The 67,435-nt window shown below is 34.4% G+C and overlaps 4 protein-coding genes and 1 long non-coding RNA gene across 7 annotated transcripts; 3 read left to right on the top strand and 2 right to left on the bottom strand.

Annotated features, from left to right (window-relative positions):
- Positions 1-11,041: 11,041 nt before the first annotated feature.
- Positions 11,042-35,431, top strand: LOC119068811. Of its 3 annotated transcripts, none has more exons than XM_037172586.1 (10): positions 11,042-11,238; positions 14,727-15,616; positions 26,135-26,359; positions 26,433-26,686; positions 26,778-26,956; positions 27,200-27,358; positions 29,563-29,674; positions 33,960-34,085; positions 34,153-34,328; positions 34,955-35,431. In XM_037172586.1, exons 2-10 carry the CDS (start codon positions 15,139-15,141, stop codon positions 35,094-35,096), a joined length of 1,851 nt encoding a protein of 616 aa, XP_037028481.1. In that variant the 5' UTR covers positions 11,042-11,238; positions 14,727-15,138; the 3' UTR covers positions 35,097-35,431. The 3 variants fall into 3 exon arrangements, with proteins under 3 accessions (XP_037028481.1, XP_037028479.1, XP_037028480.1); XM_037172584.1 differs by having other exon boundaries at positions 26,778-26,962; XM_037172585.1 differs by having other exon boundaries at positions 11,042-11,243; positions 26,778-26,962.
- Positions 35,432-38,326: 2,895 nt separating this feature from the next.
- Positions 38,327-39,504, bottom strand: LOC119068810. Its single transcript, XM_037172583.1, has 3 exons — positions 38,957-39,504; positions 38,715-38,896; positions 38,327-38,639 (listed from the first exon to the last, which is right to left on the bottom strand). Exons 1-3 carry the CDS (start codon positions 39,390-39,392, stop codon positions 38,442-38,444), a joined length of 816 nt encoding a protein of 271 aa, XP_037028478.1. The 5' UTR covers positions 39,393-39,504; the 3' UTR covers positions 38,327-38,441.
- Positions 39,505-47,771: 8,267 nt separating this feature from the next.
- Positions 47,772-48,930, top strand: LOC119068809. Its single transcript, XM_037172582.1, has 4 exons — positions 47,772-48,088; positions 48,155-48,383; positions 48,455-48,636; positions 48,707-48,930. The coding sequence occupies exons 1-4, from the start codon at positions 47,870-47,872 to the stop codon at positions 48,812-48,814; spliced, it is 738 nt and encodes a 245-aa protein (XP_037028477.1). The 5' UTR covers positions 47,772-47,869; the 3' UTR covers positions 48,815-48,930.
- A 5,063-nt stretch (positions 48,931-53,993) lies between these two features.
- On the bottom strand, positions 53,994-54,811 carry LOC119068808. Its single transcript, XR_005086227.1, has 2 exons — positions 54,694-54,811; positions 53,994-54,202 (listed from the first exon to the last, which is right to left on the bottom strand). It is a non-coding gene; the product is annotated as an uncharacterized LOC119068808 (long non-coding RNA).
- Positions 54,812-55,666: 855 nt separating this feature from the next.
- LOC119068807 lies at positions 55,667-57,065 on the top strand. The gene is made up of 2 exons (XM_037172580.1): positions 55,667-56,179; positions 56,258-57,065. The coding sequence occupies exons 1-2, from the start codon at positions 55,774-55,776 to the stop codon at positions 56,728-56,730; spliced, it is 879 nt and encodes a 292-aa protein (XP_037028475.1). The 5' UTR covers positions 55,667-55,773; the 3' UTR covers positions 56,731-57,065.
- The last annotated feature ends 10,370 nt before the right edge of the window (positions 57,066-67,435 follow it).

The following is a 67,435-nucleotide window of genomic DNA, read 5'->3' as shown; positions in this document are numbered from 1 at the left end:
TAGAACATTATGATACCGAGGGATATTGCCAACGTTATACACAAGAGAGTATTACTCGTGCAATATTCCCCGATATTATAATGTACTATTATTGTATTGGCTGAAACGACCAACTTATCGACATAATAATGTAGGCTTATGAACTCTAGGTAAATAATAATGACCGCACACTATAGCAGAATTAATGTTCGGTATAATACTCCGAAAAACAGTGTTTAGTATCATGATATCCACCGCTATGCAATACAATTAATGAAGGAAACGAATTGATATCGAAAATTGAGCGATACTTTGGACAAGAGAAATGGTGAAATTTAATGATTATATATGGCGATACGCGTTCCTTTTTAAATAGGTTAAAGTTGATAAGAATTGAAAAATCACCACATTTAGTGATATACTTGCACAACATAAAAAGCTCAGTTTTAGAAAGAAAAATTCCAAGAAATTATGTCGGTTTAAGGGACTTGTGAACGGCAATTGCTTATGGGAGAGAATACTTTAAAAAAAACAAATGTATTCATTCTCCTCTTTCGACAGAAATTTTTATTATTTTTCCATTATCAATACGACCTTATAACACCTGTTTGTGTAAGTCCTGTTGTTGAAATGGTGTTGAATTTTCTGTTTTCATCATCAAATATATTTGACTATTTCAAAGAGCGTGAATAATCCATATAGTTATTTTTGATCAAACCAGGAGAATTTTTTTTTTTTTAAATGTCCAAGCAGAATATTTCCTGATTTTTTTGCTCTCATCTAAGCTGTGCTTATGAAAACACGTACCAACATACACGGACAGGCACAGTACTTTCTGAATATTTTTGAACCAAGCTCTAAACAGGTGAACACTTGATCTGAACATGAAACTAGATCATCACTGAGGTTAACTTTATCAGTTCTAAACCTTACCTGATCTATATTTTTAGAACTGATTTTATCTGACCTGACCTGAATTAAACAAAATTGGAATGGGACAACTCAGTGTGAAATTGATTTTTTTTTATCAAAATGATCAGGTAACCTAAAAACCTCCCAGGTTAGATCAGGCTATTCTTTTTCAGGTAAAATTAGGTTTCAGTTTAATTCTGGTCAGTCCTAAATTCAACAATCAGGTGTTTTATGTTTTAGGTTGACCTGTTCCGAGCCCTATGTGAATGTCTCTCGTGATCGTTTTAGATTATTTCAAATGACCCCCAATTATCATTAAATTAACTAGTTTCCAACACAAGTTACCTATTGCGATTTGATCATCTAAATTACAAAAATCGGATTCAAAATTTTTTGAAAAGTATTCGAGCTGGTAAAATTGACCGAAAATTTTTCGCGAGTCCTAGACTCACATTTTTACCCCATATAAGAAAATTGAGCGAAAAATTTAATTTTACTTACCTTCTTTTGACAACAAAGAAAAGGGATTTTGTTGCATATCTTTATCTTCATTATAAACTGTCGTCTCGTTTCTGAGTTATAAGTCAAAATTTCAATAAATAAGTACTGTTCCACAATTCAGACTTCAATTTTTTTCGTATCATTACAGATGTATAACTATTAAAACCAGAAGTGGTATTACCACTTGCTGCACAGGTAGACCAAATTTACCTTTTATTTTTTATTAGATACTATAGATCGCACATCCACGCTCTTAGACGCATTAACATTACAATTTTTATTATTTTTATTCATACCATTCATATTCGTTTGACGAGTACAGACAACCGATGTTTTCGTAGCTGTTGTAGTTTATTAACGCAAAGAAATCAAAAATAATAGTTTTTATACCATCGAGTGAAAATTAGGGATGGGAGACGATCAAAATTATCGATAATATCAATCGAAAGAAATTATCGATAACCGATTAATCATATCGTTATCGATAATTATCAATAAATATCGATATTTTGATATTTATCTGAAAATTGTATATAGGTAGGTATATATATATATATATATATAGGTTATATATACCTATATATCGGAATATATTGATAAATATTGGATTTTCGGACCGAAATATCGAATTATCGATATCTTTATAATTATCAAAATATCAATAATTATCTATTATCGATATTTTTTTTTGATAATTTTCGATAAAAAAAAGTCGATAATTATCGATAATCATTATCATTTTTTTTTTAGAAAATTGATGTTCTCTCTATTTAAATATGCGAAAAAAAGGCTGCTCACAATGATGCAGCCCGTAAAAAAACGATCTTTTCAAAAATCAAAGGTTACAAAACATAAAAATCATCTACTCTATCCGGTCCCCAAAATACACGCAGCGTTGCCTCTTTGTATCGCAATTGAAATTTTCTGCAATAAATAATCCATTGATCGCGGTTCCCCTGAAGTGGCCTTTATAATTTTTCCTAATTATCATTATCATTATCACCCATGCCCAGTGAAATTTGTGTAGATTGTCACTCGCGACGGTAGATCTAGTGTGACAATACACTTAAAGAAGCATTTATCACCAAGTTGCATACAACGCTTTTCTCAAAGAGTGAAGAGTGCTTTAGCTGAATATGGCTATATTAAGCTGCTATAGCTGCTATATAGAGTAATACACAAATAGGATTTTGGGTGGAATGATAATAAAACCAAGTAACTCAATTCGACAATTTCGCGCACAGATTAACTCTGATTTACTATATCGATCGTCGTTCGTTATCACTGTTTTTCATTCACAATAGGCTTCCCTCATCAATGAAGTAACCAGAGACTTTGAAGAAGAAGAAAAAGTCTGCTCGTTACGAGAATCGCCCGAAAATCGTGAAACTGGCAGAATTAACTTTGATCACTGATTCGGATTATTTATGCGAACTATTGGATAACGATAAGGATCCGGACCGTATAGAGGTAATCTAGGGAAGTGAAGGTCTTCATTAGCTTTAAGTTCACTGGGCAACTAGAATTGAAGAAAGCCAATTTCATCGCGATATGTGTTATGCTGCATGTAACAACACGCAACAAGTCTGCGCGCTGGTATATATTTACTCAGTACAACTAAAAATGCGGAAGACATTTGAAACAAAGTGTTAAACGAAAGAGAATATGTTGTAGGTCATTCAACGCAGTTTTATTTGATGGTAGAGTTGAACGAGTGGCTGCTGGTGAATAGTGAATGTAAAATTTATGCTGTCGATAGCCGTGTCTTCATGTAACGAACTGATGTTATTCGTTAAACACTAACAGTTGTTTTTAAATTGACGAATCATTCAGTTTTTTGTTTCTCACAACTTTCTTAAGCTTTCAATTATCATACTTCTCGTAAACATTTACTCCAAGAAACACAAAGTTTTGTTTAGATACAAATGTTAGACAAACCTAGTATCATTTAGGATGAAACAAATGGATATTTGATCTAGGGAAGACCTGAAGATGACATTTCTGAGAAATAACTACGAACTTGTATAATAATGCAAATAACCACTTAAAACCTAAGCATTAAATCAAATTTTAAAGGAATGCAAACATGCCATCTACTGAAATAAAATCAAGTGAATCGTTGCAAATTTAATTTTGGATCACACCAAAGCTTTTTATCGAAAAGCTCGAACGCCCTCTGACTGATTTTTTAAGAAATGCGTAAGAGCCACATATACTCAGGGAAGATTTCATACGCCTTTTCGGCCACCACCGTTCAAATTATTAAAACTTTTATCGAATATTGTGAAATAAGCTTTTGCAATTATTTTCGATATCTACGAATTTGAATTTTATATGGATTGAGCTTGGTGCTTCAATAGAATTTAAAAATTTATAGTTGAATCGAATTGAGCTTATGTTCAGTACATTAAAAAATGGAAACTTTGTGATTCGAAAAACTTGAACACCTAGATGATCTAAATGAAAAGAAACAAATAATCCAGGCTGAAACTTGCATCAATCTATATTGGTTACTTACTGTTGCTGTTCAATAAAATTTGCTTAGGAGAACGTTAGAGTTATCTTTTAGTTGTTTTAAAAGAGTTTTAAAATTAAATAGCAAAAATAGCACAGCGCCATAGGCTGTGGGAAACGTAAGCGCGAATAATATTAGCAAAATTACTTTTTTACTTTATAAAAGAACCATAGAATTTAGTTACATATTTTTGGCCGAGACATTATTTTAAGCAAATATACAGAAATATGGATCATGGTAAAAAAAATATTTAAAGAATGTCTCAGCCGATAATATGTCTGTAAGCTCTATGGGTCTTTAAAACAAATCAAGTTTTCCATAAAACGGTTCTGAAACTTTTTCAAAAAATTACAAATTTTCATAATTTGTTTGAATCACACCAATTCAATTGGCAATTCAACTTGAGGCTCGCTCAACTGTTCTATCAATTTTCGTTTGCATAAACTCTTCTCATTTTCACTTCCTTTAAAAGACCGTTGACTTCTTTTTGTGATTTACAAAATAAACAGTTAATCGCATTCTCACTCGTTTTTCCTTAATTCGAGAATCGTTCTTCATACTCGCAATAAATTTTTACACTTTCGATGCAACATACGAGCAAATTCGTACACTCGCGGAATTTTGAAAACTGACGCATCCTCTGTTTCGTGGTTTACTGGCTTTTTGTGAATTTTGCATGTGTTTTTATATGGAGAAATCAGAAACTCAAGTAAAACTGAAAATTTGTCGGTTTTCAAAATTCCGTGTGTGTATGTTGCAGCGCAACAAACGGCCAAACACGAATTAGAAATAAAAATATTACTGAGAATTCTTAGTTACTAGGTCATAACCTTAATTGCTACTTTGCTACACAGAAATAAGGGCTAAGGCCCTCGGATTCTTTTACTCATCTGGATACGAGTACGAGATATTATATTCCTTCACTGGTATAGTAATGTACTATTACTACTCGCGAGCAAGTACCAGTACACAGTATACAGTAGAGCCTATGCACGATAACTATGACACAAGTGTGTGGACGTTTTCAGAGAGTCCTGACCTGACCTGTTCCTAGACTTAGTTTCAACAAATGTCTTTCTATAAAAAGGAGTTATTTAATACAAGAAATTCTTCAACGAGAAAAAATTCCTCTCGCTCCGCTCGTGTTGTATACTACCTTAATTTTTTATCCTTTCCCGAGTAAAAAAAAAGTTCTCACAAAGCCTAAATCGATCGAATTCAGACTTTTCATTGCTTAGTGAGAAGCTGAGAACTGAGTAGTCTGAATTCGTTCGATTTAGGCTTTTGAGAAGTCTCACTTGCAATTTTTTTTTTACTGAGGGGGTTAATGTAAAAGTTAGGAATTTTTCAATACAGAAAATTGTGTAACGTTTAAAGAGACACCCAAATTCTCGCAGGAAACATACTTGTACTTGTGCTGTAGAGGGAAAGGAAGAGAACCATACGCTAAATAAATAAATGAGCAGATCTAGATCTAGATCTAGATAAGTGACGTGAGATATTTGGTTTCCGAAAAATACACTTTTTAGGTCACAACTTCAATGGGGCATTGGAGAGGTGAAAGAACAACACACAGAATAAATAGCTTCTATTAAGTTTGGATAGTTTACCGGTTTGGCAGGACCATTCCAAGTTCACGATATCTAAAACACCTGTGCGATACTCAAAATTAATTGAATTCGAAAGAGTAATGATGCAGTTGGACTAGTCCTCGAAAGCTGCTGGACAAAATTTACAGGATACTCCTCAGTTTTTCTGTTGACCTTTTTTTGGAAGTTGAAACTGGTCTGAGGTATCACACGCCCTCCTACGTCTACATCTTCAATAATTCGTGAAAAGTACCTCGCCACTTGAACTTTGAAGGATGTGATGTGCGAATAATATGAGGTTAAAATTTTCGTCTCTCGGTCTTAGTTTTTGTATGTCCACAACAATTCGTAATCATTAGGAGAAAACCAATTATTGGTTAACATTAAGAATTCCTGTCATTAAGTAATTAAGAATTCCTGGACGCTAACAGATTTATCATACAGTAGATACCATAAACGTTCGAAATACACATTTGGTGTCAAAGGAACAGTTTTGGGTCTGTTCGCTCAGATGTATGAAATTTGTTACAGACTGTTGAGTTTCTTTGGAAAGAACATATCTGGAAAGCATTGTGATATATGGTGATAGAAGCGTGGGTGGTCGAGATCATACATTCAGAAAAAGACTCCCATCTTTTATTAATGAAGATCACCATCGGCTATGTCATTAAAATAAATTGTAATTACATTAGCAATCATCAGTTCTTATCCGGTGACGAAAATATTATTTGAAAAATTGACTGAAAGAAAATACATTTACTCACCTGAGAAACAATAATTAATGTCACCGTCATTAGCGGTCAGTCCTGAGTGGATAGGGCCCACCAGCATCCTCTCAACTTTATGCAAATCTCAATTTGTCATTTGTAACTTTGATGTGTGCACCACAGAGAATACAAATAAATCAGTCAATATTTCTCGTATTTGCATCTCATTTACCTACTTTTTTCATTGCACTTTTCGTTATTCGTAGTTCCATGTCAATGTTATTATTTATTAATTGTCGCCACGAATGCCGACGTCTACACATCAAAATTATGTCAACAATTGCATTATTACATTTTTTTTTTGTAAAGTCACTAATGATGGTCGTACATGTCGCTATCAGAAGAAATTGGAAAAGAATTTAATAAATTAGTTTCAACTTAAAGAAATTTTACTTTTTTTCTACTCCAATCATCATTACAACTAGATAACGTAATATGTCATCGTCACTTTTTCCTTTCCTCTGTCACATTTTTCAATAATTTATTTCATTTATTCAAATTATTTCGCATTATTATTGGTAATGAATCAAATTAACACCTAAGATTGAGCTTAATTTGTACAAAATGCATTCTCTTTAAGAAAATGTGAATGCAGCAGTGAGCTGTTGTCTCCTTTTGATCGTTATTCATTGCATTCTCTGTTTGCGTTAACATTTAAATGTGTCATTTGCAGAATACCAATTATTTCATATGTGATTGATGTTGGGAATATAAGCTGCATTTTTAACACCTTTTGAACGCCGTAATTTGGATAAAAACTTTTTCGAAAAGTAAAACAAAAGAATTTTTCGAAAAAGTTTTAATGCAAATTTTTCTGTTGCATTCAGTACGTTTCATGTGTGAAGAAAGTTTTTTTTTTATAAATATGTTCTTCCCATTCCTCATGAACGATTTGTGAGATTTTCGGGGTAGATAGGTTGCAGATAATGCTGCATGATTTCTCTGATATGTGTTAGGTTGACTATAGTTAATAGCTGAATAATGTAGCTTTAAAATGACTCTAGCATGTTGGAGATCGTGGTCTCCATTCGGACAGTCAGTACGTTTAACCGACCATGGCTTTTATGAGAAAAAAATTTGACGTTATTAGCCGATAAAATCTACAAATCATGACACATGATGAAAATGCATGAGTAGGTAAGATCGTAGAGGATATAGAACAGGTAAATCAATTTAAAAATACTCGGGTGATCACTTTTTTCTTGTTATGATTAAGAGTCAACATACAAAAAATGAACATTGCCTAATTAAAAATCCATTCGTTGGTCTCTGCCCCCCTATGTTTGGTATCATTGGAAAGAAGAGATCAGTAACGAGGTCTGATAGATTTTTTGTTTTTTAGTGGTTTTGTGGCGGCATGGCAGAGGAGACTTTATAAGTTCTCCGACGTATAGTCAAATTTGTTCAATATCTTGTCACCACAGATATGTCATGGACAGTAACGACAAACAGCTATCGTAGTGTAGTTGGAGTCCTGGCAGACCATTCTTCAATGCCAATTTTTTTTTGTTACTATCCAAGAGATTCCAAGACCGAAAACCAAATACTGCGTCTTTCTAAGCTCTACAAACACTCCCAAATAAACCGTCTGTTCGTTGACGAAATTGTTCAACTTTGAGTTCACAAATTAATTTTTTACGACATGGGTCTTCTTTTACAATTCGACTGCCAAATATAAAATGACGAAAAAGTTGATCTAGAAGATTGTCAGGATACTCTAACGATTCTTTAGAGCCATCGGTCATTCAGATCGGAAGTGACTTGAATGTTGGTTGATCGAGATTTTCGCTAATTCATTTTTAATCTTAGTAACGTGTTGTCAAAATGGGTGTTGAGGAATTTCGCGCCGCGTCATTCACAATAACCCACAAAGTGACATTTTCCTCATAGATCATTTTCACTTAACAGTAAACACACATAACCAAGAATTAAAACAAAGGAATTGAGGTTAGATTTTGGTATCGTGTCTGACAGCTTCTTTGTTTTTACTGGTAATATTGGTATCGTGTCTGACGTTTACAAGGTCATGAAAATGATCTATACAGAATATATGTCATTTTGTGTATTATTGTGAATCACTCCGGCGCGAGATTCCTAGTGGCTGTCAAAATGATTAGCCTGTTTCTGAAAGGTCAAAGGTTGCAACTTGCTTCTTGTTAGTTTCTTTGTCATCACAATTCACTCATCTAGGTGTAGGTAGGGGTGATGTATTCGAAGACATGAGCTGAGCCTTTAAAATCAATTTGATGTTTACTGAATCGCTTTGATGTATTTATAATTTTTGATAAATTTAGCATATCTTGCACTGTTTTTGTTGATTCCAGATTAATTTAGAAGGTTAATACACTTGGAACATGTATATAAAAATGTAAATGAGAAGAAAATTCCGATGATAAAATATTCTAGAGACAAAATTCATGACAAATTTTTAGCAAATACTTTTTATGAGATCAACGAAAATCATTGGAGGAAAATGTATTTAACACCACATTTCCGTTATGTTATTTCATGCGTCAAAAAATTTGTTACATTTGAATTTCGTATGTTTGACTTGGATAAAGAATCTACACGAAAATATTTACAATTTACAATATAATTAAAGCGTATAATGGTTTGCATAACATAAGAAATGATCACATAGTTGGTATAGTAAAAATCCACGGCGTAAGGTCATGAGATGAATAATTTTGAAAATTCTCAAAGAGACATGTTCAAAAAGACACCCACACCATTCAGAGCTGTGTCGAAAAAACGCCATTTTTTAAAACTTCCAAACTATACGAGTCAGTGTAGTTTTAGTCTAAGTCTTTCTTTGTATTCGCAGATTGACCTGTTTCGCCTGTTTTTTTTTTCATCTTATTACCAAGACTAGAGAAGAGAGTCACAGTTGCGCCACCCATGTTGTTAGCAAGGAGTTTCCGTGGTGTCACTCGTTAAAAATGTTAGAATATAATGAATAAATTTTGTAAAGTGTATGCTATTAGGTTTGTAGTTGCCAACAATTTATGAATAGAAACAATATTTTAAAAAAAACCTATACGGATCACATTGTATGACAGTCCTAAACTCGAGACTGATAATTCTACACAGAAAAGTGACCACATGAAAAAGAGGAATTCATCGCAGAAAAACAACAATTGATAGCAGAAGACACGTTATTTGTACAAAATGATTAAAATTGAAAATTTGATCAGGAGAGGGATTACGACGTCAGTTCTCTTTTCTCCATTCAATCAAAACTCTACCGATAGAGAACGATTCACTATCTCATTGAAAGATGTCGCTGCAACAAAACCAATGTCATCAGAAAAATAATTAATTTTTTACTCAAATAAAATGCCATCATGTAGCACATGACTCTGGAACAGCAATTATTTTTTTGGCGATGAGAGTCTTAAAAAAGGATGTGATGAAACGGCAGCAAACGTTTTTTTCAAACCTATATACACCCAAGCCGACTAAAATCCGTCGAGCAAAGAATTAATTATTTTTCTGATGACATCGGTTTTGTTGCAGCGACATCTTTCAATGAGATAGTGAATCGTTCTCTATCGGTAGAGTTTTGATTGAATAGAGAAAAGAGAACTGATGTCGTAAATCCATCTCCAGCAGTTGTTCCTAAAGAAAGAGCAGCATTTTACTGTTGAAAAATTTGTAGAAAAGAAAATCTTTCCCTATACTGCAATCAGATTCTCTTTTTCTTTCGGAGAAATTTTTGTTTTCCAGCGATCAATTCCTAATTATTTTCTTTTTTTGTGACCTACAGTGTCTTCATCTCTAGAAAACACAATTTTAGATTTATCATAGTTTTAAAAGTCATTTTTTTCATCCCAGACAATTAAGTGCGTCCCAGTCTATGATATTTTATCGGAAAATGTGATTCCGCAAAAGCGTATTTAATTTTTGCTCTAAAATATCATTGATTTTAAAACTGTCCAAGGTGCTTTTTTAGAATTAACCAACTGTAAATGCAAGCCATCTGCAACTAAAAAAATCAGATTTTTTTTTCATACGGAGAAAAATAGTCACAATCACAATCTAATTTTCTTTATTCATTTTCCACATGCGTTACAAATGTTACGATATTCACGTATGTATTATAACGTTGATATCGCCTGTGGGATAAATAACATCGAAGGGATCGTAACTTTTGAAAATTTGACTTCCTTATTTTCTTCCACTAAATTTAAAACGATAAAACAACAACCCTTTAACAGTGTCGGATGATTTTCTAAAGTTAAGATTTTTTTAACAATATTTCCGTTTGGCTTTCACATCCATTGTTTATCCGTTTTATCCGTATCCGAATATCATATGAAATAAAATAATTCAAATTAAAGTCAAAATAATTTCTAACTCTTCATCAACACGTCTTCAATGGTCAAATGTGTATCAAAATTTATCATTCATTACACGATTGTAATGTCTTATGCTAGATCGTACAACTCCTCGACTATATATCATTTACCATAACTGCAACTAAAACGATTTGTATTGTAAAATATGAGCAGAGCAGAGCAAGTACGTAAGTATATACGCAAGAGAGTGTATCAGTTAAATTCCAAATTAGATCTTATAGTTATCTCCGAACAATATAAACATTTACCTATCAAAATCACCATCATCATTTCCCGTGTGCACACGAATGAACGTACGAACATATTATAGACATCCATACAATACGATCTGTTTTTGTTACAAAATTATTTTTTATTTAAAGAATATATAATTATCACGTGCTGTTGCTCCGAAAGAAATTGTACCACAGTACATTTTAAACCATTGAAGCGAATACACACGTTCGCTGGAAGAGACAACTTTAACCATAGAATTATAACGCGAAGCTCTTCGTATAAAAATTCATAGTAAAAATATATTTTTTTGTGTATCTCGTTACGTACGTGTTTCCGTACCACGGATTATTTGTGTTAAATGGTGGTGTTTTAAATGCTTTGACAATATAGTGATTTGTTTGGTGTGGTAAAAATTTTGTTTTTTCTTAAAGAAAGATTTTGTTTTTGAAATTCTAGTGCGGCAAAAATATTAAAAATTTTTGATTCCGGCAACCGATCAAACAATTTCCGATTCATCATTAACTGTTGGTTCAATATTTGATTAAAGAGAAATCTCTTTATTCATTCATTGGAATTCGATTTCTAATTTCGTTTTGACGTAAGATCATGACAAAGTGATTGTTCCAAATTGCCTTATAAGTGAATCGATATATGATCATAAAAACCATAATTTAATAAGCAAGATTGTTTTTGGAGCAATTCATTTAACACATTCATAACCACATAGCTATCTATATTATTCTCTCGTTCACTTGTGAACAGACCAACATTTTTCCGATATATTCTGCATAATAAATGAAAGTAACACTTCCATAGAATGAACTGACCTAAAAACAGCAGAAAAAATCATATTGAATCTTCAAATATTTTGGTTTTGCGATTCTGTTTACAATCATCGTCATTTTTTTCTCGTTTAACTTTTAAATACAAAATTTTTATTTTGCGTTGGTTTTCACTGTCGTCATTCATGAGAAAGCCGGTTCTTCTTCGAAAGAAATATGTTCAGAAAAAAATCTTTCGGTTTTTTTTCGGCAATGGATTATATGACTTTGTGTCCTCTATTAATTGATGAAAGAGCTGCGGATGGTAGACTGTAATTATTTCTGTGGCTGGAAACAAGTTTTCAAACCAAACATTCTTGTTGGTTCTTTTCGAATTAAAGATGTAAAAGTAATGTATGTTTCTATGTTAACGTTTTTTTCATTCAATTTATGTTTAACCGATATTATTGTGGTAACAGACATCGTGTACATTGTACACTGTACAATCACTGAAAAGAGAGAGAGAGAGAGATGTCAATTTTCTCATTAAAAATTAGTGATTATCGTCAAAAATGGGTGACTTTTTTCCGATTATCTACCACACCTCATTCACCTGAATTGAAAAATCATTAACGGAATGCGACTTTCAACCAAGGGAGATTTTCATAGTGTCCACAAAAATGTTTACATGTTTGTTTCCGTCCCGTAACTAATATTCTAACTTAAACTGAATAACTTAAACACTTTAAGATTCGAACGTTCATAGGATTAATATGCACTAGTTTGAAATTCAGACATTTGATGTAGGTTTGACGACACTAGGTGTTTCGATTGTTTTAACTAGATGTTGAGGAAGAAAATCTTTTCGAACTAGAATCAAATCGTTTTACAATTTGGTTGGCTTTCGAAATTTATCTAAAAATGACAACATTTGACTGAATGAGACAAAATCATTTTAGACATCTTTAGTGAAATTCTCCACAAAACCAAAGTAATTTTTTCACTTTTCCGACCATCACACTGTACCATATTGTAAGCTCAGTAGTTTTTATCGTAACAATTACTATCGATGTCTTTAAAAATTTGGGATGGTAAGAATGAGCGTGGTACTAGCAGTCACAGTCAATGGTTTCTTACATATTCTAGAAACGTGACATTGATGGTGTTTACCTTCACAAGGAGTCTTTGACAGTTTTTATTCTGTACTTAGACGGTAGGGGACATGTTTTTCTTTGAAGAGATACTGGAGCTGCATTGACCAGCAGTATGATCAATTTTCGTCTAGGGCCATATAATTCCTCAATTCAACTTAACTCTGAGCTTTATACAAAGTCACATAGTAATGGTACAGCTTTTTTTTTAAGAAGTTTCCACCTATAATTTTGGGTAGGAATCGATCACTTTTAACCCGACACTTCTCTAGAGAAAACCAAGTTTTCATATTTTTCTATCATTAAAACTGACACGTAAAACACGAGAGTGGCGACTTTTCCCCCTTTTGAATGAGCAATGAAGAAATGGTGTCATTTCCCCAGATGCGGTACAGTTAACATGAACATATATGGAATTAGTTTGCAAAAATTTGTGACTTCTGTCTTAAAATATGAAAATGAAGAAAACGGTTCAATGAAACTAATACCTTCCGAAAATTGAAGAATTTCACATTCAAAAGCAGATTTTTTAGACATGCTTGTGCTTGAATATGGTCCAGAAGAAATAATACACATGGAAATGTACAAAAAACTAGATCATTTTGTCTTCTACATTTTTTATAATTAACGCCGTAATTGAGCTGAAAACTTAGAGTGAATATTGATAAGAGTAAACAAACGCAGCTTTGAAATTGCCCAGTTCACGATATTCTCATTAGAATGTTTCTCAAAAGTACCCTCTCTCACCCCCATACACTACTCCTATATCTCCAACAAGAATTTCACGTATTCTTTGTGGCATAATGAGGCGGTGTATGTGCTTACCGGAAGTTTGTTACATAGTCTACTTGTAGACAAAAAAAACTGGTAAAAATAAAGGTTTTTCAGCAACACTCGTTTTAAAATAATTAGGAGTAACAAAATACCAGCAAGCCTATACCGCCTTATTATACCACGAGGAAAACTTTTTTTTATATATATAGGAGGAATTTTCGAAGGCATTGCCAATCCGAGACGAAGCCAAGACCTCGTGTGCGATAATATGCCAGCATACAATTCGTGTTGCATAAAACGTTTACATTCTGAAGAGGACATGCGACACAAAAATGAGCCATCATGGCTTCATTGTAAAATATGATTTAAAAAATGTCTTGGCCAAAATTATGCCACTAGGTGAATAGTCATCAGTTCAATCAAATGATTATCTCTTCTCTACCTAAGGCTGTCTCATAAATAACAAAACGCAAAGTAAAACTAAAGAAGTACAAGTATATCGATCAAAGGTTACTTAAAACATAAGAAATGGCATCCTTACTTTCAATCAAACCATTGTGCCAAATTCATTTTTATCCCCATTGTATCAGTTAATTTTCAGTTTTAGCTCGTTCAGTTCGTTCACAGTTTGCGACGAACGATAATTATTTCAAACACCGAACAAGTATATATTCACACGAGTATGCTCCAATAATCTATCTAATGAATTTTTAAATTTAATTACTCGGTTCTACCTGCACCGTTTTTCACACTTGCCATCGATATCTACATATCACATGACGTCTTTGTGAAGTCTGCCTACAATAAAAAAGAAAAAGAAATTTTTTCGTAAACAGTCAGAATGAAGGTCTCATTATTTCTATTAAATTTCTAATCTTAATTTCTTTCAATGCGGCAGCAACAAGAATCATTGGCCGAGTTATGAAACTAGTAATTGATCAACAAACCGAATTTTCAACAGGCTTAATGAACAGAGACAGGTGCAGTTTGATAAATGCATTTACGCGTTGTGTATATAAAGCCAGGGAAAAATATGTACGCCCAAAATTCTGGTTATCGAAATGTAGAGTAGCTTAATTGGATGCAAACAGTCAAAAATCTAATGTCTAAAAACCGAACATATAATAAATAAAAATTGATCCAATGACAGTTTAACAAGCCTTTCTAAATTTATTAACAATTTCATTTTTACCGACATTTCAGACGTGAGAAAAAAAACCAACAAAAAGCAAATCGAAAATATTAAAACGTGAATTACCATCCATTGAGATAATTGGTGTGGTCGATTTAGTGGACATTACTCATACCAATGTGTCATTCAGAAAGGAAAATTATGTGTAAAATAAGTGATCCTATGTGACAATTAATGGTATAAATAATAACAACAAGTGGTGTGCTACACAGTACACAGCAATTTAATAAAAATAACAAATAAATATTAAAAAAAATCGCGTGTAATGAATTCAAACGAAAAGAACATTGGTCCGCTATAAAGTTAATAAACACTAGCAAATTTCAGCATCAATCCGAAAACACTTAAACAACCATTTTACCGCCGATGCTATAATCACAAAATAGTATTGCATTATACACCAACGAGTTTAAACATCGCAACATGAGGCGAAGAACAGGTCTCTCGTATTTATTTAAAATGGTCAGTAGGACAAACATTGAGCTAAATATTGTGCTAATCGCAATTGTGCTAGTGTTCAATATTGATTCGGTGTGTCCGAGTGATGTAAATAAAAATCTGTCAACCACACCCATACCGCCGAATATTCATTATACAACCGAAATCGTGAATCGGAATTCCAGTGTGCAAAATAGTATCGGCGAAAATGATACGCTATTATTTTCGACAGACAATGAATTATGGGACGGATTGATAAAAGATTGTTTGCGGAAGCCGTCTTTCGCGTGTTTCCAAAAGAATGTCCATAGCTACCTCAACAGTGCTTTAGATTTAGAAGATGTCAATGTGACCAGCAGCTTTAAATTTTTGAAAAATAAGGTCGACCTTTACAAATACACCAAAGAGGCTAATGACCACTTCATGAAAGAAAACGAGATACCGGATGAAGAAGCAAGATCAGGTATAACAATTTTTATTAAATTCTTTTATGTGTATCATCTTGTTTGATTTATTCTTCTTTTTCTCTCTGTTCGTGTTTTACGTTAAATGTATTTTTATATTATACCTATATGGGTTTGATGTTTTGTTGGCTGAGCATATATTATGACGCGCTTGCATATAGATGTAAAAGAAAGCTATTTGTATAACAATTTAATAATATTTTCACGGAAGAAGTGAAAATTAAATCATATTTTGCCGTTTGCCATTTATAATATATAACATAATGTGAGATGGGATGGAGAATCAGCGAAATTGATTTATGCTCGATACATACAACAGACAACGCACGCAATGAAAGACCAAATTTATTCCGTAAACACATTTTTTTTGGAGAATTTCATTGTCATCTTTTCATTTTTGTTTCATCTTTTGTTTAAAGCATATAAATTACGGCTTGGATAGATCTGTTCTCATCACTTTCATTTCGTAATTAACCCACTAAATGATTCTGCATTTCCCGATTCAGATTAGATACCTTTTTGGAATTGGCGTGTGAACCAAATTTAATTGTTGCGAAACGCTTTTAAGAACAATCTCCAACACATAATTATAATCCATTACCGTCGAGTGATTTTGTTGGTGTTGGAATGTAATAAATTCAATGAAATGTGGTCACGTTCTCTGATTCGGGAGTTATTGAGGTTTATAATTGTAATCCACATATTTCCTTTCAAAATCTCAAGAGCTCTATGTTTTGGTATTTCGCACCAAATCACCGGCACGTATCGAACAAAAAGGCATAAAATCTACGACTTCTTTTGTTAAATAGATAGATTTGTAGTTGATTAGAAACGAAATTTACGAATCTGAAAATTGTTTCCTTTTCTTCGAGTGTACAGCGCAACCCAACTAAGTCCTAGTAAGATCAATATATCTACTTATCCGATTGTAGCTGAAAAGTTCCTGACATTTTTTTTAAAAATTCTATAAGGATTTAATTCCAGAAATAGGCCTTGACGGAATGCCAACCATGGCTTGGTGATGCTTAGGCATCTTTCATTAGAACTATGCTAATTGATAGATTGATCAGAAAAACGATGGCATTTCAAAACATCCGAATTCATCAACCGGATTACCGGATGATATTAGGGTTGTATAACGTAGTGGTACATATCAGTCGAACAATAATTTTAATTTCTGAGATCGAAGACTTACATGAAAAGGTCAAGCTACCAATTTATATCACATGCCGCTGCATGGTCGGCTTGTAAATTTTAATGTTGTATGTACATACCACAGGAATTTTATGTGTTACCAAGAATGTGAGAATGTCGTTTTCCATATGATGAACGTCCAATAAATCTATCCATCCGTTGAGTATAATTCCTCTGTTTAGTTTGTCTTGCAAACTGTCGTTGTTCAGATATTTTTTTTGAGTGAAATGCAGCGTATGTGCGTGCAACTCACATTATTTATGTCACAGAAAATGAATCGAAAGAAATGAAATTTATTTGCATTTTCCATTCGTTATACATCCGTTGCATAACCAATGAAATATTGTTCTATTTCTCTTGAAGCTGTCGTTTTCTTATTAGCATTTATGTCTAACACGTTTTCGTTATTCTTTTCAATCGTTGCGAATATACTTTACGTAGTTAATGAAAAGAATCGTGTCGGAGTTATCTACTGTGCAAAAGTATAGCATTTTGATCGATTTCATTCAATTTTTTTTTGCCGATCTCTAAAAATGAAATTTCGGGGGTTCTGTAATGAAACTGTCTATGTGATACTTATGATCGCAGTCACATTTTTTTTTTCTTTAGAATCTATCTTTCGCAATAGTGGCTTTGATTCAAAAATCGTGTCAATATTTTTTACAAAAATATTGATAGTAGAATTATAGAGTGGGCCCGTACCCAACGCTTGAATTTAAGAAAAGACTTTCTGTTCTAGCAGCAGTAAATGAAGCTGATAGTAATATTTGTATATCAAAACAATCTTTAGATTGAGAAAATGTTTATGGAAAGTTCAATAGTTAAGTTTGATAAACCTTTTATCATAAGTTAGGAGCAACGCTTTGTTTATACTGTACGAGGGTTGCCTTTTATATTTCTGGCCTAGGGCAGTTCTAGCTTTTTCCTGTGCTAGTTACTGTGTAAGCAGACAACGTTGGACCTTTGTAGGGCAAACTCCCACAATGACAACAAAAAGTGTCTTTGGTCTAGTCACAGAAGCCCTTTACAGGAGCTACACATTTTGCCCAAAATACCCAATCAAGTGAAGACCTCTGTCAGAAGGGGTCCTGTGACTAGATCGAAGAACATCTCATGGCTCTCATAAATGTAGTTCTTCCTAAAAAGGTCCAACGTTATCTGCTAGCACAGTGACAAGCATATGAAAACACTAGAAGTGCCCTAGGCCAGAAATATAAAAGGCAACCCTCGTATCAGAAATAAGCGCAGGGTCTTTTGTAAAAAATTATATTGAAAATTTTTAAAAATTCCTGAATCTTGGTGTCTGTTTAATCTCATAAAATATCATCCCAATGTAATCGTTTAAGATCAAAACCATAGAAAATAACTAAAAAATCCATAATAACAACGGACGAACCTCAGTCTATTGTCATTTTAGAGGAACTGACAAAACGTGCCCGAAAAACTAGCGAATTTTCGGAAGTTAAAAATAGGCACTGCTAACACGTAAGGTAAGCAGGCGAGAGCGGGTAATTTTTCGGAAATCAATTAGGACCTAGATATGAACTTAAGAGTTGATTTTATATAAAATGACCAATAACTCTCAGCGGAGCAGTGCTGTGCAAATTTATTAGCATCAATTATTAGCATGAGCTGCTTAAGTTTAAACTTGGTGCTTGCTTGGTACTATACTGAGATAAATTATCATCTGTAATTTGCTAACTGTAAACATTTTCGCTCACTCTCCAAAATCCAAGCTTACTTATGAATTAGATGTCGTTCTTCAAATGAGCCCTTTCTGTCACTGTCTACTATTCCGTGATACTATGCATTGAATGCAGACTTTTCATACGTGCAACAGCAGCATGAACAACCTTATTTTCCCCACTCAAAGGCCATGAGAAAATGACGTTTTCCACTCTTGTTTTCCTGATGGAAAAAAAGAAATTTTCTGCCCCGAACTGTCATTTTATTTTTGTTTTGAAAAGATGTGTAACAAATTGATGTGTTTGTATCACTCACGCTCACTCTAGAAAGAAATTCCATCTCGAGCGATTCGCTTTTTTTTAATTTAACATTTTCTTCCATCGGTAAACAAATAACTACTCTTGTAACATTGATTTACAAAGTCAATTTTTTCCGTTTCTCACACACGTTGTTGTTACTTAACCATATCAGACCATATGGTGGTCTGATTAATCGCTAACTATAGTCAAAATATGGACACCAAAAATTCGCCTTTTCAAACAGTTTTTGTAAATTTCTATCTTTTTGGAAAAATACTTTACTTTACTGGTGAGGTAATGTGGCCTTTCCCTCACTAGTGACGACCCTTTCCCTCGCTCGTAAAGTAAAACGCCATACTTTACACGTGAAATAATTTGATATCTCGTATCCAGATGAGTAAAAGTATCCGAGGGCTTCACTGGTATAGTAATGTACTATTACTAAGAATATCGATTGTCCGTCAAAGTATATGTAACTGTTTTCAGGTTAACTGGATTAGTACAATTAAAGTGACACAAAACAACCGGAAAACTTTTTATAAAGGAGGCAGAATGACCAAAGAAAAATGTTTTTGTTGTGCATCAAGTACATTAAGTCAAGCAAATTTTTTGACGTTCCTCGAGGGAACAAGTCGATCTCCAAAATGGTTAATTGACCGACTCGCAATCGATTTATCATACAAATTTGTTGAATACAATCATTCAATTGTTTGATAACTTGAGCTCAATGCGATATAACAGTTAGTCCATTACATTCACATTTTATGTGTTGCATAGTCCAATGCATAATTCTTCAGCGAAAGATTGAAGGCAAAACCGGTAACGGTATCCTCTCCAATCGATATTTCCATATAATCATTTACTATTTGGTCATCGCTCATATTGAAATGCTTAACGAAATGCATATATGCAAAATTAGCAACACTTAAATAATGCAGCATGCGTCATCTTCATAATCTTCATAAACAAAAAAAATGTAAAAAAATGCCGCAGCCGTGCATACCTTAAATAATCGTATACTTCACTTGAATTGTGTGCAACACAAACAAATAAAAAATGAAAACAAGTTAACCTCAATCAATGATCTAGTAAAAGTTTTACAATTTTGTTTTGGAGAAATTCTATTTCAATGTTTTCAAGAATTGCATTGCTCGTTGATTTTATTTTGAAAAGAGAATATTCAATGAGATGTACGCAACATATTTTAAGTATTATAGCAAACGTATTGTATATAATAGGAAAACACTCACTGTTGCAAATTTGTTTTATAAATGAGTTGTTGAAAATCAACATAGCATTGGTATACGATACACCTATTGTTGTTGAATATGTTTAAAGAGATCTGTAGCACTTTTGCATTGGTACACGATGAACTATGTGGTGTAGAGTTGAAATTTTAATGCAGAAAGAGGCCACGCAATACAAAAACTAATTAGCGATCAATCAATTTTTTAAATTTGATTTTAGAATTGGTAATTTTGTCAGAGGGTCGTTGCAGGTCTAGTCTTAGTTTCTGGTTTTAATTATATCACTTCGATATCAAAATATCAAGAAACTCATGATCCTAGCTTTGACATTTGATTTTCGAGAAAGTCTTGAATGGTTCTCAAACAGTCAGCATTTATGAGTCATAAAGGAGGATGACTCATGGAATCTTTATGTAAAGATTTGATTCAGATTTGACTGAAATGTCAGCCCAAATTTCCATAGGATGTAACGCAAGATTCTTGGAAAATAAGGATTTTCAAGACATCCATAATAATAATTCTTAACTTAGTGATGAAAAGAAAAATTTTCGTTGGCTTTTTTGAGAAAACCGTTGTATGCAACTCGGCTAACAGCCTTTGTCGATAAGTGCCTAAAAAAGCATCGCTCGATGGCATAAATTACCCGAGCGTCACAATTTTACGACATATTTTGTAACTCACTACACTTTAATTTCCGGAATGTACTGATGGAGTTATTTCTGTATAGTCATATTTTTTTAGTTTTGTCGTCTATTGTAACACTCAGCATGCAGAAAGCATCGTGTGCACCAGGTTTTGAAATGTTGTTTTTTCAGCACTGGTTCAAATTTTCCTGCGGTCTCGTGTAATAATTAAATATCTAGAGCCTAATAAAGTCCTATGCACTCGATGCCATAAATAACCACTATATCATCGAGTTTCAACAGATATCATTTTTCGCATGAAAAGAATTCTTTGTTGAAATTTTGGTTCTACAAGCCACACAAAATGATTCGGCTGTACTAAGTACGACATTAAAACTATTCTTTTATAAAGTCTAGTAGTCTTTAAAAATGGCCGAGGTTTTCCAATTTACATTGGAGAAAATTTTGAGTGTAACTGTACCCTTTCTCAATAAACAAGACAATGAATATTTTACTTTTCGCCATTGAGTGAAATTGTTTTTTTCGCAACAAGTGACGAAAAATCGGACTTTCCGTTGCCTTTCTCAATTCATTGACGAAAAGTAAAACTTTCGTTGTCTATACCAAAGTTCTGAAAGAACAAGTTAAGACAACCACGAAGACGGATGGCACCAAATTTTATAAACGCACTCACTACAGATAGATAGATAGAAGAAGTGGGTGGAAAATAACCTGCACCTAAGCCTCAGATGGGCCTGTTGAGCTTCCCCACAGTTACTTAAATTCTCTTAGACTTGTTTATGAATTTAAGGATTTCTGTTGGAGCAATACTCCAAATTGATTTGTAATTGATTGTATACGAGCCTAGATGTGATGCTCTTGGTTTGATATACGCTGGACAATGATTGACTGAGGATGGGAATGGTAAATTAGGCCGACGACGTATTGGTAGGAAGTGTAAAGAGAGGCCTAAAGATAGTACTGGGGTATACTTAGAAGAGGATGATGTAGATAGAGTATCATGTGATGTGTGCGGATTTTTGGCTAAAAATAGTCGTGGTCTGAGCATTCACATGAGGGTGCATAAGCGTGTTAGTGTTGAGGATGTGGTTTGCTCTGTCCCTGTAGATAGTGAAAGTGGTTGTGCTGACTCTTCTGTGAAAACTGATATTTCGACGGTTTTGCAAGAGTTTGGATTGCTGCTTAATCAGTGTAGGTTATCGGTTCCTTTGACACGTGTGATACAAAAGTCTGTTAGAACTGTTGTATGTCAGGAACTAACTAGGGTGATTCAGGATTTAGTGATGAAGAATGACGTTGATTCTTGGATGAGGTTGATTGCGTTTCCGTTTATTGTTCTGGGTAGTAAGTCTAAGGGAACTGATGGGGTTAATGTGATTAGGTCTAATCTGAAGGTTTTCAAAGATTGTGTCAATGTTAATGATACGTTGAATAATGTTTTGGAAACTAAAGGGAATTCCTTTAGGATCAAGGAATCTGTGGATAAAGATAGTGTTGTTGTTAAGGCGGCTACTAGAAAAGTTAGCGAGGGAGATATTAGTGGTGCGATTAGAGTTTTATGCTCTAACGAGTCTGTGGCTCCTCAGACGATTGAGACGGCAGTGAAGTTACGGGCTAAGCACCCTGAGGATACGGGTGGGATTTTTGAAGAAGTGAAAGTGGATATTGATTTAGGTTTGACGACGGTAGATGAGGTTATTAAGGCTATTAGAAGCTTTCCTTTGAGTTCGTCAGGAGGTGTTGGTGGGTTGCGGCCGAGGCATTTAAAAGATCTTATATCTTTTACTTGTGGCGATTCGGCGAGTCGTCTGCTTAAAGCTGTTTCTTCTTTGATGGATGTGATTAGGTCGGGTAAGGTAGAAAAATATGTTGCGAAAATTTTTTTTGGTGCTTCTTTGACTGCCCTCAATAAGGGAGAAGCAGATGTAAGACCAATAGCGGTTGGTCTTGTTTGGAGGCGTATGGCGGGAAAGATATCGAATTTTAAGGTTAGGGAATCTTTGGTTGAGAAGCTGAAACCAATTCAGTTTGGTTACGGTATTCAGGGAGGAGCGGAGGCTTTAGTTCATTCAGTGCGTAAGTTTTGTAAAGCTGATCATGATAGGCCGATGGCTCTTGTTAAGCTTGATTTTGAGAATGCGTTCAATATGCTGTTTAGGAAGTTTATGTTAGGTGAAGTGCGGGATGTTTGCCCTGAGCTGTTTCCTTTGCTGCAACAAGCGTATAGGCTCGTGTCGAATCTGTACTTTGTTGGTGATCCTCTATTGTCTCAGAGAGGATTTCAGCAGGGAGATCCGTTAGGTCCGCCAGGTTTTTGTATAGGTATCATGAAGATGACGCATGCTCTTTTGTCTCGGTTTAATGGTTGGTATTTGGATGACGGTACTATAGGTGATGAGTTGTCTGTAGTGTTAGATGATATTCAGAGAGTTTTGTCTTTTTGTGAGGTGTCAGGTTTGCGGCTTAATGCTAAGAAGTGCGAGGTTTTCTTTATCAATGCGACTGATGATGAAGAAGCTCGTATGTATGCTGAGATATCAGCTTTGTTGCCGGGCATTAAGAAGGTGGATGAGTCTACCCTTGAGTTGTTAGGCTCGCCGGTGTTTGAGACAGGTTTAGAGAGGATGTTTTCGTCTAAGGTTGAATCAATCAAATTGATGTGTGATCGATTAAAGTTGATGGACGTACATCCTGCTTTGTGTGTTTTTAGGAAATCTTTGAGCAGTTGTAGGTTCAGTTATTTGATGCGCGCTTCTAGAGCTTACTTGCTTCCGGATAAGCTGAGGTCTGTTGACGAAGTTTTTAGGTCAGCTTTGGAGTCGATTACTAATAATAGGGTAGAAGGCCTTTCTTGGGATCAAGCGTCGCTTCCATTGTCTTTCGGAGGTATGGGTATTAGAAAAGTTGAGGATTTAGCAATACCGGCCTACTTGTCGTCAGTCTTTTCTTCATCAGATTTGTGTGGCGTGATTCTTCAAAGATTTGATTTACGAGTAATTGATGAACAGATTGTACAATTAATTAATGAAATTCCTCAAGAATTCGTTCCAGAAAACGATACTCTTAAAAAGGAACAAAAGAATTGGGACATCCCGAAGATCAAAAATCAATTTAATGAATTGTTTGAAAATGGTGACCTGAAAACTCGTGCCAGACTACTTGCATCATCGACTAAAGAATCTTCAAAGTGGTTGCAAGTGATCCCATCGAGTCAATTAGGATTACTACTGGATAACAATTCTGCTAGAATTGCTGTTGGTCTTCGATTAGGCACTCAAATATGTGAGGAACATAAATGTCTTTGCGGTAAAACAGTCGAAAAAGATGGATTGCATGGTTTATCTTGTGTGAAATGCGCAGAAGGAAAATACGTTAGACATGATATTATGAATAACATATTCGCTTATGCTTTCTCTAGTGCAGGTGTTCCAAATATAGTACAGCCTCCAGGTATTTCAAGAGATGATGGTAAAAGACCTGACGGTATGACTTTGATACCATGGAGTCATGGAAGATCACTCTTGTGGGATGTTACCGTCCGGGATACCATGGCTGCATCATATATTAATGATTCATCAAAGAAAGCACGGTCCATTGCTGAAAAAGCAGAGAGACATAAGCATAACCATTACGTTTCTTTGAAACAAAACTATTTGCTAACCCCACTTGCTTTCGAGACTTTAGGTTGCATGGGCCCGGAAACGAAGAAATTTATTGATAAATTGGGCTCTTTAATGAAAAAGGCAACGGGTGAGGTAAAATCAAAAGAATACCTTCTGCAAAGAATTTCCATCGCAATTCAACGTGGTAACGCTGCTTGTATTTTGGGAACATTAGGGAAGAAGAAGATCGATGATATTTATTTACTGTAGTTTTTAATTTTTGAGAAAAGATCGATGTTTTACCGGCTGCGCCATAATTGTGAGCAGTCTTTTTTGTCGCATTTAAAATAAATATACTTGCAATAAAAAAAAAAAAAAAAATGACAGATGAAGTGTTCTGTTTTTTCAATATCACATATCACAGTACGGGTCAGTCGATATACCTATCGTGTGAAGATGTTTTTTCAAAGTATTATGACCTGTTAGAACGCTTGTTAGTCTTTTTATATTAGTTCTGTTGAGCGATAAGAGATACTTACCGTTTTTGTTGTTTATTTTGATTGAGTTTCTGGCTTGTCGCGCAGTGTTCAAAGAATTCCAATAATTCTTGAATTTTTTAGCTTTCCAGTTCGACGTTATTCGTTCTAGAGTAGAAAGTGATACTGCGGTCTCTGGTTCGGGACCGGTGAAATGAGTGCTTGAAGCTAGTCTTGCTAGTTCATCTGCTTTTTCGTTACCGGTAATTCATGAGTGACCAGGGACCCAAGTAAGTAAGACTTGAATGGATTCCGACTACTCACTACAGATATTTTGAGAAATGAACTTGAAGATATTTTATTGGAAAATTCAGAACTTTGTTTTTGTTAAGTTGCATTTTTCATATAAACTTCGCAGCCGTTGATGCAATTTGTAGGTCGCCGCCTTCGTGATCAACTCAAGGTTGTCTTAACCTGTTCTTTCAGAACCTTGGTCTCTACTGAGGAAAACACATACAACGATTAATGCTACGCGTAACATTCTACACATCTAATGCCTAATGAATCATTAAATATTCGGCTGCATAAATAACTGTTTCTTCCTTGATAAAATTCATTTAATTTTCGAATCGGTGACAGTATTAAGATTAGGCCTCAAGGGATGGTTTATCTTTGGACTCCCTAGTATTCACTGTTGCTTTATATTTAGCCCTACAATAAACACATAATAAACCCAATTTTTAATCCGAATCAACAAATTGTTCATTCTTTTATTAACCGCAAAAATATCAAATGAAAAAAAAAACGAATTTATTATTCAATATTGCACTGTACTTTCTCAATTAGTGGCGCGTGGTTTTTATTTCCACATCGAATCGAGTCATAACAAATTCGAACAAATCACGAGAAACCACAAACCAATTTATTTAAAACACTATAAAAAAGCAAAACAAGAAATCGTCGGTGTGTTTAAAATGGGATGAACGACTTAACATACGATTCAAATGATTTTTTTTAATGAGTACGTTTGTAAGTCATTTCCATATTGAACCATTAATTCAACCGCACAAAGACTATAATAGTGTGCTATAGATTTAGAATTCGTTTGTTCGCTAAAAGCATACAGTCAAAAGATTGAATAGAACGACAATTTGCTTCCTAACAATTAAGAGAACAATGATTTGTTTATCACCAGGTATAGTTACAAGATTACCTAACTTGTCTCTCGGTTTGTCTAGTCGTTTGACTGATTGTGTGAAAGGTCACGGTATTTTGTATGATGTAGTTGATATTTCCGTAAATAAGCTCGAAGCTGTAGTTGTAGCATCGAATAAATCATTTATAATTCGATTCATTAAATTTATTTCAGCAACACCAATCGAAGAGGTGACTGACGCCTTATCAGGAAAGGGCGTTCAATTTCTGATGACACATGACATCGAACTTAACATGCCCAGCATTTTATTCGACAGTTCAACACTTCGAATCTCTCCACGATCCTTCGAAGGAAATGGAGCTTTAGTAAAGATAGAACTAATACCCAACGAAGCACGTAGTGTTAAAGCGACCGGTAGAATTTTCTTAAAGAAAATAAGTAAGTGCAGCTCGCCCGTTCCGACATTACACACTTGATTTGTAACATTCTTTCTACAATTTAAAATTTGCAGAAAAATTCTTCCGAAACAAGCTTCTGTTATCGTTTTTGGCCATCGTTTTAGTGATAAAATTAATTAAAATAAAAGTTTTATGGATTTTACCGTTGATCGTTGGTGTAACAACAGCCAAAAAATTGGTTTTGAAATTTGTGCTATTTCTGTTCCCAGCGCTCGCAAACATATTCAAATTATGTTCGTATTATCATAAAAACTATCATGACACTAAATTTCATCACCATCAGCATCACATCAGTCACCTACATACGGTTAGTACAATTTTTATTAACAAACAGGGCAATGGACTCATCATATGTAACGAGAAAAAAAATTATTTCTTCGAAAATGCTATCGCCTCAGGTGGTGCCACCTTGGTACAATGAACCACATCACGATCATCATCATGACCATCATGACCACCACGGCCCGGAATTGATTTACACAAGTCCACCGAAAGGTCATCCGTCCGAATATTTACATGGGACATCAATAAACACAAATTATGGACATGACTGGGAACCGTCCGGTCCAGGCCTAGGGTCAGAGTGAGCAAATTCTTTTTTTTTGTTATGAAATGTTAAATGTGTTTTTGTTGTTAGAAAAGTAAAATGTTTGCGAATTGAACTATGTGCACAATTTGTTGTTTTTTTTTGTTGAGTAGAGAAAAATGTTTTCTGTTATTTTTTGCAAGCATATTTACAAGCGAATCATTATTGTGCTTTGTAGTGTTAAATATGTTAAATTGTATGTTTTACATTGTTTACAATTATTTTATCTCACAGGTATATTAGTGATGTTCATAGAAATGCACAAGTTCATACCTTTAAGCCCAAATTAGATGATGTAAATGAAATAAATTCGTGGGGTCTAGGTACAACAATGCCATCTTCTGCTAGTCATAGCAACAATAATAATCCTTTAATAAGGGATGCACCGATGCGGTAAGTGATATATTATGTGATTGAATTTCAAATATTTTTTATTTAGACCGACAGGAATGGCGGCGTTCTATTGCGATTTTAGAGGCCATAAATGTTTGGGCTTTATGACCACGACATATTTTCTAAAAAACGGTTTCTCAAAATTATTATTTTATTTAGAAGATTGTCCAATTGTACGAATATATGAAAACGTTTTCTTGAAAATAGTCGCTGTTGAAAATTTATTTCGAATGTAAAGCAAAATTTTGTATATCGATTGTATAAAGGACAGGGTTTAATTTCTGGAATTTTGAGTCTGAAAAATTGTGGAAAAAATTCGAATTCGTTCAATTCCAAAAATTGCACGGTTTCAGAATTGATAATATCAAAACAAAAATGAAAATAAAACATTGGGAAATTAAACTGAGGTGGAGTCAAGGTCAGCCACGTATTCATCAGCCCAACAATTCTAAATATTCAACTCAATTTTCATTCGAAATTCCAATATTTCCATTTCATTCCAAAAATTCCACAAAAAATTCCCCTCGATTTTTTAGGAATTTTTTTGCAATTTTCAGAATTAAAATCCAAAAAAAAGTCCTGAAATAATACGGAGGATTTTTAAAGGAAATTTGCTAATTCTCAGCTCTTTTATCAATTCTCTTGCTTTTATCAAATACATTACATTTCAATGTAAAATGATAGATTTTCGTATGAACAATTCGTTTTATTTGTTTTCATCATACAACACAGTAGCACCGATCAATGATCAACAAATTCACTGACCGGAAGCATGTTATGGTACATTAGATCTTATCTGTCGAAGAAAAGTGATAGAAGTCAGGTTTTGAGAGTGAAATTTGTTCACTCGCCTCATAGAAATTTGTTTAATGATGTGAAAGAAAGTGGATTTTTTTAATATCATAATGCACAGTACTTAACCTTTAAACGACAATTTACAAATTGATAATCACAATGTGGTTGATTGACCGGAGCTTTATTATTATTTCATTTTCTAAAAAAAAGTGTTTTATCGCGCTCGGAGATCATTGATTCAACAGTGTAATGCTGTAAAACTCTGACAATAATAGACTATTATTAATCGTATATTCCATTCTTACCTACCTTTTTAGATTTTATTTTTATTTTGATATGGTGTTGTTGCACCAAAAGATGAAAACCGTACCTTTCTTTCGCCGTCATTGCAAACCGAATAGTTCCTACTTTATGGAAATCATGTTTTTGACCCACATTTTTGAGGATGTGAATTTCAGTCTCAACAAGGGTTTCATTCTAAGTGAGGGTTTCTTTACATTAAGAAAATTTTGTTTTCATTCCATATTGACCCATTCCATATCGGATCCGATAACGCAAACTCTTGGGATTTTTAAAGATAATACAGAAACAGTACTGAACCGAACCTGCTAGAAATTATTTGTTATCGACAACAACGACTCAATGAGGGCCTTGAATCTTGGCAAAATGTTTGTATATAATATTGAAGTAAAAGATTTGATATCAAACGTTAGGTCATGTTTTCAACAAAAGACGTAACAGATTCAATGATTGTGTTGAGACACGCTTCTGCAAATCGATAATAACATATGAATCGAGCGCTTTACCGACCGGACCACGGTAACTGAACTCAATTACGGAATCGAATTCCGTGTTGGCTAGTAAATCAAAAGTAATTTCATTTCAATTTTTTTATTGAAAGGACGGTGTTGCCAGACAGCTCAAATTTTCGTCACGACAAGCCTCGCAATAAATTTTTTATTTTTAGATTTTTTAAGTCCTTATGCTAGGCTCACTCTCGTAGGGACTCTGTCAAAAGTCAAACAAAAAATTCGTCGAACAAATGTTTTCCGTAATGGGTAGTTTAATTTTGGACATTTGTTTCTAACCGTGGCCATATGAGGGGACTGATATGCATGTGAGTTCTCGGCTTTCGTCAGTCAATTGTAAATATAAACGAACATTTTCTTTTTCCTTGTTCATTGAATCGAAAGCTTTTATTTTCCACACATCTTCAAGTATATTCTAGTGAGTGAACAATTAATTTCTATAAATTATGTACGATTCTATAGAATGTCTTACTAACATTTTTTTTGCTTAGCCGTGGCCTGTTTCCAATTAATAAGTCGATCAGTCACACCACCTTGCACACCATTTCGATTGTCTCTTTTTCCATTAAATGTCAGTCTAAATTTTAATTTATGTTGCAGGACTTACAAAGCCGATCAAATTGGTCAGTACAATAGTCCAGTATACACCCCGGTAAAAGTAGCGCCGAAGAATGCTCCAGTGCAGTACAACGCAATTCAAATTGATAAGTTGGTAAGTAGATTGAAATCACTTTGAATATTCTAAATTGGTAAATCATGGGTAAATCTCAATGACTAGTTGCACATAAGACAGAACGAAGTGCCCGAAAAGACGGTGGTAATGAAAATTCAAATTGGGTGCTGGTATCAATTAGAGCGTCTTAAAATAGATTTGCAAAATTAAATTACGCAGGACCCACGACTACTAAATCTACACACTGTCTAGTACCAGGGCCTATTCCTGGAAAGTTGATTTGCTAAAATTGATAATTGTATGCAGTCCCACAGTTTAGCAAAAGTGGTTCATTTTAGTCATTAAAATGTCCAACGGTTCAATCAAATTGATTTCGTTGGGGTTTTCACAACTAAAATTCTAATTGATGTCATATGTATGTCTACAGACCAACAATTTTATCGCGCGGTTTCATTTTTATTTAAAAAAAAATCTTTGGTCAGTCGGGTCGTAAATGTATATTTTTAATGTGTTTTGTACAATAACGTCCTAACGGAATATTTCACAAAGCCACAAAGAGGAGGTGCCCGTTTTTATGTTTCTCTCATTTTTTTTGTTTGGAAGAAGTAACACTTCTCCGATTCAATTCGATTTCGATAATCAAAGCTTCTAAAAACATTTAGTGTAAATTCGCTATATAATATCGTAAGGCATTTTCAGCCTGCACCTGTCAGTGCCTGTGTGTGAGAAGTAAAAGAAATGAACTAAACAGAAATCGTTACATTCCAATGTCGGTTAAATCAATAAAACTATGCAAATTACACACAGCCTGATGTCTTGGATATACAAATGATTATTAAAAACTATTTGAGGCATTCATAAAATGTAAACGTATTACGTGGTTTGGTTATGCCTACACCGAAGCACGTACTTTTTTTGTGTATGAATACGTACAATTTGTCTGTACCTTATAAGCTCTACTGACCCATTTCAATTGAACAAGAAAAATACAAAAAGAATTATCAACAACTTGTAACATTCAAAGACAACGATAACCACATTAATGCAACCAATCATAATCCAAATCCATATTTTATATATTATTAAAAAGCGAAACAAAAAAAATGAGAAGAAAGAAACGAGCCAAACAGCAAAATGCTCGACTTGTGATGTGACTATTATATTGAAATGATAGCTTTTTGATGCACAGTCTATAATGTTTATTAATATTATACTCTCAACTTACAAACGATAGCGTTACGTGCATGTCGGAAATGCTAATAAAGCTTTCCGGTTATAAATAATGTGCGTAAGAACTTGATTGAAGTTTTCGTTTTTCTTTTCTTTTCTTCTGGTTTTGCTTTGTTGTTTAAAATGCATTTTTGATTTATAGATCAACTCTTTCTTTTATTCTATTGTTTAAAATTTACTTTTATGTTCATGTCTCAATCGTATAAAGACATTTAAGCACAAAAGTTTATTTGTAGTCAAAATATATGTGAAAATTATTACAAAAAAAAAATATTTTTAATTCTGAAAAAAATTTAATTTTTCTTTTCATTTCATGTTTGCTTTTAAATGTTTAAAAGATTATTTTCGAGCGATCACTATTATTATTCATCATATGATTCATGAATGGAAGAGAGAAAAACAAACTTGATTAGCAATAAATATAAATTTCAAAAAAAAAGAATTTTTGCTTTCTTTCATAAAACGCACAAGTTTTTTTTTTCATTACAAAAACAAAATTTAATTCGTTCCAAGTGTGTTATTGTGTCGATGATCGTATAAAAAATTTTGACATTACAATGGATTCCATATTGGCCCCGAATGACATGAATATTTAATTCAATTTTAACATTTTGTTAACACCTCGCTATATGGTCAAGGTTGTAACAATATAATCGTTATGCTTTTACCGAACGTACGTATACCATTTCTCTATGATTTCTAATAAAAGAAACACGCATCATATTCGTTGTATACGAACGAAATATTATTTCACTTCTATGGATGGATATTATACATTTCACTTTGCATACAAATTTTACGAGTCCATTCATTTTATTGCCCTGTGACGCCAATTGTAGTCTTCAAAACCGCGGCCTTAATTGCTGACCACGAACGTTTACATGATGAAAACAATACGTTTAGTTTCGAATTTCCGTTTCTGGTGATTGTGAGACGACAGCTAAGACGTTTCATATCCTTATTGTGCATGCCATTTCTTCAGAGTGCCCATATTTGTCTGACTCATTGATTGTTATATCTGTGTAATCTAATTTTACCTTTATGTTCGCAATTGTTCGTATTTTTCCAATAATCGGCAAATAATCTGTCGCGGTCAGAGATGTTTTATTATCGATTTTAATTCTATGGAGTACAAGGCTGGCATTTGTAGTTTTCTGAATATGTTGCGATGGTATTTAAAGCAGATGGTGGCACACTTCTTAAATTTTAGTCCAAAAAGTTCGTCACACCTCAATTGTTTTACTTACTTCGTTCGGGCTACCACTTCGTCCACAACAGATACGTAAATAACTATTTTTCTTCGGAATATTCATGGAAAGTAAAGAGAAAATCGGTGTAAATATTGAGTTCGTTGAATTTATCAATTCATTTGTTCATCCACTGATTATCTCGAAATTCAAATTTCTAAGCGTACGTTTGGCATGAATTAGGAGTGGATGAAGGATAAGTAGTATACGCACGTGCTTGGAACTAAAGGGCTCCTATAACACAATACATGACAAAATGCAACACACAATTACGTTAGGTTTTCTCAATAATCTCATGGGAATAGTTATTTATACAACTCGTTGATAAATGCTTTTTTAGGCACTAGATGTTTAGAGTTTGACTGGCCGAGTGTGACAATACACATCGTGTGCTTAAAACTATTTATCAACGAGTTGTATACAACGTTTTCCGCAATAAAGGCAATGGAAAGTCCTACTTTTCGTCACTTGTTGCGAAAATGAGTTTTAACGCTCTTGTATGATTAGATATAAGCGCCGGTCAAAATGTAATCATTTTTAAGCAAAGTTGTATTCAATGGCCCTCTCAATAGAACAAACTGACAAATTAAAATGAAAAATGATATTTAAATGTGTGTGTGACAGCTTCGTGTACAGACAGTTAAAAGGGTCTCATAATGTCAAAAGTAAAGGGACTCTTAATGTCAAAAGTAAAGGGACTCATAACGTCAAAAGCAAAGCAAAGTTTACGTTTTCGTGTTAGTAGTGTGTGTGTGATATAATTTTTCAATGAATTTCGGGTCATAATTCCTCTAGGTAGTCTACCTCTATGGTTGTACTAGCCGTCGCACATATATTTATGTAATGAAGTAACGACACATTTTCCCGATGTGCAGTCAGTAAAATTTGGAATAAATAAATTTGTGAGGAAAACTACTCGATACGTACGTACAATCATGTTGGATGATAAATCAAGCAACAAATCTGAGCAGAACTAAATCTGAACAAAATGCCGAACTGTTTATATTTTAAAGTCTTTTTTCTTTTCGCTTATGGTTCGCTACATGCAACCTTCTCAGATTTGTTGTCCCTTTGTAACTGTTGCGATGGCCGTGAAATTAAAAAAAAATCAAAAAATTATGAAATGCATTGCATTTGTATCTTAGATCGAAACATTCCCAGAAACCATGTTGAGGTAAAATATTAGTATATTACTCAGGATCTTACAATGATTATTGTCTCTTACCAGACCTGATAAAATAGCTGAGCCATCGGTATAAGATAATTCTGATAATTCGTTTCAATATTCAATACATGACGGTTAATTTAGTCATGAAAAGTTTATTTCCAAACATTCTGATAAACAATTTAACATCTCATCTGCTCACGAGAGAAGATTTTTTTTTTATTCTTGATTGTTAACCCACATTTTGGTTCAGCGTTAATTTAATTGCAAATTCTTTCTCTTGAATTCCTTTTTTTTAATTTCACCTGAACATTTACTGAATGATCACAATGACCGTTGACCAGCACAATTCACTTACATATCATTCACAATTTCTTCCATGTTCTCTCGTTAAAAAGTAGCAAATCGAGATCGGCAAAAAATAACATGCAAAGAAATATACCTACAAAAAAAAAACAACAGTTTCAAGTCATTGCTGTTCAATGATTGTTGTATTCATTTTTACCACATTCATTGATCACGTTGTATACACGATCGTTTGTGTCTTATTTTAAATTATGATTTTGATTGGCATGGAAAGCCCCAAAATTGATCTTTCATGAAGAGAAACCGATGAAATGCCCAAATTTAAATGACCTATCCTCCAATCAAAACGTTAATCACATGTCGTTTATGATTTTAGGCGCATGAAGCACAGAGACTACAAGCACAACAAAAAGAAGCAATGAGAATTCAAGCCGAACAGAAGTTAGTGGCTCAACAACAGAAAATACTGCAACAACAACCATTCGTTCAGGACACTACTAGTGTAAGTGTTTTTATACTTTACTGATATAATCGATTGATGATCTTCATTTTACGCTTTTCTATTGCAGAGTGTCTCCGCTTATGTGGATCCATTTTACTCTCCGATTTTGGCTAAGATCGACAAAATTTTCTTACAATTAAATATAATTGAGGAGCCATGCAGAGAACGACTTGTCTGCAGTATGTACAAGAATCCAGCCAAATATAGTCCGCACAGCAATTTCATATCGGCTGAATTGAGTCGGTAAGAACAGTTTTTTCGTGTTAACAGTTAACAGTTGGAACGATGTTTATAAAAATTAGAACAAATTTAGCTCGAAGGGCTGTCGTGTGTATTGGATTAAATCGACTTAAACGAACGTGTGGATAGTAAACTACCATCGAAATGCGAAATCCTTTTTTTGTCACAGAGACAATGAATTTCTTGCTGTATAGATGTCAATTCTATTGTAACCGTTATCGTACACCGGTGGTCGAAAATTCAAAACATATTTTCTGCTTGCAGTGGACGTCACTGAAATTTAGATAGGAATTTGCTTCAGCTGTTTCTCAGCTGGTCGACTCATACAAACGTAATTGCTGTTGTGATTAGGTGAGTGGATCAGCTGAAACAAATTCATATCTTAATTACAGTGACCTCCACTGTATATTTTGTGTTCACTATGGAGTCTCAACACTTCATATGCCGTCCGATTAACATTGTTCTTAATCTTAATGTTCTATTTGTTAAATTCAAAGCAAATTCAATTTCTAAGTTTACACATTATGCCATCTTAAGATCAGCAATACCAAAGCCATATTTGTACAAGTTTTTGTTATGTTGACGCATTAAATAACTTTAAAAAATTAATTTAAAAAATAATGTTACAGCGACACATCTGAACTACGACGTCCGGATTCCACAAATCCAGCGGTCATTCGCTTTTATCGATACGTTCAAGCAGCTAGAGATGGCCAAGACCAGAAGGATTGCCAGGAATTTTTCAAATTGTGTCAGATTCGAATGGAGTAAATGGAGCATTAGTTAACACGTTTACCAGAGAGTGGATAACAGATGGTGTCCCCTGCGGGCGGAAATAACGCCATGTGTTATCATCTCTCTGCAAGTTTATGTATTGTAGTTGTTAAGAGAGATATAGTGTGCGAAAGAGAGAAAGATAAAGGGCGCGAGAGAGGAAGAAATTTAATTTATTTAATTTATTTTGCATTGGAATGTGTATGATGTATGTGAACGGTTGACTTTATTTATTTATTTATTTTATTTTTTAAAGAAATTTTGTTTATTGAACAATTTAAACATAGAAATGTAGTTTCAGAGTCATTGATCAATAAAATAATTGTAATGGGGTAAAAATAGGGTTGGATATTTTAGATCCAGTCAGCGAAATCAAAAGGGTAGAAATGAAAAAAATAAAATAAAAATATTTTGATTTCATCTGTGAAGAATTTGTTTCATTATTGACATAATATAATTGAGTATTTGGACAAAGTGGGAAAAATTCTTCAGGAAAATGGAGAAAATTTAAAATTCGATGTTGCGTCGCAACTGACGGAGAGGTCCTATGACCAACAGTCCTTGTGTTTCGTACAAGTATTGATTGAAAATCATCTTTTTAAATTTGTCTGTTTGTTGCATGCCGTGTATTTGTCGAAAAAGCGAATATCGGGAAATGTAACCGGCCCAGCGGAAGGAAATAGTGAAAAGGAGAAAAGAAGGAAAATTACTAGTAATCGAGAAATGAGCGGGAAGGGAACGGGAGCCAGGAATTAAAATGATTAGATGATAAAAATAACTTCATACAATGGGAAGCGAATCGAGATCTTTTGTAGGAAATATAAAAAAAAATTCTTACTGAACTGTAACAGTGATCCCAAAATTATTTCCGGGAAATTTGGTCGAATTATGGTGGATACCATGAAATCGGATTTCGGTGCCAGGAAGAAATAGTATACTTCATCACGGAGAAAAAATCACACTTTTTTTTGGTCCTAGGTATAAAGTATCTGGACTTAGATTTATAAAAACATGTTCATCTAACTAAGATACTTTATCTATCTAGGTGAAATGATAGCAGTGAAAAAGTGCTATTATTTCGCCGTCGGTAGATAAAATAGCGTATTCACCTCTGTCCAAATGTTTATTTAGACACTTGGAGTTATAACATTCGCCTTCGGCTCATGAAATAACTCCCCAAGTGTCTAAATAAACATGGGAAGATGCTATTTGCACCCGGGTGCAAATAGTCACTTCGAATCAGTAAATCGAAAGCTTACAGTGAGACTGACGCGAGACGGCAGCAAAGCTGCCTTAAATAACCCGTCCTAGGTTTCATTCAAGTTTAGTTATTTTATAAGAGGGAAAGTGCACACTCGATCTGTGTTTTAAAAATGTAAAGAGAAAAATTAAAGGGAAATCATTCTATTAGCCTTTTCGTTACGTTTTGTAAAAGGGAAAATCCTCTGGAATAATGCTTTTTCGTTACTATTTGTAAAAGTTGAAAATCCTCTGAAGTTGAGTCTTTTCCTTACATTTTGTAAAAGGAAAACTACAATCTCGAACAACATTTTGTGAAGAGGAAAATTCACTGGAATCGCCTTTTTGTTACGTTTTGTGAAAGGGAAACCACACTGGAATTAAGATTTTTCGTTACTTTGCGTGAAATTAGTTTAACGCAAGCATTCCACGAACTTTACACATACTTTTGAATACAACCAATCACAGCAATTTATTTATTTTATTTTACGAATCGACAAATTTTTGATATCTCATATCCAGATGAGTAAAAGTATCCTAGGGCGTCAGCAGGGAAACCACACTGGAATTAAGATTTTTCGTTACGTTTTGTATATGGGAAAAATCCTCTGTAATTTTGTAAAAGGGATTGTATAGCACAATGGGCCAAGCGGAGACCCCCGTGCCAGTTCTACAATTAGAACTGCTGTATTTTATAAAGAAAGGAACTACAATATCGACCGATCAATTACATTGTGTGAAGAGGAAAATTTCCTGAAATCGTTACAATAGCTTTTTTGTTACGTTTTGTAACAGTGAAAATCCACTGTAATTTGACCTTTTGCTTTACATTTTATTAAAGAGAAAGAACTCCTCTCGGAACTCCTGGAATAAAGCCTTTTGCGTCAAGTTTTGTAAAAGGAAAAAATCCTCTGGAATTGAGCCTTTCGTTACGTTTTGTAAAAGGGGAAAATCGCTTGTAACCGGTTTGTTAGCTTTTCTGTCAAATTTTGTAAAAATGAAAAATCCTCTGGAATTAAGCCTTTTTGTTCCGTAAATAATAACCCACAATATAGTATTATTGTTGTCATTTATTAAAGGAAAAGTGAATTTTATGAGCTTCAAAAGAAGTATTTTCGTTTGTATAATACCAGGCTTCAAAACCGACTTGTTTTTCCAGTGAAACGGCAACATTTTTCTTATAATTTCCACAACAAAAGCGTGATTTCCGCTTAATCACCCGGGTGCAAATAGTCACTTCGATAAACATGTGGACAGAGGTGAATAATCTACTATTCATGTCATTGTCAAATGCAGTGCGTTGCTAAACGGTTTGCACTAACAATTTCCTCTTATTAATTTCGGACCAAAATACAATGAAAGTTTTCTCATAATGATTTTGTTAATTTAGACGTAAATGCCGAGATCATTGCAGAGAATAATTTGAAGAATTTGTTATTTCATTTGTTGATGACAGCGGCAACATAAATTAATGTAATCGATGAGTTTTGGCTTATAGATTATGATATTAGCAAAATAAGAGTTAAATTATTGAAGTAAGATATTTTGTAACAATCGCTTGAAAATATGTAGATAAAGAAGTAACAGACTACTTCTACTTCTACTTCTTATACCACTCAAACGTAACTAGATTTTCAATATTAAAGTATCACTGCATCTTCTGTTACAACGGTCAAAGACGAGGTCAAAGATCTCTAGAGTGACTTGATGGCTCAACTAAAAGTTTTTCTATGACCCTAAGCTAGAGGCTGAGACGACGTTAAATAAGCTTTGTTCGGTATAAAGCTGCACTAAGAAATGCAATGGAAAGTATTTGTATCGTTGTTTGGTGCTGATATGAATGTCCATACTTCTCTAACTGCTGAATTCGTGTTCTTAAAACTCGGAAACCTAGAAAACTTTCATCTATTTATTAGAGCCTTCATTGAATATCTTTTTTAAGCATATCTCTGCCATTTAGTTGCATAGAAAAAAGGGTTGTTATTTAGAACTCAAAAATTGATAAACATTTTATTTCGATCATTTCTTACAAATCGAGCGAACAAATAAATTAAATAAATTACAACGTTGCATAGTAAAAGGTCAGATAGGTCGTTACAAATATTACAATTGACCAGCAAATGCTAAATTTTGTGCATCAGCTTGACGGGCCCAACCATGTGGTTCCCAGCCGGGTGGTGGGTGTTCAATATGTGGTGGATGAACATGGTCCAAATGATGGTCCAAGTGATGGTCCAAGTGATGATCGATGTGATGTTCAACGTGATGTGGTGGATAGTGAACAACTTCGTAGTTGATTACCTGGTGAGTGGAATGAGGAAATTTGGTTTAATTAACAGAAAATTGAGTGAGGGAAAATTTTGGGCGAATAGCAACCTTTGGCTTAGCAAACTTGAAGATTAGCATTGCAGCTGAAAGGACCATCGATAAAAGTCCGAGAGTAAGTGCTTTCCATGTTTTCAAAGCGATTAGAGCGAATGCAAGTGGAACTAGAACCGTCGTCTTGAATTTTAATCCGAGTAAGAATGGAATCATAACCTTCTTAACGAATCCACGACCTGTTGAAATAAATAATTTTTTAGTCATGGAATCGACATGATGTCACTCCGGTGTGGTACCTTCCCCTTGACCGTCAGACAATGGCATTTCGATAGTCTGAGACAAATCATTTGTTTCAATGGTATCGGGTAAGAATGACCTTACTGAACCATCAGTAATGAAACTGGGTGCGTTCACTCTGACCGAATGTGTAGCCAAAAAGTTTTCAACTTCTTCTAAAATGGCAATCTGAGCATTACCATGTCGCGGTTGTTGTTGCACATTAACACTGGGATTGCCGTTTCGCACAATACTCAAATTTTCCGTTACCCTAATGTCGTCACTTTTCACAGCCTCACTTAACCACGCTAACGATTTTGGTTTCACACAGGTCACAGAAAATTTACTCAAACACGTATTATATATGTCGGTCATCACATCCGTTGCAAGGACATTCGCTCGACAACCACCCACGATTGTAACACAAATCAAGACCGAAACAACGAAATACTTCATTTTCGATGTCTTCTTATCACTTTATCACTGTTTAGTTCGTAAGTAGCTGAACAATGCTAGTGCGATTGCGATGTTAACGGTTCGACAATCAATTGTAATTTGTGACGGATGATAAATTGTCTTTGGTTTTTATATCGAACTATGTACTTTGAATAATTTATTAGACGCTTTTGGGTGGAAAACGCATCGCGATGTTACATATGTATGTATGTATGTATGTACAGCACCCATTACATATACCCAATTTGATTGCTGTTTTCATACACATATTGATGTTAAGTAAAACATAAGAATTCTTTTACTATTCGACCGGATGACAAAAGAAATTTAGGCTATAACGTGATCATTTTATCGAATCACAAATTGTACCTCAGCTAAATCGATTTAAAATTCGAAATAAAGAAAAAATTTCGATTTCTTTTAATTGAATTATATACGAAATAAATTTCTGATTTATTTCTGATTATAATCGACTGTGTTTGGAAAATTAATTGATTTTTTTGCTAACTAGTTGTCATATTATTTATGAGAAATCGTTATGGAAACTGTGCGCTCGAAAATGATCCAAACGTTCATTTATGGAATTGCAAGAAATTTGAATGGAATTTATTTGACTGGTGAAAAAGGAAGTTAAATTCACAATTACCGCTACGATATTTCGAAGACACACAACTGTTTTGCTAAAAAAAAAACGTTCTTGTAGACGCGACGTGTTGTATGGTGAAAATTATTATGGTTTCTTACTTATTTTACGTAAATATCATCGCTGGTTCCTAAAAAAGATTAGATCAGAAGAATAACTGAGTAAGGGCAGAATCATAGACTGTACCTAGAACCAGGGTTCGAAAATCAAATTCAACTCAATTTTTCTGACATCAAATCAAGCTCGATGTTCAAAATTGTGAACTCGATATTCAAATCAACTTGATTTTGTCAGTTCACTGCAACTTGATCATCAAATTTAAGGTTTGAACATCAAACCCGAAAAATGATGATCAAATTCGAGTATCTCTTGATCAACACTGAAATTCAAATATTTGAACATCAATTTGTCCTATTGACTACAAGTCTCGCATGTTTTTGTGATAAAAATGAAAACTCGACGTTGGTCTGGAAAATTCCAATTGTGCACTACATTTCGCTTTGCCTGCGAATAGCTAAGCGATTACCGGCACTTTTGCACAGATAGAAATATGGACCTAGATTGAAATCTTTTCCAGATTAACAGTACACGACCGAATCTTTTTTGGAATTTAATTCCTCAAGAATTACTTTTATTTCTATAGGGTAAAATTTAAATTTTGAGATGTATTGACATCTACTGGTAATGAGGGAGACATTTTTTTTTATTTATTTGAAATGAGACATGTTTGAATGTTTTGTAGAAAAATGTTCATGTAGCTGCCGAGATTTGAACCTGGGACCTACTGCACACCAGCCAAGAATCTTCACACTGAGCCATTGCGTTCTTAATCTCACCGAGGTTTATTTCGAACCGTTGTTACAGAGAAATTAATCCCAGTACGATTAAAATACGCTCTCTAATCATTTGCCAGCCCTAAGAAATCGAAAGTAATCCCACCCGGACCTAAAATTTTAATCCCAAATTTTTATCTGTGTGCTTGAAGAGCGTTGAATGAACATACATTAAATCAACTCAAATTAATTGAAATCATATTACTGACCTGATTTGGAAAATCACAAAGTTTGATCATCAAAAATTACGCATTGATTATCAAGACATCAAATTGATATAAAAATCAAATTTGATCATCAAAATAAGGAATTGAACATTAATCCACTTTTTGATTATTAACGTTTGAACATCAAACCTTTTTTGGCGAACATCAGCCATTTTCAAAATCAAATCATAATTTTTCGAACCCTGCCTAGAACATAGCCTAAGTATATCGACTGTCTTTTACTTAGAGTAATCGAAATTGGGTTTCCACTGGAAATTATTTCAAATTTGACCTTAAAAACAGTTAGTACAACACAGAAAATGAAAGACATTGACACCAACCAGTGGATTGTCGCATATAACACTATTAAATTGTAACCGATTTGGAAGACCCTATAAACTAGGGTAAGCTCATTTTAAATTTTTGTAAGCGAAAGTGAGACAATAAAATTTTTCCTTTTTAAACTCAATTCAACCTTACAATGACGGTTTTTCTGAAAACTTTCGTTTTCGAAGTTGGAGCTAGAAAATACCTACATCAGACGATAGCACAAAAAATTTGTTTAGCAATAGAAAATCTAGCTTATTTATGCTGTGCACCAGGTCAAATTTTGAAAGTAACAGGGTTAACCTTTTAGAAACAGCAAGCGTTCACAATAAAATCATTAAACCTGGAGAGGGATTGCGGCACCAGTTCTCTTTCTCTATTCAGTAAAAACTCTACCGATAGAGTATGATTCACTATCTCATTGAAAGATGTCGCTGCAACAAAACCAATGTCATCAGAAAAATATTTAATTTTTTGCTCGACGGATTTTAGTCAAATAAAATGCCATCGTGTATCACATGATCTCAGGGCGATATAGGACCGATTTAAAAAATTATTGCTGTTCCAGAGTCCTGAGGTCATGTGCTACATGATGGCATTTTATTTGACTAAAATCCGTCGAGTAAAAAATTAATTATTTTTCTGATGACATTGGTTTTGTTGCAGGTACATCTTTCAATGAGATAGTGAACTGCTCTCAGAGCTTTGATTGAATAGACAAAATAGAAGTGACACCGTAATCCCTCTCCTGTTACTTCATCTATGTCCAACATTTCATACAAAATCTTTGACATCAAAACTGCTTAACCATACTAGAGGCAAACCATTATGCCTCGTAAAGTTCGTAAGTAAAGTGAGTGAAATTACGAGTTTTCGTAAAATTCTATCTTTATTCACAATGCTACGTTTACGAAGTTGAATGAAATAAGTTTTCACTCACAACGCTACGCACCCGTGTACTTTGCGTGAAATAAGTTTGACGCAAGCATTCCACGAACTATACACATACTTTTGAATACAACCAATCACAGCAATTCATTTATTTTATTTTACGAATCGACAAATTTTTACGCAGGTCTTGAGCTGCGTAAATGTTGAAAAACGAAATTCGTATGACGAAATTTAGAAGTTGGAAGAATGAAAACTAGTGTTTTGAAGTTGGCTTGGGTCATCGTAGCAAATTCATGAATACATACACATAACAGCAGATGGGTATTTTCACACAAGCTTTACGAAATGTAAACAAGTGTGCACCATTCGCTCTCGTTTTTTACACACACGTTTACACGTTTTACTTACGAATTAGGATACATGCGAACTGCGGCCTCGTGTCATAATTACACATCTGGAGCCTAATAAAGTACTTCGCACTCGATGTCATAAATAACAATTGCGTTTGAAGGCTGAAATTCGACAGATTTCGACACGCAACCTATGATCGAAAAGTTAAATCTTTCTGTACTTCTCAGAGGTATTTGCGGCCAAGAAAGTGTTTTCTCGGCCGCTCTATTCGGTCGACAATGGATTTTCATATATATTTTTCCGATCGCGATCAAGTGTGCATGCTTCAGTCGGCTCCGCCTCGTTAGGACAAGCTTAAAAAATTAATCGATTGTGACGTTTTCATCAATACACTCTAATCTATTACAATAAGACTATGTTTAAAATAGCCCAATACACACAATGTGTGTACTTCCCTCTGGCTTCACTCTCGATCTGCGTATACACATTTTGTGTATTACATATTTGAGATTTTTTAGAGTTTTAAAAGTCATCGATGTCAATAAATGTTTCCAGGTTATAATATTTTGGTACAAAATTTGAAAATCCCTTAGCGAATTCCAAGTTTACGCCAAAATATCATAGACTGTGAGGCATTTAATTCATTGGGACTTTTAAAACTCTGATACATCTAAAATTGTTCTTTTTTAAGATGAACACACTGTAATTTAGGGTTCAAGTTTGATAAAATTATACTCTTAGAGGAAAAAAAAAATTAAAAGGACAGAACTTTTGTTCATTCAATAAGAAATCAAAAGCTTGAATGAAAAAACGATTGGTATAACATTTGAGAAACTGATCATGATCGCCCTGATGCTAAGAATATTACCTCCACAGCCTTTAACTTTAAAAGTTCTTTTTTCTCAATGACATTTTAAGTGCGATCATTGGACGATTCTTCAATTTGATTAATTTAACATTAATTTAATGGTGTTGACCGACTGAATTTAAGAAGTGATATTTAAAAAGGAAAGCAACATTTAAGTTTAAGTAAGCAATTACATCATGAATGGTATGTTTCAAAATGAATTCATGGTTAGTAGAAATTCATCCAACCATTGTATGATGAGAAAAAAAATTCAGAAAATAATATTTTACAAAGACCGGATGGCTTTCAAATTAATGAAATAAGACTGAAATAAACATTAGCGAGGATTGATGTACAGATTAAATGCACCGCTTCTCGTAACTTATTTTTCCAAACAAAACCCAAACAAAATGCCAGTGTCTAGCATTCGGCAAACTAACAGTTCAGAGAAACCATTCATTACACACTGCCATTTTGTTTACGTTTGTATCTGGCATTCCCTAATAAAGAAAAACGAAATCCGTTCTTTTTCATTTTGAAATTGTATTAGGACTTAATTCGATGCTATAAGCAGAACTGGGTAAAATCGCAGCTTTTTGTCAACATGAAAAAAATTGGGATTATTCTCAACATTTATCCGCCATAAGCTTCCAGCTTCTCAATAATGATTTTTTTTAACCTAAAAGCATTTAAAATATAGCCTCCACCGTTTCAAATATATTTCGTATCTGTAAACAGAAAAAAAATATCTAACCTGTACCGTCAGAACGGATGAAATATTCATATAAAAATAATTCACTTTCAACTAAAATTGAGTGATTATAATGATCCTTGAATGTCTGTCTGTTCAGCATAGGTAAATTATCAATTTTGGAACGACAGGACGAAAAATTTTTACTATGATTTTCCTTTATAATTGGTTTCTTGAACACTCTAAATGCACAAAAATAAACCAAAATTCTACGCTATATGATGAAATTTCAGAATTTTTTAAAAATAGAAACGAAAAATCTCCTCAAATCTTCAAAACTCAATTAAATGGACTTGCTACATTACGATTCGGAAATTAACCCAAAATCAAGCATTTTGACTACGCAACATAACTAGCTCTCCATAAAACTCAACAGATAAGTTTTACTCAGCGATGTCGGATAAGATCATTACATTTCTTTGGGATGAATGGTGAAAACTCCAGGTCTTTTAACATGCGGGCTCATTACATGTCAACCGATTTCACACAACTATTATGCATTGCTTTGTCACATGTATCAACTAAAACTTCATAATTAAAATCTTGTTCGGGGTACGCATTGATTGATAAGTTTCCTGGATATTTTTTTCATGACTTCAGCCTCCAAAATTTGAATTTATTTCCCAACCGCTTTCAACATATTGCAATTACTGTTCCAAAATTCGGAATATAACTGTTAATTTAATAGAACCTGTTCAAGTGTTGGGAACTTGGAAAGTTTATCAGATCAAATGTTAACCTTTCCGAAACAGCAGTATCACAATAAATTCATTAAATCTGTTACTTCATCTGTGTCTTATTCCCTTGACTGTAAGTCATGGGTTTTACAAAAGAAAATACACCGTATACATAACACGTTCACTATGATTTAAAATGTATGGAAATGTGATTAAAAAACGTTAAATGTTAAAATTTTGGGCCCTTTGTTAACACGATAACTTGAGTAAATCTCAACCGATTTTAAAAAACTTTTTTTTATTCGACGAAGTATTGAAATCCTCAGGTTCGAAAATGGGTGGTATCGGTTCAATAATCTGGGAGTAGTTCCCGAAAGAAGTCGTTTCTGCTCTTTGTTAACACGATAACTGGAGCAAAGTTCAACCGATTTTCAAAAACTTTTTTTATTCGATGGAGGATTGAAATCCTCAGGTCAAGTTCGAAAATGGGTGGTATCGGTTCAACCATCCGGGAAAAGTTCTCGAAAGAAGCCTTTTCTGCTCTTTGTTAACACAACAACTAGAGTAATTCTCAACCGATTAAAAAAAAATGTTTGGTGGAGAATGAAATTAATTCCTGAGGTTAGGTTCCAAGATAGATTATGTTGCTAACAGAATTTTTGCATCTATTTCAATAGCATTTTTCTTGTTATGTGACTTTGCCTTGTAAACAAAACCGAATAAATGGAACAAAAATTAACGAGTGTGAAGTGCAAATCACACGAGTTTAAATTTCATTGAAAACAGATGCCATTTTTTACCGTGTCATTTTATAGACAACGTTTCGAAGACTTTCCGTGAAACTAACTAGAATTATATCATCAATGAGAGTAGTTCTTCTCCTATGTTTCCTAATCCTAATCCTAATCCTAATATGTTTTTGTAAGCAATTCTCAACAGAAGCCTTTTCTACTTTTGGTTAACACGATAACTGGAGTAATCTCAACGCATTTTAAAAACTTTTTTTTTATTCGATGAAGTATTGAAATCCTCAGGTCAGGTTCGAAAGTGGGTGGTATCGATTCAACCATCTGGGAGAAGTTCTCGAAAGAAGCCTTTTCTACTCTTTGTTAAAACGATCTGGATTCTTGTTATTTGATTTCGTCTTGTAAACAAAACCGAATAAACAGAACCAAAATTAATGAGTGTGAAGTCACCCGAGTTTAAATTTTAATTGAAAACATATGTCAATTTTTACCGGGGCAATTTATATAAAACGTTTCGAAGATTTTCAGTGAAACTAAACAGAATTAAATAATCAATGACAGATTTATTCTAGTAGTTCTTCTTCTAAATGCGTTTTTGTGGCCATCAACATACAAAATTACATTTCATTGAAATAAATCAATGAATCATTGCCAATAAAAATACTATTGAGAAGCTCAGACAAACAGTCAAGTGATCTGACCCGCCCAACAGGTGGGACCTTGTATTTCATACAAAATCTTTTACTTCATTTGTTTAACCATACATTTCGCAATATAAGAGAACTCTATACACAGCTCATCACTTAGTTTTGTCTTCATTGTCGATAACAAATGACTAGCCGTCTATATAAGGTTAGGGTTTCAAAACCACTGGAATCTTACTGAGCAAAAATAAATGGAAAATTATCGAGCCAAGTGTACGAAGCGTGACAGAAATAAATGGATAACCAAGAATAATTCGGAGTAATTTCCAAAAGAGTGTTTATTATACACTAAAATAGTCTTTCGCGAGAGTTTTATTTGTTGTTTTTTTCTATCAGTATTTCTAACTTATGCTAAAAGAATTTTTTAACGAATGAGAGGTTTCGAGCCCGAGCAGGAGGCGATCCTTTTAGCATGCGTCGTCAGTAAAATAACTATTATTATTACTATCCGAAACGTACGTAACCACTGAGCCATCCCGCCTTAAACCAGATTTTTTTTGTCTCTATAAATATTTGGCTGATGGCTCCAAGGGATGTCTTGCATATAATAACAGACACTCTCCTGAAAAATACCAATATTCGTACAATAATCAGAATTAGGCTTTTTGGAAGTAGCTTGGCTTACACATAATCCTAAGCGAATCTTGGGCATAAAATTATTATACAAAATCAATCACGACATTTAGTCAATGGCTGAGACAAGATACAAAGACTAATTCTCTTTATGTGTAGTGAAATGTTAATTGGTATAGTTCTTGAAACAATGCCGATAAAGTAACGTAGCAACTGACAGTTATGTTCCCTGATTTACAACAGAATTCCGATAGACATTCCAAGTTGATGTATGGCCTTTAAAGACCATTAAAACAAATCATTTATTATGTGTAAGCGATTGTAATTCATAGAATAACAAAACAGACGCATAACGCGTGAAATCGGCTAGCACTTTTCTGTATAAATTAAAAAAGTAAACTTATGAGAATGATATGGATCTGTAATCTAATTGTTTTCATTTCATAGCTATACTTACATACAATAATCTAAACTAGCCTAGCACCCTAGTTTGAAATTATTTTGTATGCAATCAATCGTTTAACGCATCAATATAATACCAGAACAACTTTTGATATTGAACTTGCGTCGAAAGTTTTTTTTTTTTAAATTTTTGCTAATTGAAATTCTGCAGAGCGTGTGCTGAACGCATCTACGTGAAAATATTGCTTATTTACCAAACAGAGAAGAAAATTTTTTCTCCTACTTAGTAAAATTCGGTCGATCGGAAGTGAAGTATACAACTGAAAGTATGTACTGTTCAGCTAACGAAATGTTATTCAAATGAACATTCAATGATTTGAGTATATCAGTTTTGGCCTACCACCGTCATATAAAAACCAAAGCAATTGTCTGTCTGTCATCAATTGATAAGTCTCATTCAGAGTTACAACAATACAACAGTTGTTCTATTGGAAAAAGTACCTAGTTGCACCTCTATTCAATAAAAATGGCCAAACAAAATTTCATCAAATTTGCTCTTATTGTTGGACTCGTTCAATTGGCTGTGTGTAATCCAGCGAAACCTAGTTTCTGGAAAGGGACACAACTGGACAGTACCGTCGAAGAAATGCGATCGAATTGTGCTACCGGAAGTGATGCGATTGCTTGCATGAAATTTAAAGTGGTGAATTTCTTGGACACTATTTTCCAAAAGGATAACTTCAAGGTACGTATATGGCTGGATGGACTTTGCCAACGGATGTGATTAAAACAATATTTTTTCTCCTCTCAGTTGTTCGACGATACGGAGGTTCGAAAAAACGGTTTCGTTGGTAACGAAAATAATGCTCGAAGTGAATCCGAAGCCGTTGATGTTATCGAACAATACATCCAAAGTCACGATGTAACCTTCAGTGTACCGATTGCCGATGCTAAAGTTACCGTTTCACCGAAAAATCTAAACAACAACGAGCTTACATTCAATGTAAAATATTTCAACGAAGGCAAGGGTGCCACCGAAGGTACATATCATCTCTTATCTATCAACACGAATTCAATTTTCAAATAATTTTGGTTTTTGTTACCTTCTCAGCTCGCAAATCGAAATTGAAGAAAATTGTTATCCCAATTATGGTTTTCGTTCTATTGAAAGCCATGACATTGATTCCACTAGCTCTTGGTGTACTCGGTCTCAAGGCATGGAATGCTCTACAATTGTCATTCTTCTCGTTTGTTATCTCCACTGCTATGGCCATTTTCCAATTGTGCAAGAAGGTAACTCGGTTTAATCCAGTCCGGTTGGTCATTCGCCTGATTCGATGGATTCTTTTATTATCATTTTCAGATTGCAACCGATAATCATCATCCACAGATTGCTACTCATGCACCATGGGAAACACGATCGTTTATGGACTCTGATGCTCAAAACATTGCTTACAGTGCCCACCAATAAATCAATTGTACTAGCCGGATTCTTATGATTTTTGTTAAACATTTCTTTTCTTCTTAATTTATTGTATACTCGAAATGTAAATACCAAATAATTAAAGCGAAAATAATTTATTGAACACAATGTTCTTTCATTATAACCTCACACTGAAATGCGATTGTAATCGTCTGGCTTCCAGGTAAAATAAAGTTTTGTACCATTGGTTGATTACAATGATTGCATTTTATATATTCCAACCAGTCAACATTTCCCATGAATTTGAATGATCAAATCTCGTCAATTTTTCTAACGATCTATATCAATATATATCTTGTTATCGGTTAATAAAGGGTACAATATCCTGGTATTTTGATTATGGAACTCCTCTTGGAACAACCCACTTTTCCAACTTAGTTCGTAGGATGGCCGCCAAAAAAAAAAAAAAACAAAATACGAAAGCGATCAAATTGGTTTGAAGTCAATTCATAAATAAATAAATAAAAATTACGCCCACCAGTCCCACCACGTCACTCAGATTATGTTATATCAAAGAAATAGTTTGTTGTTCCTTGAGGGAAAAACGTTGGAACGAGAAAATGAAATTTCCTACTTTTTCCGAGGTATTTCATGACTTGGAAAGTGCCAAAAACCAGTCATCCAGAACAAACCTATTTTCTGCAACTGCGCTGCGAAAACTGAACTTTTTCATGCGTGATTTGGGTGGCGATCGAAGGGTCGTGGGTTCTCTGGTTTTCCATGTTTTACTTTTAACCATTAGTTTTGAAATGGACTTTCATTTATGCTTTTCGACACTAGTGGTGAAATGGATTTACTTTTCACCACTCCTTCTGAACATCTGAACTATTAAGCGTAAATAAAAATTCTGCCCTAACCAAATTTCGAACTACCGACACCAAAACCCAATGCTTACCGAACAACACCTCTATACATTCGGCTATTGAGATATATAATCGCAGTGAACCAATTTTTGCAGCGTACATAAGTCTACTTGATCGTTCATACCATATTTCGTTCTTACAGTATGCATTTCAAAAGTTCATTTTTCGCAGCTGGTTGCAGAAAACGTTGTATGCAACTAGTGGCGAAAAGTGGGCTTGCATACCTAGGCAAAACAAGAAAATTGGCCAAGGTTTCAAAAGCATGCAAAATCAGCTCCGTCTCGGATCACACGCCTGCGTTGTATTATCGGATTATTTGTTGATGTATTCTACCTGCTGTGATATTATCTCTTAATCTGTGTGGTCGAGTTACACTCGAGAGGTGGCATGGTGGCGCTGATGCTAATCGGCACTCAAAAATTACATGGACACCCAGACATGTTTAACAATGACAGCGCCAACATGTCATCTCTGGAGTGTAACTCTATAAATTTTTACATTATTTTTTATTAATTGCCAATTTCAGCGAATTTAAGCCAATAAATCCATATAAGTGGGCACAGAAGGTTGAAAATACCGATAATTTTTTGGATGGATTTTTGGAACTTAGTGGAAATATTGGAATTTTGAGTGGAAATTAAATTGAATTTTTAGGATTGTTGCCCTGACAAATACTTGGATGACCTTGACGCCGCACAGATTTGATTTCTTAATATTTTATTTGCATTTTTGCTTCGATGTTATGACTTGTGAAATCAAGCAAATTAGAATTGAATGTACATTTTGGAATTGAACTGGAATTGGAATTGTTAGGACAGTGACCACGCGTGAAAGTCGTAATCTCACAATGTGGATTTATTGGCTAATAAATCCTTAGAGTAATTATACCCTAGGTATAATTACTCTTAGAATAAATCAATTTAGATTCTACAAGTTATCAAGGAAACAACGAACATTTCCATATAACTTTTGGTGACAACAACTTAAGAGTGATTTTCTTGAGCGAGACCCTGATATACGGTCAAGAAAATAGAATTTAAATCAATTGAGACAAACATAAATCGCTGTTTGATCAAATTTTTAAAATAATTTTGGATTGGTCAGTCATTCATTCGATTGATTTTAACTATTTTCTCAGGCTAACTAGCCAAACTTAGCCGTGCACGTACTTTAATTCATGAAGCTAGACAGGTATTTCGAGTATATTAAGCTAAATGGTCATCTCCATCTTCATCTACAGAGATTTTTAAGACATGCACTAACATTTTGTTTTGTATAACTTTATCAAGAAACACCGGAATGGAAAAGAAAGATATGTAAAATGAAGAATTGCAAACTCATGGAACATTAGGAACGGTACTCAAGTGTTTTTGGTGCACTAGTTGAATTTAGAGACTCGGTTTTTATTTCATAATTTGGTAGTATGATCCTTACTCTCCCCTTCACGTGTTTCCTCGAAAAGTTATGAGAGATTCTTTTGAACTTCGACTGCTCGAAATCTGCGCTACTCTTCCGTGACTAGTTATGTCTTGGTGTCTAGGCACCGAAACTAGTCTCAGATATTTTTTATCTTCCTTACCTAGCAATCAAATGTCGAAAAATAGGGTTTCGTAGTGACGAATGAGCGTACAACATTGAATGGGTACTCAAATGAAAGCTAAAAGATCAAAGTTTTTTTCTCTACAAAAAAAATTCCAGAATTTTCCGATTTCCTTGCAGTTTTTCCAACTTTTCTTAAAAACGAAGTTTTAAATTTGAGGTTAAAGTTAAATATTTTTTGAAATTAGTTCACAACAATATTTTTTTCTTCGCTATTATCGTTTAGCATCCCATTACCAAACTTTTTACAAACAAAAAGTATTTTGATGTTCCGCAATTGAAGCAGTTATCGTAAATTTGCATCAAAAATTGGTACCCTTTTTGTATGGCAAATTTTTTTCGTCACTTTTTATTTTTTTTATACAGGTGTGATAGTTGTTGGGTAGGCTCAGAGTGCCTCAAAAACAAAAGAAAACAAGTTTTTAGATTTTCAAAAATGATTCCGGTCTCGAATTCGGCTAAAATATTGAAATTTTCCACCCTCGGCGAACTTTGTCGAACACTACAAACAGCAAAATCGACTCAGACACCATAAGATTACCCCTATCACAATGCTACGACTCTCAGCTTTCAAACGATACCAAACACTCCATATTAAATTTAAAAAAATTATGACTTAGCATGTGAAATATGTGGTGGGACCCCATTTCTTGCAAATTTTGAAATATGTGAGAGCTGACTAAAAAATGCAAACTGCTAGGAAATCGGAAAATTCTGGAAATTTTTTTGTAGAGAAAAAAACTTTGATCTTTTAGCTTTCATTTGAGTATCCACTCAATGTTGTACGCTCATTCGTCGCTTCACAATAATTCATACAAGAAGCCTCTGCATTTGAAGTTTGAAGGGCTGAAAGGGGGGAAGTATGGAGGGGATTTTTGGGCTACCCTTCCAAAACCTCATTTTTTTTACATCCCAAACAATATCCAATCATTGGTTTGTCTCTACCCGATCTGTAAATATTTTGGTCCTTATTAACTACACTAGGGCAGAAATTAACGAAGAACGATTATTATAGACTTGTCTGACCTTTATATAACATCTTAAATTCATCCATTTTTCCGTGAAATTTTAAATTCTCGCAAAATGTACCAAGTACAAAAATATTTCTTTTTGTTGTATAAATGTCAGGCAAGTCAAAAAGGCATGAAAACGAAACGGTATTACCAAATTTTCAGTTTCCGGTTGAGTTGAATTAAAATCAATAAGTTCTGAAAATGAGACACTAGTGGAGGTCCATCTTCATACAAAAGGTCATTTTAATGTGCATTTGATGATAAAGGTGTGAAAATTGCACCATCGGTAAAGATTGAAATTATGAGCATTTGTGGATAGGGACCCCAAAATTTCCGGCCCAGGTGCTCCCCTGACCCCCCTTCAAAGTTTTCGATGTAGAGGTAACTTTGATGAATTTCTGTGAAGCGATTTTTGAAGCCACATATGCCATATGGGGCTCAAATGAAAGCTGAAGGCCCAAAAATTTTTTTAGTGGAAAAAAATTTCACAAATTTTCCGTTCTTTCCACAGTTTTTCCGATTTTCCGAAAAATTGAAATTTTGATTTTAAGGTTAAAGTTAAAAGATTTTTAAAATTTGTTCTAAAAGTTATTTTTTTTTCTTGATATTATTGTTTACTATTAAAATTCCAGACTTTTTCCCATACAAACCATATTTCGATTTTCGCACATAGAGCAACCATGTTCAATTTTCATCAAAAATTTAGACCCTTTTGCATGGCAATTTTTTTCCGCCAATTTTTTTTTTTTCGATTTTTAATCTGATATTAGGTGGTTATGCTTAGAATGATCTAAAAACAAAATAAAACCACTTTTTCGATTTAAAAAAAATGTTTAGACCTCGAAATCTGCTAAGATACGCAAATTTCCCACAGTTGGCGAACTTTGGCCAGCACTACAACACCTATAATGGACTCAGACATCAAAAGTGTACTTATATCGCAAAGCTGTGGCCCTCAGCTTTCAAATGATACCAAACACTCCACCTTTTGATAAAAAATGTAAGACCTATGATGTGAGATATGTGGTCCGACCCTATTTCAAGCAAATTTCGAAATATTTGGGAGGTAAGTGAAAAAGGCAAGACAAAGCCAATTATGACTATTTCAATGGAAGATGTAAATATCGTCAAATGATTTCCATCAAAAATGTTCCCTTCCCACTTATTTCCGTTCCTCCCAGGAGGAGCTACAACTAATTTTCAACCATTAGGTCTGGAATGGGAAAAAATTGATTCCTTTCTACATCATTATTGCGTCTGGAGCACCTCTTCCGACTAATTTACACAATTTCAATGTGGAATGGCAATTTCTTGAAAGTAACTAGGTTCAGGACTTCTCACCCAGACGGTTCACCACTCAGAATGCTTACATTTCACGACTTTTCAAAGGAATTTTTAGTAAAATGTAAGCATTCTGAGTGGTGAACCGTCTGGGTGAGAAGTCCTGAACCTAGTTACTTTCAAGGAATTGCCATTCCACATTGAAATTGTGTAAATTAGTCGGAAGAGGTGCTCCAGACGCAATAATGATGTAGAAAGGAATCAATTTTTTCCCATTCCAGACCTAATGGTTGAAAATTAGTTGTAGCTCCTCCTGGGAGGAACGGAAATAAGTGGGAAGGGAACATTTTTGATGGAAATCATTTGACGATATTTACATCTTCCATTGAAATAGTCATAATTGGCTTTGTCTTGCCTTTTTCACTTACCTCCCAAATATTTCGAAATTTGCTTGAAATAGGGTCGGACCACATATCTCACATCATAGGTCTTACATTTTTTATCAAAAGGTGGAGTGTTTGGTATCATTTGAAAGCTGAGGGCCACAGCTTTGCGATATAAGTACACTTTTGATGTCTGAGTCCATTATAGGTGTTGTAGTGCTGGCCAAAGTTCGCCAACTGTGGGAAATTGCGTATTTTAGCAGATTTCGAGGTCCAAACATTTTTTTTTAAATCGAAAAAGTGGTTTTATTTTGTTTTTAGATCATTCTAAGCAAACCCACCTAATATTAGATTAAAAATCGAAAAAAAAAATTTTGGCGAAAAAAAATGCCATGCAAAAGGGTTCAAATTTTTGATGAAAATTGAACATGGTTTCTCCATGTGCGAAAATCGAAATATGGTTTGTATGGGAAAAAGTCTGGAATTCTGATAGTAAACAATAATATAAAGAAAAAAAATAACTTTCAGAACAAATTTTAAAAATCTTTTAATTTTAACCTTAAAATCAAAATTTCAATTTTTCGGAAAATCGGAAAAACTGTGGAAAGAACGGAAAATTTGTGAAATTTTTTTCCACTAAAAAAAACTTTGGGCCTTCAGCTTTCATTTGAGCCCCATATGGCATATGTGGCTTCAAAAATCGCTTCACAGAAATTCATCAAAGTTACCTCTACATCGAAAACTTTGAAGGGGGGTCAGGGGAGCACCTGGGCCGGAAATTTTGGGGTCCCTATCCAAAAATGCTCAGAATTTCAATCTTTACCGATGGTGCAATTTTCACACCTTTATCATTAAATGCACATTAAAATCGGTTTGGACCTCCACTACACTGGTCTTAGTATCCTTAAATAGGAAACTAAATAACTTAGGTAGTAGGGTGGTAATTGGGTATCTTGTATCCTGATAAAGGCATTATCTCAAAATTAAGTAGTAAGAGATCTTCAAGCATTATTTGAATTAATTAATGATTGAGAAATAACTCCTTTACAAGATGAGTAAAATTATCCGAGGGATTCAGTCCCATTAAAATTTAACTTGTAAGACCTCAATTAAGTAGTTTGCTTCACTTTTTAAATACCGCAAAAAACTTACAAATATGTCGCTTCGATGCAGGAAATACTGAAGACCTACAACTTGGCGAGAAAAAAAATTCCTACGACTCGTTGCCACTATTTGGACATGTAACATAAAAACATAAATAATTAACTATATTTATAGGGCAAGTCGAAAGCATAACTATGGACAAATACTTTGCATATAAGTTGGTCTCTGTACCGAATACTGTTCCGTAAACTCCGAATCATTATTCAATAAAGCCATGCATTCAAAATATTAATGTTCCAAGTTTTACTCCACAATTATGATTAAGGTAAAACAAAAATTGTATGCTCGCTAAAATCGCGTCAGGTATATCAAATTTAAGTGCGCGGATTGCATACTAATTGAATTTCTATTCATAAAGAAAAAAATTGTTCAATCGAAATTGAAGAATTTTGTTGTGTTTCTTTAGGTTTTTTTTTCTGTTTTTGTTCAACGAAATTATCACCAATACGTACACTTCGTACAGTTTTCTGATCCTAATATCGAATCGTCTTTTTTTGGGAGCGGCAGTATAAAATAATGGGGAAATTTAAATTATTTGTCATTAGTGCATTGTCTTTTCAACAGTTTGTGTGTTTCAATTAATTGAATCAAAAAAGAAACAAAAAAATTAATTCGAATCATTCCGAGGGACGATAGAAAAGTTAATGACGATGTCTTGTTATGTTGTGCTTTTTAGTTGTGCCATGGCAGTGATGGCAGTGAACGGTGCAACAGTAAATAGTAATTTTGTGATCGAAACGCCTAGATTAAATAGTGGAGATGAGCTCGTATCTTCGATTGTAAATGAGTGTTTCGATAGCGAAATGATGCCGTGCTTAAAAGGAAAAGTGTTAACATATTTGGATACACAGTTGAATATCGACGAACCATACGGACGATCGTTTGGTAAAGCCGACACTGATGAGAAAATCTATGACCGTGTCTCTCGCTTGTTAAACACCAGAGAGTTCAGAGTGCAATTACCGGAAACGTTTTTCGACAATGCCGCGTTAACTTTTCGCTCCGATCGTGGTATTGATATCGATTTACCGAATGAAGTGGCCGAAGAAGGTTAGACGATTTTTTGTTTTGAAAAGATTATAATGATTTTGCCCATGAATTCGCTCAATGTGAATATCCATTTTCCAGCACGCGGAGATTTATTGAAAAAGAAACTTCTGTTGCCTGTGCTCTTGCTGCTTAAACTGAAAATGAAGGCTTTGATGCCCATTTTCGTCGCCCTAATTGGATTGAAAGCAATGAAAGCGTTAATCTTATCAAAATTGGCTATTGGCATCGTACTTGGATTTGTGGCCTATCAATTGTTCAGCAAAAAAACTGCCATGTCAATGATGCCTATGACACCCGACCCAATGACCGCTTATTCTCCATCTACCACCGCATCGTCTTATGATCCGAGTAGCTGGGAACCGAGCAGTGCTGGTGGTCCATATTCGCGAGTATGGGAACCATCTGCTTCGTCCTCATCATCCCAATCGCTAGCGTACAGTTCGTACTATCCGAGCAGTTCGTCGTCCGGATCTAGTTCGTTGGGAGGCAGTTCGTCCTCATCCGGTTCGTCTGGTGCATCTAGCTCATTACATTCAACATATTCAGTTTGAAGATTGTTATCGTTTTGAATTGTAATTGGAATTGTTTAATTTATTTATTATTTATTCGTCGACTTGATCTTCTTCTAGGCTAGGCTAGAAGTTCTAGCAAATTTGATCATTTTTTGGTTTCCATTCGTAACGAAATACGTCATTACAGGCATATACATTTTCGATCTATCCAATTTGTTAGTAATAAAGAAAATTTTGAAAACTTCATTTTGGCTGCCGATTTTATAATTAATTTTTATTGATCTTATCAACTTCGAATATAATTAGTGCACACTGTAAATTATTGTATTGTATATTCTTCATCTTATTTTAATAAAAAAGAAATTCTTGGATAATTTTACGCATCTGTAATAATCTATGGAACTCATACCTCACTTAACAAGAATTAAAAAAAAAGTATAATTGGTCGAAGTTAGAACAGTACTTCATTTTTCCTTTTTACAAAATAAGGGGAACTATCTTCAGTTGCCTGCGCAACGTTACGCAATATACCGTATCAGTTTTTTAGTTCCGTCTTTTGCCATAAAGTGGGTTGTAAAGTTAGTCGTTAAAGCACAACTCAACGGATTGTTTGGAAAGATCACACAACACTACATATTGTTCTGCTGTTTTTTACAAGTGAGTTCGCACAACTTTGTAAGAATTGGTTTATTGATTTGTAAAGGTACTTGTAAAAATCAACAGCTACCCTTCCTACGTATCCCTAATAGATTTGGAAACGACATTAAAATAGGACTGTCTATAGTTTTTTCATAGTATTGATGATCGATGGAGAAGAACTTTACCCGGCTCCCACGGCGGCGAGTTCTGACTTATATTGGGATCGGTAGATTGACTAATTCTAAGAAGTTTGGTAATTACTATACAAGGGAAGGAATTTGATATTTCGGATTCAGATGAGTAAAAGCATCTGAGGGCTTTAGCCCGAGGTACTTTTACTCATCGTGATACGAAATATCAAATTATTTCCCGAGTGTAGTATGACGTTTTCCTTTACGAAGGAAGGAAAGACTTTTCACTGGGGACCGAAAGTCCATTTTCCCTCCCCAGTAAAGGAAAAAAATTATCATCCTTAAACGATCTGAACTGTTACTATTTTCAAACAATAGTAAAAGGCGTCATGGAGAGCGGACGTGTTTCATCACAGCTCTCATAAACAAATTATTTCTTGTGCAACTTCATTTATTCTGTGACAATTTTCTTAATTTTAATAATTTTACATCCGTGATTAATAGTGAACAGTGATTCCACCTTGCAATTTTATAGATTTTTGACAAAATCAAAATTTATTTCTTTTCATTTTTCAACTCGCTATACAATTGTGTATGAATTTGGTCTTTTGTGTGTGACCTTTGTAATATTTTAATTGTTTGCGTACATGTGCTTCGAGTGAGTAAAAATCAGTGTTTCGAATTGGATCGCTAAATGCCATCATAATGCGATGAGTGATGCAATTGGTTCGAAAGAACTTTTGCCGGAAGGCGTAATGGTTGGTCTCTCATAAAGTCCGACTTTAATGTTCCTAGGAACTTTTTGGCCTTTGGGCTTTCGGTTCGAATGTGAACTTTTCTTTTGTTTTACAGATTTGGACATTCATTTATTTGTCTCTTCTACATGAAAAACAATGCAGCTTAAATTACATTTATGCTGTGTGTATGTATGTATGTGTCATTGTTGTTTTTAGTGTTCGGGAACACAATGACTTCGTTTTTATTGTCACGCTTTCATTACTAATAATATGAAAAAATATGTTGACAAAACCGAATGCTTTCTCAGGTGCGGCCTGGAGAAACAGATCTTTGCAACCGGAGGAAATTCCAAACTACTTAGCTACCTTGGATGATCCCAAAAAACTGCAAATGTCTAACCAAAAAATAGTGAGCACAATAGGCCCAACGGAGGCCTCCGTGCGCGTTCTGCACAGAAATGAGCAGAACAACACTACCCTTAATAAAAAAAAAAAAAAAAAATACTATTTTCAATAGGCGATATCTTGGAACAGAAACGTCCGACGAAGTTTCGCAATGGTGAGTTTGGAAGATGTAAAAATACCCTAAAATTTGGTTAGAGATTACCCGGGTAAAATAAGAGAGTCAAAAGTTCGAAAAACCTGTCAAAAGACAATAGATTTGGCCCGTGTGTATGTTTTTCAAAATTTTGCGACTTTTATTTTCACCGTGCCTCAATTCTCACACGTTCGTAGCTTTAAGAATTCGTAACTTTTACAGTTTCTATGGGATCGTACACATGCAACTGTCAAGTTACGAATATTTGGAGTTACGAACGCATGAGAATCGAGGCCCAGTGTAGTTACATTTTGTCAATAATACCTACAACTGAAGAGAAAATGGAATTTCATTCCCTTGAAGTAGTTGCAAAATATATTTGCAAAATAGATTTAAAAAAAAAATTGCAACAAATTTTGAAACTACTTCAATACATTTTCGTCGGGTTAATTTCTTTGAGTGACAAATCTAAATGTAAAAGTAGTCAAAATAGTTGTTTGTAGCAAACAACCCAAACTACACTTAAATGGGAAACAATGAAAAAAAATAATAAAAAAACTAGCTGCTGGTAGTTTTAGAAAAGGAATTATTATCTATCGATGATGATGACGTCATGTCGTTGTAAAAATATTCAACATTAAAATGCAACGAACGTAAATTTATTTTCAAACATTGATTGCATTTCATTCCGAAATGAAAATGGAAACAAAATAAGTCGGTCATATATGTGAGACGGGCGATCAAGTTGAAAACGGTTTCCTGATCTTGACCTTTTACCATTTTCCTTTTATTGTTTTGTCAGAAATTTAGAAGTGGATTGAGAAAACTTCAAACTAAGCCAGGATGATGATCAAGAGGAATTCTGTTGAAAACGTACCTACCAAAAAAGGGACTTTTTATATGTGTCCTGAAAGGTATATTAGTCCTTAGAAGCCAAAAAAAAACCTGACGCTTGTGTTGCTAGTTGGAGAGGTTCAAACATCGAAAACATCCACACTTTCCTTATCGAGTTCTTTCCAGATACATGGAAGCTATATCTGAAAAGAACTCTATAAGTTTTCGGTTTTTGATTATCCCCAACTAGCCCCAAGTCGATTCTACTTCATCTTTTACCAAAACTATTCTATTGTCGTTTCTATGTTCATTAATACATTAAAACTAAATTGTGAAATCTGAAAAACTAAAATAAATTTTTCGATTCGCTTCGTCAAAGTATCGACTAAAATATTACCCACAGTTGGGTTGACTAGTTTGTAGCAATAAACAGTCAATCTTATCTTCATCGGCCTCGTATAACATATTTTATGAACTGTCGAATCGTATCGAGAAGAGAAAATGAGAAAAAATGCAAACATAAAAAACCCCAGAATCTAGATACTCGAAACGATACATCAATAATGCATTTGACAATTTTAATTGCTTAATTTTGATCTGGTTTTAACTCCCAAAAGGGAAACATATTTACAACAATAAATCAACACCGACATTTTCTTTGTTGATTCCAAACAATTTTACTTTCTTTCAAGAACAAATAAATTCTCATTCAATCGACCCGCTTCCTAGCACACACACAGACAGATTATGTATTTATTGTTTTGACCTGTGGCTTTGTACCATTTCAACAAAAAAAAATCATAAAGCCAGCAAAAAATATTGTTACAACGAAGAAACAAAAAATTAAGGACATCTCAGATTACCGTTATTATGGGTCACAGGACACCTTTCGCGCAAATTATTGGTAAAATATTTAGTATCGACTGAGTTTTTGATATTATCGCAATCATGTTTAACAAAACTCTGATTGAAACTCAGCAAAATTTAACAGAAAAATGATTTTTGAATGCACAACCGTACGTTAGTTAAAAATTCTAAAAACCCCATTCATAAATTTTGTATTTTCAGAAATTGACAAGAATCAATCAGATATACAAAGATGGCTCCACTGTAAAGAGCTTTTGTACAAGCAGTTTCGTAAATGTGAGAAGTAGATGCACTTATGAGTAAAACATAGTTTACCGAAGAATCTGTAATAGTTTTTCGTTTATCAAGCAGACAAAATAGGAAATTCCATCAACGTGGTAGCTCGAATTGCAATGTCCTATTCTTCCCCGACAGTGTTTCTGATGTTTGCATTTTTCGGACACAAAAAAAAATCCAAAGAAAAACTGAACTGACAGTTCAGCGAACAAATTTTGTCCCGCTTTCACTCAAGAGAGCGAGAACAAAATAAACACTTTTTTCATTTCCATTGACTCAATTTTTATATTGAGAGGAATATGTCATTAATAGTGGAAAAAAGTCGCGTCGTTGCACACGCATTTATTTATCCACTCGATATTCCGTGCCGAAACAATCAACATTGCGCGACGCGGTACACAAAATACTATTTCACATTTTTATTAATTTGTTACCTTTCTACTCACGAAACTCATGAGCTTTTATCGATGTTTTATACGTTATACGTTCGATGTTTTATTCGAGACACAAACCATAAATACGTTTTTATGCTTTCTAATTCACAATAATAAAATATAAATATTTTGACTGCTTTTCTGTCGATTTAGGTTTAGCTTATCTAAAATTCTATATTATCAATGATAGTAGCTAACATTTACGGCCACAATGTCCGTACCGAAATGAGACCAACGCTTCTGAAAAACTTCGGTAAATAATTAAAAAAACAGTTTTTGGAAAAATTACGAAACATGTTTCTGAAATAGGTGGTGTTGCGCCGAAGGGTCCAGCTAGGCTAAGTCCAGCATTCGATAGAGTAGACAGTAGCTACCATTTACGGCCACAATGATAGAAGTGATGACACAATTGCCGTGATTAAAGCAGAGTGGAGAGCCGATAGATTTTCCGTTTAGCCGGATTACGCCTCGGTTTGGGCTGTTGATGATGATGCAAAGCTTAAGTGTATTCAGCAGACAATTAGAAATTAATAAATCATCTTTTAATGGTGTTAGTGATCGGCTTCATGCAAAATCAAAAATTATAGCTATTGAGCTATTAGAGATACAAAAAAAACGCTATTGATTAAAGTAGTACCTCACAAAATTAGTAATCAATTCGAACCGGCTAGCCATCTTGTATCGGCAACGATGGCAAAATAAGCGATCCGATCAGTGTTCTCTCATTTATAGATTTTACTAGAGTCTCTAGAGACTTACAAATTCAACTTTTCACGACAAGTTTTCATTCAATGACCATATTGACAATATGACGCGTAAAGTCTACAAGATCCTTGGATTTGTGTTTCGCTGTGGAAATATTTCTCAAGCAGATCCTCATTCTGTACTCGTCCTTGGTCCGCAGCCATCTCAAATACTGTTCAACCGTCTGGAATCCGTATTATGCAAACGCTATTGATCAAATTGAACGATCCCAGAAAAAGTACACTAGGCTGTTCTATTACCGGTTCAATATGACCAATCCGCGACCACCCTACGACGAACGTCTAAGGACATTGAAGATGAGATCATTAGAGACACGGCGTTTAGAGACTGATGAGATTGTGCTCTACAAACTGCTGCACCATCATATGGATTCCTCTTTGACTACTAAGATCTCATTTCACACGCCCGTGAGAACTATGAGACGTGAACCAATGTTTTATTTACCAGCTGTGACGACAAACTACCAAAAAAATGCTCCGATTTATAGGATTCAACGCAATCACGATGTTTACTTCAACGAATTTGACTTTGCCCAGAATCATTTACGTCATAAAGCAAGTGAGAGGATCGTTCGAATGGTGACGTCACTGCTGTTTCCCTGGACTTTTCAATCTCTCGATGGCATTTTCTACTTTCTATTCTATTTTTACTGTTTCATAGTGATAATTTCTTGTTCTACGTTGTAATTAATAATAGACTGATTTGTTATTGGACCACGAGGTCTGTTAATTGGTCTCAAAACGTGAAAAATAAATAAATAAAATAACTTACTATTAAACTTAAGAAGTGAAGCATTTGGATCAAACATTAAGTTACGCTTAAAAAATAGAAGTGGCAGATTTAAACGCGTACGAGACTTTTTCTCCATTGATTTAGTCTTCAAAGGTTCTAAAAATTGTGGGTAGATGAACTTCGGAGTTAAGATATTTTATGACTGCGTCGCATTAATTTCAATGTGGAATCTAAAAAATTAAATTTCAATTAACACATTCAGTCAAATGATCAACATAACATTAATAAATGTTGTCGATCGTTTTATCAAATCAAAACGTTCGCGTACAAACTCTTTGTGAATAGTCATACCGGACAAAGTTACTCTAAGAAAACTGGATTATATAATGTGCGGAACAATATTGCGAGAAAAAAAAAACACTTGTCAATGCGATGTGTGAATCCTCTCACCATTGGTCATTTCGTATGGAAAAATGTACTTAAATACGCCTGTAGTTCAGGAGTTATACAATATTGCGAATAAAATAGAACATTATGCTCACAAACGAAATACGTTCAAATACGGAATGCTCTATAAATACATCTAGGTTGCAAACTATTGCTTAATAATTACAGTGTAATTGTCAGTCGCCGCAAGCGATGAACTACTAACAAGAAATTGAAGAAAATATAGACGGAATGATTACACAAATATATACACCAGCTCTAGCTGAGAAATTAAGAATTCAGAAAAGTAAATATTACTTTCCATTACACGTTGATTTTAGTGCTTGCACTAAACATATTTAATTCAACAATCAATGTTTGTTGAAGAAGCGTTACTGACCCAAAATATGTACACATTTAAGAAGCTCTCTGACTCACCTCAGCTCTAACAGTGCTGTACATTCATGAAAGATTGAAATATATTTTTTTTTAACAAAAAGTACATTCTCATAGACAACCGGCATGATAATTGGTATGATGTGCTGGTAATATCCTTTAATTATCCATAGTTATAATCGACCCATTTAAATTGAGTTCGTGGGAGGCATCTGAGCGAGCAATTATATCAGTCATTCATTAGGTTGCAATTCGATGCCTAATTGTTGCCTATTATTACCCAAAACAAAAAGTGTTCGTCCTGGCACTTTTGTTTTTATGCGTTACGATGGCCTGGGGTAGACCTATTGTCTAAATCTGAGTCGGTTTACATCGAATTGCAGAGAAAACAGATGGTTGTGGAAAAGGAGAAATTGGTGTCAGAGAATGAGACTTAATTAAATTCAATCAAACGACAATTTCAAAACTCGAACACTCGACAGGCCATTGAATAATTATTTATTTTAATTTAAATTCCCAAAATTCTCAAAAATGCATGAATTCTGGTGTCTATTAAGACATTACCAACCTGCCTTCGGCTCGGGCTAAAAACTTGCCACTGGCCAAAATAATGTTTAGCCCCGTACGAAGTACTGGGGGCTTATAAGATTAATATGCCGTTTGTAACACGTCGAATTGGAAGCAGACAGTAAGGGCAAAGCATTTGGTTATGTTCATAAATGACGAATCCGCAATAAAAACAAGGCATCAGAACCGTCGGAGCGTTTGCTGCGACTTAGCCCCGTACGACCCGTAATCCTATTTCGTCCGTAACCATAATACATCCGTAGCCGTAATACGCCCGGAACCCTAATACGTCTACAACCCTCTAATGCGTCTGTTACCAAAATGCAGGTCAAGTTGGGCATGGTCAAATTTACTGAAAGTGTTCATTTTTAAAATTGCGCATAGCGCAATTACGAAAGCCCGTACGAAGTACCTCTCAAATAAAACCAACAATTTACGATATTATTTTAGAAACCCAACATTTTTTGCCAACTTTCTATTGGGTATTCAATTATATCTCAAATGAAACAAAAACTAGCAAAATCGGTTGAGATTTACTCGATTTATGTGCAAAAAACACTTAGGGCCGAGTAGCGGCCTTAGTCCAAGGGCCCAAATTTGAAACTTTTTTTGCCATCATTCTATTTGGCATTCAATTATCTCTCAAATGAAACAAAAACTAGCAAAATCGGATGAGATTTACTCGATTTATGTACAAAAAACACTTAGGGCCGAGTAGCGGCCTTAGTCCAAGGGCCCAAATTTGAAACTTTTTTTGCCATCATTCTATTTGGCATTCAATTATCTCTCAAATGAAACAAAATCTAGCAAAATCGGATGAGATTTACTCGATTTATGTGCAAAAAACACTTAGGGCCGAGTAACGACCTTTGAGCCCTCCCAACAAGCCCGCGTTGCATCTTACCCAAAAACAATGTTCAGCAACTTTGTTCTACTCGTCAATACCTTTTATTTGATATATGACAAGCAGCTATTGCGTGCGTATTTCGGTAGATATCGTCGAAAGACTGAAAAACACCTATAGGGCCCTAGCTCTGGAAGGGCCGACCCTACCATGCCCATTTTCGAACTTGACCTTACTTTTGTCGATATCAATCGGGGAAAAAAAGAATTTTGAAAAAAGGTTGTGATTTGCTCAAGCTAGAGGGGTCACAGACGGACGGACGGACATTTTTAGCCCCGTACGAAGTACTGGGGGCTTATAAGATTAATATGCCGTTTGTAACACGTCGAATTGGAAGCAGACAGTAAGGGCAAAGCATTTGGTTATGTTCATAGATGACGAATCCGCAAGTCCGTCCGTCCGTCCGTCTGTGACCCCTCTAGCTTGAGCAAATCACAACCTTTTTTCAAAATTCTTTTTTTCCCGATTCGTATCGAGAAAAGTAAGGTCAAGTTCGAAAATGGGCATGGTGGGGTTGGCCCTTCCAGAGCTAGGGCCCTATAGGTGTTTTTCAGTCTTTCGACGATATCTACCGAAATACGCACGCAATAGCTGCTTGTGATATATCAAATGAAAGGTATTGACGAGTAGAACAAAGTTGCTGAACATTGTTTTTGTGTAGGATGCAACGCGAGCTTGTTGGGAGGGCTCAAAGGTCGTTACTCGGCCCTAAATGTTTTTTCCACATAAATCGAGTAAATCTCATCCGATTTTGCCAAATTTAGTTTTTTATGGAAAGTAATTGAATACCGAAAAGAACGTATCGAAAAAAGTTTCAAATTTGGGCCCTTGGACTAAGGCCGCTACTCGGCCCTAAGTGTTTTTTGCATATAAATCGAGTAAATCTCATCCGATTTTGCTAGATTTTGTTTTATTTGAGAGATAATTGAATGCCGAATAGAATGATGGAAAAAAAAGTTTCAAATTTGGGCCCTTGGACTAAGGCCGCTAGTGTTTTTTGCACATAAATCGAGTAAATCTCATCCGATTTTGCTAGATTTAGTTTTTTATGGAAGGTAATTGAATACCGAAAAGAACGTGGCGAAAAAAGTTTAAAATTTGGGCCCTGGGACTAAGGCCGCTACTCGGCCCTAAGTGTTTTTTACACATAAATCGAGTAAATATCATCCGATTTTGCTAGATTTTGTTTTATTTGAGAGATAATGGAATGCCGAATAGAATGATGGCAAAAAAAGTTTCAAATTTGGGCCCTTGGACTAAGGCCGCTACTCGGCCCTAAGTGTTTTTTGCACATAAATCGAGCAAATCTCATCCGATTTTGCTAGATTTAGTTTTTTATGGAAGGTAATTGAATACCGAAAATAACGTGGCGAAAAAAGTTTCAAATTTGGGCCCTTGGACTAAGGCCGCTACTCGGCCCTAAGTGTTTTTTGCACATAAATCGAGTAAATCTCATCCGATTTTGCTAGATTTTGTTTCGTTTGAGAGATAATTGAATGCCGAATAAAATGATGGCAAAAAAAGTTTCAAATTTGGGCCCTTGGACTAAGGTCGTTACTCGGCCCTAAGTGTTTTTTTCACATAAATCGAGTAAATCTCATCCGATTTTGCTAGATTTAGTTTTTTATGGAAGGTAATTGAATACCGAAAAGAACGTGGCGAAAAAAGTTTAAAATTTGGGCCCTTGGACTAAGGCCGCTACTCGGCCCTAAGTGTTTTTTGCACATAAATCGAGTAAATCTCATCCGATTTTGCTAGATTTAGTTTTTTATGGAAGGTAATTGAATACCGAAAAGAACGTGGCGAAAAAAGTTTCAAATTTGGGCCCTTGGACTAAGGCCGCTACTCGGCCCTAAGTGTGTTTTACACATAAATCGAGTAAATCTCATCCGATTTTGCTAGTTTTTGTTTCATTTGAGAGATGATTGAATACCCAATAGAAAGTTGGCAAAAAATTTTGGGTTTCTAAAATAATATCGTAAATTGTTGGTTTTATTTGAGAGGTACTTCGTACGGGCTTTCGTAATTGCGCTATGCGCAATTTTAAAAATGAACACTTTCAGTAAATTTGACCATGCCCAACTTGACTTGCATTTTGGTAACAGACGCATTAGAGGGTTGTAGACGTATTAGGGTTCCGGGCGTATTACGGCTACGGACGTATTATGGTTACGGACGAAATAGGATTACGGGTCGTACGGGGCTAAGTCGCAGCAAACGCTCCGACTGTTCTGATGCCTTGTTTTTTAAGCATTTAGGTACGGAACATGTAGACATTACCTGTCTGTTTTTCGCTCTATCAGATGAATCTTATAAAAAACCATCCCAACGTAATCGGTTTGCCTCAAAAACATAAAAAACAACTAAAAATGCCTTAAAACATAACACTCTCCTAGGATTACCATAGAAAATATTTGGTGACTCATGAAATCAAAATGGGTGCTGCATTTCTCTCGTTACGACAAGGGTCAAACATTCTTAGCGTACCAAAGATTCAG

This window comes from Bradysia coprophila (assembly GCF_014529535.1).
Source record: "Bradysia coprophila strain Holo2 chromosome X unlocalized genomic scaffold, BU_Bcop_v1 contig_20, whole genome shotgun sequence".
Lineage (NCBI taxonomy): Eukaryota > Metazoa > Arthropoda > Insecta > Diptera > Sciaridae > Bradysia > Bradysia coprophila.
Note: the sequence above shows the minus strand (reverse complement) of the source record. Positions and strands in the feature narration are given on the sequence as shown.

Excerpts from the sequence above, each read along its gene's own strand:
- LOC119068811 (XM_037172584.1), top strand. The coding sequence starts at position 15,139 with ATGAGGCGAAGAACAGGTCTCTCGTATTTATTTAAAATGGTCAGTAGG. Across the intron at positions 27,359-29,562 it reads ATAAGGGATGCACCGATGCG|GACTTACAAAGCCGATCAAA; the intron begins GTAAGTGATATA and ends TTTATGTTGCAG. Across the intron at positions 34,329-34,954 it reads ATATCGGCTGAATTGAGTCG|CGACACATCTGAACTACGAC; the intron begins GTAAGAACAGTT and ends ATAATGTTACAG.
- LOC119068809 (XM_037172582.1), top strand. The coding sequence starts at position 47,870 with ATGGCCAAACAAAATTTCATCAAATTTGCTCTTATTGTTGGACTCGTT. Across the intron at positions 48,089-48,154 it reads TCCAAAAGGATAACTTCAAG|TTGTTCGACGATACGGAGGT; the intron begins GTACGTATATGG and ends TTCTCCTCTCAG. Across the intron at positions 48,384-48,454 it reads AGGCAAGGGTGCCACCGAAG|CTCGCAAATCGAAATTGAAG; the intron begins GTACATATCATC and ends TTACCTTCTCAG.
- LOC119068807 (XM_037172580.1), top strand. The coding sequence starts at position 55,774 with ATGACGATGTCTTGTTATGTTGTGCTTTTTAGTTGTGCCATGGCAGTG. Across the intron at positions 56,180-56,257 it reads GAATGAAGTGGCCGAAGAAG|CACGCGGAGATTTATTGAAA; the intron begins GTTAGACGATTT and ends TCCATTTTCCAG.
- LOC119068810 (XM_037172583.1), bottom strand. The coding sequence starts at position 39,392 with ATGAAGTATTTCGTTGTTTCGGTCTTGATTTGTGTTACAATCGTGGGT. Across the intron at positions 38,897-38,956 it reads GTCTGACGGTCAAGGGGAAG|GTCGTGGATTCGTTAAGAAG; the intron begins GTACCACACCGG and ends TTATTTCAACAG. Across the intron at positions 38,640-38,714 it reads TCAAGTTTGCTAAGCCAAAG|GTAATCAACTACGAAGTTGT; the intron begins GTTGCTATTCGC and ends TCCACTCACCAG.